Raw genomic sequence first — 72089 nt, 5'->3', positions numbered from 1 at the left:
ATATATCAGTCATCACATGATTATAATCTGATGTTAATTATGAAATCATGAAATTTAATCGTGTGTGTGGTACAGCTACCTTGCTAAATTTCCGTGGTTTAATTTCAACACCATGATAGTATGAAAATATAAACAGGGTATGGGGCAGAGATCAAAGTCAAGAAACTATTTTTCATATTTTAGCTTCCAAACAAAGTCTTGTTCCTAAAAATAATTAAAAATTGATTTTAGGAATTATTTGAATAACAATTTTTTAATAATTGCTTTTTGAAAATGTTGCCAATTGACTCATATTAAATTTCAGAAGCTTTGAAAAGACATTACCAACTACATGCTTGTTTGTTTGAAATGAACATTTTAAGGGTGGTAAGAGATCATGGTGTTGAAGGATATAAGAAATAATATTAGCTGTCACGCATGGATGTGATTATTATGTCTAATATTATAACCTACAATATCTTTGAGGCAGATTCTAGTAAAATTTTATTAGAAATATTAGTAGAATATCTTTTGAAGATACTACTTTTCCTTTCTTTTCCTTTTGATCCAAGCGTGATAACTTAGGTTATAAATTAATTAAGGATCAGAACTGGCCGATGGGTAGCCAAAACCATTCATGTCAATACTAAATGTTATAGTATGTTTGGCAATTACAAATAGAAAAATGTTTTCTAGACTCAAAATTATGTTTGATAATCTATTGATACAAAATCATATTTTGAGAATTTGATTTGAAAATAGGATGTTTTTGAAAAACATATTTAAATTATTTAAATTTATTTTCACTTGTTTTTTTTATGATTATTTAAAAATAATAATTATATAAATATAAAAAATAATTAAAAATAAAAATATTATAGATAAAAAATATTTAAATATACATAAAATTAATTGAGAATATTCCAAATTTTAAAACAGGCTTTCTAAAAAAATATCAAACAATTATTTTAGAGAATGCCTTTCAATTTCGTACTATCCCTCACACCCCATGTTATCAAGTCACCCTTTTTTATATACAAAACGTTCCATCACCCTTTTAACTTTAGGGTAGACGCTGAGTCACTCGGGTCATTATTCCTCAAAAGCAGTGTATGGATAGAGAAAGAAAATAAAATGAAGACCAGGTCAATGCACGATAGAATTAATTAATCATTATTTATTATATTCACAAAATGTGGAAAAAAACCCTCAATTATTTGGGGTTGGTGAGACATCATAATTGGGATTTAAATGCTAGTCTTGGAAAGAAAGATCCATGTGGGCTCCAAATGATTGTATAAAATATTATAAAATAATTAAAAATAATAATATAGATATAATCACTATTAATAATTATAAGAAATCGATAAAGAGATATCAAATATGTCAAATAATATATCTTAAGAATATCACACTAAAATAAACATTCCAAATAATCTGATCCTAAAGAATTAAGCCCAAAATAAAGAACCGAAATTATGAAATGCTAAATAGGCCCAAGTAGACAAGAGCTAAACAAAAACTATCTTTAGGTAGGAAGCCCAAAGCCCAAAGCCCAAACTACCGAAATTATAAAATGCTGGACAGGCCCCAGTAGAAAAGACCTTACAAAACCCATCTTAGGTCAGAAGCCCAAAGCCAAAACCCATTTATGTCCACCGGTTGGCCTATGGCAAGCCCAATTACTAGGTTGGCCCTTCGGTATTGTACATAGGTGCAGCTTGGGGTTGATTCGATTAGGGATGGCAATGGGCCTCTTTTTTTTTTTTTTTTTTTTCATATACCCGCTTGTTCCGCTCCTAATGGGAGGGTTTGGAATTTAAATAAATGAGTTTGGGGAATTTTTTTTTAAATCCTAGGATAAGTTTGAATATTACTTTGTCTTGTTCAATTATATATAAAATTAATTTAATTTAATATTTATTTTTTTAAAAATATAATATAATATAATAATAATAATAATAATAATAATAATAATAATAATAATAACAAAATATTTTTCAATAAAATAATTTATAAAAAATATAATATTATTAATTATATATAAAATATATTTATTTTAATGTATCTAAAATTTAAAAAAAAAAAGAAAGTTATGTGATGGGAATGGGAATTTCCCATACTCGCCCTGCCCCACCTCATTTTATTTTTTAAAAGGAATAATAATTATTTTAAATAAATAGAGTAAAGTTGGGATAAGACTATCGATCCATCCGTTCCATTGTCATCTCTAAATTTAATTTTAAGTCCTTCAAAATTATTTTTATAATAATTTTTTATAGTTAATTTACTTGATAAAATAAATAGAGAGTTATTATGAGGGAATCTGACTTCTTTTGATAGCATTTTTAATACTGTTGTGAAACCAATATTTGGTTAATCTTGATTTTGATGATAACAAAACAAAGTTTAAAACTAATGATCATATTTCAAGTGTGATTAGGCAAGACGATTTACAAAGTGGCAATCACAAAGACAAATCAAGCCAAGGAAAAATCATGAAGAAGAAGACCACCTCAAAGAGAAGAGTTTTTCAAGACCAAAGCTTCATAAGATCTCTTTGTAAGGTTATTGGCGCACTAGGACTTTCATGCATTTCATTCTTTATTTATACACCAAAATCACTCAAGAGTAATATTGTTTTAAATATATCTTAAGAATTGGATGATTTCATGTTTTCAACTAAAACCTTGTGTTAAATGATTTTCAAACTTGTGTTAAAAGGTTTTAAATTGAAAAAGGTTGGGTGTTGAGCCAAAAAATGGCTCAATCGGTTCAACCGGTCAACTGGTTGTGCTCGTCCGATCGAGGATCGGTTGAGGGAGGCCAAAAAAGTTTCACTCTCTCTCAGTGGCCTTCTCTTCCCGATCAAGGTTGAACCTCAACCGGTTGAGGTCCGGTTGAAGTCCGGTTGAAGCCCAATGGTCACCTGTCAATCATTTAATGCTAACGACTAGTCAATTGGTCGACCCCTAACTCGACCGGTCAAACCCATAACGACTAATTTGGCTTTTCTCTTCTATAAAAAGGCTCCAATTTTCATTGTTTAAATAGCTTAATCGTCCCAAATCTTTCTTGATTATATTTGAGCTTTGGAAGAGTATTTTTGAGTGCATCATTATTTCAAAACTTGCATATCTTTAGTACACCATTCAATTCTAATTTTATTGTATCATTTGAGCTTAAAGTTTTTGTGCTGGGATTTTTGAGAGATAATTCATTTGTAAATCTATGAGAGGGAGTTTATTAAGTGTGGGGTATCACTCAAGGGGTTGTTCAAAAGTGGGATATCTCTTGAGAAGTGTAAAGGGTGCTTGGAGCAAAAAGTCCAAGAGGGTGAATTGGAACCATAATCCAATTGTATTGTTTGAAGGCTTAGTTTGAAAGCCTTGGATTAGTGGAACCTCAAGCTCGGGATTGAAGCTAGAGGAGAGTGGATGTAGGCCGGGTTGCGTCGAACCACTATAAACTCTTATATTTGCATTCTCTCTTCCCTACTCTTTAATTTATATGTAATTGTCTATATATTGATTATTATATACTTGCATATAATTGTTTCTTGCATTCACTTGTTTAAATTTGATAAAAGAGACAATCACCCTATTCACCCCCCCCCCCCCCCCCCCCTTTAGGGTGATTACCATAGGTTGGATTAGCCTCAAATTCCTAACAACTGTCTTCAAATAAATTTTTTTCAGAATTTTTTACATATTTTTTCTTTCATGGTCTTCTATTCTGTAATCTTGTTTGTTGGCCTTTATAATCTATACTATTTATTATTATTATGAAATATACTTAAAATAATATTTATAATACGTTTACTTGAATGAAGTTAAAATAGAAAAATGAAAGTCCTTTAAAAAAAAATCGATTTTAAATAGAAAAATGAATTATTTAACTAAATGTTGATTTTCATATCAAAATAAAATAATTTTTTTAACATTTTTCTATTTTGATTATTACATATGTTCACAACAATTTAATAATCTAATTTATCAATTACTTAAATCTTATGTTTAAAACCCATCCTACTTTTGAGACAATATTTTCTCAAATGTTCAATTAATGTGTATCACAAGTAAATTTTCTTATGTAAATTTAGAGTAGTTATTTAAACATTTACAGTAATACCAAAGTATTCTTAATTGCACAACCAGGGCTCATGTGGAATAAATGTAAACTTAAAAAAAAAATTAAAATAACATCAAATAAAAATCAATCAATCAAGTGACTCTTCTAGGAAGGAAATTTCCAAATGTAGCCATCATATATATATAATGTATAGACTTGAATTGAACATAAATACAATCAACACATTTTCAAGTACTAGTCCATTTGTAGGGCCAAAATTGGGAATATCCTTTTTGGAGTGTTGGTGGTCAACTGGCACGACAAATACATGTATGACTCGTTCATAAGAACATGACATTTCCCTAGCTTTTAGCCTTTAGGCTCTACCATAGCATAAAATTCAAATTCTAAATCCCAATACACAGAATTAATTACACTCCATATAATTTTATTTTTTTTGATATTGACTTATAAGAATTTAGTAATAAGTTCTAAATTGAGTGGAATCTGGAATTGTCTGAGGTCATTATCAAACTTAGACCAGTTACAATATGAAATTACCCATTTAGACGTTGATTATAACTGAATGGACTAAAGAATAATAAATTTGACGGTCCTCAGTGGAAGCTTTTGCATAATATATAAATAAATTGGTATCAATGTATCATTGTCATTTTGCCCAACCACAACTTTTACAAGTCGTCTCAAGTCGGGGCTCTTTCCATGCCCACTTTCATTTGTCTACTTCCAATGCTCTATCAATAAGGAAAATAATGGCATGACTTTTCAAGGCAGCTTTACACGAAATGTCATTTACATCAAAATTTGAATATGACATTTTCTTAGTCTTTTATTTTTTTTCTTCTTGACATATAAAATTATTAATTTCTTTTTTATATTTGAAAATTTTAATGTATTTTTTAATAGTAAATTGTACAATGTACTAATGTTTAGAAATTGTGGTTTAAAAAAACCCTCTTTTTCAACATGAAGGGTAAATTTATCGAGAAATCTTGTTTGGGTCTATGAGACTTCCATGGACATTGATTTGATTTTTCAACACTTGAGTCTATGAGGCTTCCAATGACATTGATTTGATTTTTTTTTTTTAATATCATTTATATGATAATTAAATATTAAAAATTCATATATGTATTATCAAAATAAAATATCAAAATATGATAACTACATGTTGATTTTAATATCAAAATAAAATAATTTTCTTAACATTTTTCTATTTTGATTATTACATATGTTCACAACAATTTAATAATCTAATTTATCAATTACTTAACTCTTATTTTTAAAACTCATTCTACTTTTGGGATAATATTTTATTAAATGTTCAATTAATTTTTATTGCAATTAAATTTTCCTTAAGTAAATTTGGGAGTAGTTTTTTAAAAAATCACAGTAATATCAAAGTATTCTTAATATGTGGAATAAATGTAAACTTAAAAATTAAAATTAAAATTAAAATTAAAAATTTAAAAAAAAAATCAATCAATCAAGTGGCTCTTTTAGGAAGGAAATTTTCGAATGTAGTCAACATATAACGTGTAGACTTTAATTGAACACAAATAGAGTTGAAACATTTTCAAGTACTAGTCCATTTGTAGGCCCAGAATTGGGAAATTCTTTTTGGATAAGCGTTGGAGGCCAACTGGCACGACAGATACGTGTGCACGAGAAAATGATATTTCCTTATCTTTTACCATAAAATTCAAATTCTAAATCCCAATACATAGAATTAATTACACGTCATATTATTTTATTTTATTTTATTTTTTTCTTATCTTGACTTATAAGAATTTAGTAATAAGTTCTAAAACGAGTGAAATCTAGAATGGTTCGTTATCAAACTTGGACTAGTTTCTGTATGAAATTACCCATTAAGACATTGATTATGACCGCATAGATTAAAGAATGATAAATTTGAAGGTCCAGAGTAGAAGTTTTTGCATAATATATGAATAAATTAGTATCATTGTATCAGTCATCCTACCCAACCACCACCTTTAGAAGTCATCTCAAGTCAATGGACCCGTTCCATACCAACTTTCATTTGTTTACTTCTAATGTTACTATCAACAAGGAAAATAATGGAATCACCTTTCGAGGGAGCCCAACTTGAAATGTGCTCCACGCCAAAATTTGAATATGAGATGCGTATTATAAATTTGAATATGACATGTATTATAAATGAGTTTTACCATGTCAACTAGACTAAGGTTTGGCTTGAAAGACTTCCCTAGTAAATGAAAATTAAATTAGTTTGTTCTTGAAATATCTTATTTACTTAACTAGGTAATTATTTGGCTTAGTTAATTACTTCATTTGGTTAATTATTAGATAGATGAGATGAAGATATGAGGCCAATTTTGAAGAAACATAATTAAGTTTATATGAATATATTTATCCGACGTCAAAGAAAATCCATCATTAAAAAAGTTTTGAGAAAACAAAAACTCATCTATCGGTTATTTTCTTCTTATTATCTTTATTTCAAATTAAAGAGTTTGAAAACAAAGCAATTAAGGGGTTTGAAAAAGAATATAATTGAAGAGTTTGAAGAAGAGAATAATCACAATCTTCAATAAAAAATAAGATTACTTGGTAACTTAACACTACCATGTTTATATTTTTTGTAAAATAGTTTGTTGCAAGTGAATTTTATTAATTTATGAAAACATTTTCAAAAATAATTGTTGACATTTTATTCTATTTGATTATTATTGTGAAAAGCTTAGGAAAGCAAAGAGGTAAAAAGGTTTATTAAGTTTATTAATTATCTAAAAAATTTGATCAATTACTTATTCTATTTCATCCCCTTCATTAATTTTTTTTAAAAGATTAGAAAAAAGATGAAACAAAATAAGTGATGAAATTTTCACCACTAAAAGAATTTCACTTCTTTCCAAATATTGGTTCTTTCCCTAATTAAAAACAAAATATTTAAAAGTAAACTCAAAAAACAAGATTGTATAAATTTTTCTCTTACCTTAAAAAGAATTAACATAATATTATCATGTGGCCGTGATTTGACCTATCTCCATCCTAACAAAGTTAATAATAATGATTTTGAAATAGAGTTCTTCTGGTTGAAAAGGTCTATGATGAAAAAAAAAATATATATAAAAGTTAATGACTTAAAATACAATATTGACCCATCGATCATTCTGACATATAACATGTGGGAAATCCATTTTTTTCTTCCCTATAACTTATGGACGTAAACACTTGTACTTTTTTTTTTAGTAATTGGTTATTAAAAAGAATTAAAATCAAATCACCCTTAATTAATACTAAATGAAAAAAGTTTTTCTTTTCTTTTTCAATACAATCATCACCCATTACTTAATAAAATATATGATAACAAAAATATTATAATAAAAATAATTAAAAATTGATTTTAGGAATTATTTTGAATAACAATTTTTTAATAATTGCTTTTTGAAAATGTTGCCAATTGACTCAAATTAAATTTCAGAAGCTTTGAAAAGACATTATCAGCTACATGCTTGTTTGTTTGAAATGAACATTTTAAGGGTGGTAAGAGATCATGGTGTGGAAGGATATAAGAAACAATATTAGCTGTCACGCATGGATATGATTATTATGTCTAATATTATACCCTACAATATCTTTGAGGCAGATTCTAGTAAAATTTATTAGAAACATGAGTAGAATATCTTTTGAAGATACTACTTTTCCTTTCTTTTCCTTTTGATCCAAGCGTGATAACTTAGGTTATAAATTAATTAAGGATCAGAACTGGCCGATGGGTAGCCAAAACCATTCATGTCAATACTAAATGTTATAGTATGTTTGGGAATTACAAATAGAAAAATGTTTTCTAGACTCAAAATTATGTTTGATAAGCTATTGATACAAAATCATATTTTGAGAATTTGATTTGAAAATAGGATGTTTTTGAAAAATATATTTTAATTATTTAAAATTATTTTCACTTGTTTTTTTTTATGATTATTTAAAAATAATAATTATATAAATATAAAAAAATAATTAAAAATAAAAATATTATAGATAAAAAATATTTAAATATACATAAAATTAATTGAGAATATTCCAAATTTTAAAACAGGCTTTCTAAAAAAATATCAAACAATTATTTTAGAGAATGCCTTTCAATTTCGCACTATCCCTCACACCCCATGTTATCAAGTCACCCTTTTTTATATACAAAACGTTCCATCACTCTTTTAACTTTAGGGTAGACGCTGAGTCACTCGGGTTATTCCTCAAAAGCAGTGTATGGATAGAGAAAGAAAATAAAATGAAGACCAGGTCAATGCACGATAGAATTAATTAATCATTATTTATTATATTCACAAAATGTGGAAAAAAACCCTCAATTATTTGGGGTTGGTGAGACATCATAATTGGGATTTAAATGCTAGTCTTGGAAAGAAAGATCCATGTGGGCTCCAAATGATTGTATAAAATATTATAAAATAATTAAAAAATAATATAGATATAATCACAATTAATAATTATAACAAATCGATAAAGAGATATCAAATATGTCAAATAATATATCTTAAGAATATCACACTAAAATAAACATTCCAAATAATCTGATCCTAAAAGAATTAAGCCCAAAATAAAGAACCGAAATTATGAAATGCTAAAGAGGCCCAAGTAGACAAGAGCTAAACAACAACTATCTTTAGGTAGGAAGCCCAAAGCCCAAACTACCGAAATTATAAAATCCTGGACAGGCCCAAGTAGAAAAGACCTTACAAAACCCATCTTATGTCAGAAGCCCAAAGCCCAAAGCCCAAACCCATTTATGTCCACCGGTTGGCCTATGGCAAGCCCAATTACTAGGCTGGCCCTTCAGTATTGTACATAGGTGCAGCTTGGGGTTGATTCGATTAGGGATGGCAATGGGCCTGTTTTTTTTTTTCGTGTACCCGCCTGTTCCGCTCCTAATGGGAGGGTTTGGAATTAAATAAATGAGTTTGGGGAATTTTTTTTAAATCGTTTGAATATTACTTTGTCCTTCTCAATTATATATATATAATTAATTTAATTTAATATTTTATTTTAAAAAAATTAATATAAATATAATAATAATAATAATAAAATACTTTTCAATAAAATAATTTATAAAAAATATAATATTATTAATTATTTATAAAATATATTTATTTTAATGTATCTAAAATTTTAAAAAATAAATTAAAAAAAAATTTACGTGGTGGGAATGGGAATTTCCCATACTCGCCCTGCCCCACCTCATTTTATTTTTTTTAAAAGGAATAATAATTATTTTAAATAAACAGAGTAGAGTTGGGATAAGACTACCGATCCCAAATCTATTCCGTTGTCATCCCTAAATTTAATTTTAAGTCCTTCAAAATTATTTTTATAATAATTTTTTATAGTTAATTTACTTGATAAAATAAATAGAGAGTTATTATGAGGGAATCTGACTTATTTTGATAGCATTTTTAACACAGTCTTCAAATAATTTTTTTTCACGATTTTTTACATATTTTTCTTTCATGGTCTTCTATTCTATAATCTTGTTTGTTGGCCTTTATAATCTATACTATTTATCATTATTATGAAATATATTTAAAATAATATTTATAAATACGTTTACTTGAATGAAGTTAAAATAGAAAAATGAGAGTCCTTTAAAAAAAATTGATTTTAAATAGAAAAATGAATTATTTAACTAAATGTTGATTTTCATATCAAAATAAAATAATTTTCTTAACATTTTTCTATTTTGAGCAGTACATATGTTCACAACAATTTAATAATCTAATTTATCAATTACTTAAATCTTATTTTTAAAACTCATCCAACTTCTGAGACAATATTTTATCAAATGTTCAATTAATGTGTATCACAAGTAAATTTTCCTTATGTAAATTTGAGAGTAACTCTTTAAACAATTACAGTAATACCAAAGTATTCTTAATTGCCCAACCAGGGCTCATGTGGAATAAATGTAAACTTAAAAAAAAATGAAAATTTAAAAAAAAAAAAATCAATCAATCAAGTGACTCTTCTAGGAAGGAAATTTCCGAATGTAGCCATCATATAATGTATAGACTTGAATTGAACATAAATACGATCGATTCAAGTACTAGTCCATTTGTAGGGCCAAAATTGGGAATATCCTTTTTGGAGTGTTGATGGCCAATTGGCACGACAGATACATGTATGACTCGTTCATAAGAACATGACATTTCCTTAGCTTTTAGCCTTTAGGCTCTATCATAACATAAAATTCAAATTCTAAATCCCAATACATAGAATTAATTACACGTCATATAATTTATTTATTTTTCCGATATTGACTTATAAGAATTTAGTAATAAGTTCTAAATCAAGTGAAATCTGGAATGGTCTGAGGTTGTTATCAAACTTGGACCAGTTCTAGTATGAAATCACCCATTAAAAAGTTGATTATGATGACATGGATTAAAGAATAATAAATTTGAAAGTCCTAAGTGGAAGCTTTTGCATAATATATGAATAAATTAGTATCAATGTATCATTGTCATTCTGCCCAACCACAACCTTTAGAAGTTGTCTCAAGTCAGCGGGCTCTTTCCATGCCCACTTTCATTTGTCTACTTCCAATGCTCTATCAATAAGGAAAATAATGGCATGACTTTTCAAGGTAGCCTTACACGAAATGTCATTTACTCCAAAATTTGAATATGACATTTTTAAATCTTATTTTTAAAACCCATCCTACTTTTGAGACAATATTTTATCAAATGTTCAATTAATGTGTATCACAAGTAAATTTTCCTTATGTAAATTTGAGAGTAACTCTTTAAACAATTACAGTAATACCAAAGTATTCTTAATTACCCAACCAAGGCTCATGTGGAATAAATGTAAACTTAAAAAAAAAGAAAATTAAAAATAAAAATAAAAAATCAATCAATCAAGCAACTCTTCTAGGAAGGAAATTTCCGAATGTAGCCATCATATAACGTATAGACTTGAATTGAACATAAATACGATCGATTCAAGTACTAGTCCATTTGTAGGGCCAAAATTGAGAATATCCTTTTTGGAGTGTTGATGGCCAATTGGCACGATAGATACATGTATGACTCGTTCATAAGAACATGACATTTCCTTAGCTTTTAGCCTTTAGGCTCTACCATAACCTAAAATTCAAATTCTAAATCCCAATACATAGAATTAATTACACGTCATATATATATATATTTCCGATATTGACTTATAAGAATTTAGTAATAAGTTCTAAATCGAGTGAAATCTAGAATGGTCTGAGGTTGTTATCAAACTTGGACCAGTTCCAGTATGAAATTACCCATTAAGAAGTTGATTATGACGACATGGATTAAAGAATAATAAATTTGAAAGTCCTAAGTGGAAGCTTTTGCATAATATATGAATAAATTAGTATCAATGTATCATTGTCATTCTGCCCAACCACAACCTTTAGAAGTCGTCTCAAGTCAGCGGGCTCTTTCCATGCCCACTTTCATTTGTCTACTTCCAATGCTATATCAATAAGGAAAATAATGGCATGACTTTTCAAGGTAGCCTTACACGAAATGTCATTTACTCCAAAATTTGAATATGACATTTTAAATCTTATTTTTAAAACCCATCCTACTTTTGAGACAATATTTTATTAAATGTTCAATTAATGTGTATCACAAGTAAATTTTCCTTATGTAAATTTGAGAGTAACTCTTTAAACAATTATAGTAATACCAAAGTATTCTTAATTACCCAACCAGGGCTCATGTGGAATAAATGTAAACTTAAAAAAAATGAAAATTAAAAAAAAAAAAAAAATCAATCAATCAAGCGACTCTTCTAAGGAGGAAATTTCCGAATATAGCCATCATATAATGTATAGACTTGAATTGAACATAAATACGATCGATTCAAGTACTAGTCCATTTGTAGGGCCAAAATTGGGAATATCCTTTTTGGAGTGTTGATGGCCAATTGGCACGACAGATACATGTATGACTCGTTCATAAGAACATGACATTTCCTTAGCTTTTAGCCTTTAGGCTCTACCATAACCTAAAATTCAAATTCTAAATCCCAATACATAGAACTAATTACACGTCATATAATTTATTTTTTTCCGATATTGACTTATAAGAATTTAGTAATAAGTTCTAAATCGAGTGAAATCTGGAATGGTTTGAGGTTGTTATCAAACTTGGACCAGTTCCAGTATGAAATTACCCATTAAGAAGTTGATTATGACGACATGGATTAAAGAATAATAAATTTCAAAGTCCTAAGTGGAAGATTTTGCATAATATATGAATAAATTAGTATCAATGTATCATTGTCATTTTGCCCAACCACAACCTTTAGAAGTCATCTCAAGTCGGCGGGCTCTTTCCATGCCCACTTTCATTTGTCTACTTCCAATGCTCTATCAATAAGGAAAATAATGGCATGACTTTTCAAGGTAGCCTTACACGAAATGTCATTTACTCCAAAATTTGAATATGACATTTTTAAATCTTATTTTTAAAATCTATCCTACTTTTGAGACAATATTTTATCAAATGTTCAATTAATGTGTATCACAAGTAAATTTTCCTTATGTAAATTTGAGAGATAGAGAAAGAAAATAAAATGAAGACCAACTCAATGCACGATAGAATTAATTAATCACTATTTATTATATTCACAAAATGTGGAAAAAAACCCTCAATTATTTGGGGTTGGTGAGACATCATAATTGGGATTTAAATGCTAGTCTTGGAAAGAAAGATCCATGTGGGCTCCAAATGATTGTATAAAATATTATAAAATAATTAAAAAATAATATAGATATAATCACAATTAATAATTATAAGAAATCGATAAAGAGATATCAAATATGTCAAATAATATATCTTAAGAATATCACACTAAAATAAACATTCCAAATAATCTGATCCTAAAAGAATTAAGCCCAAAATAAAGAACCGAAATTATGAAATGCTAAAGAGGCCCAAGTAGACTAGAGCTAAACAAAAACTATCTTTAGGTAGGAAGCCCAAAGCTCAAAGCCCAAACTACCGAAATTATAAAATCCTGGACAGGCCCAAGTAGAAAAGACCTTACAAAACCCATCTTATGTCAGAAGCCCAAAGCCCAAACCTATTTATGTCCACCGGTTGGCCTATGGCAAGCCCAATTACTAGGCTGGCCCTTCAGTGTTGTAGATAGGTGCGGCTTGGGGTTGATTCGATTAGGGATGGCAATGGGCCTGTTTTTTTGGTATACCCGCCTGTTCCGCTCCTAATGGGAGGGTTTAGAATTTAAATAAATGAGTTTGGGGAATTTTTTTTAAATCCTAGGATGAGTTTGAATATTATTTTGTCCTACTCAATTATATATAAAATTAATTTAATTTAATATTTATTTTAAATTTTTTTAATATAATAATAATAATAATAATAATAATAATAACAACAACAAAATACTTTTCAATAAAATAATTTATAAAAATATAATATTATTAATTATTTATAAAATATATTTATTTTAATGTATCTAAAATTTTAAAAAATAAATTTAAAAAAAAAAGTTACGTGGTGGGAATGGGAATTTCCCATACTCGCCTTGACCTGCCTCATTTTATTTTTTTAATAGGAATAATAATTATTTTAAATAAACAGAATAAAGTTGGGATAAGACTATCGATTCCAAACTCATTCCATTGTCATCCCTAAATTTAATTTTAAGTCCTTCAAAATTATTTTTATAATAATTTTTTATAGTTAATTTACTTGATAAAATAAATAGAGAGTTATTATGAGGGAATCTGACTTATTTTGATAGCATTTTTAACTCCATCTTCAAATAAATTTTTTTCGCGATTTTTTACATATTTTTTCTTTTATGGTCTTTTATTCTGTAATCTTGTTTGTTGGCCTTTATAATCTATACTATTTATTATTATTATGAAACATATTTAAAATAATATGTATAAATAAGTTTACTTGAATGAAGTTAAAATAGAAAAATGAGACTCCTTTAAAAAAAATTTTGATTTTAAATAGAAAAATGAATTATTTAACTAAATGTTGATTATCATATCAAAATAAAATAATTTTCTTAACATTTTTCTATTTTGATTATTACATATGTTCACAACAATTTAATAATCTAATTTATCAATTACTTAAATCTTATTTTTAAAACCCATCCTGCTTTTGAGACAATATTTTATCAAATGTTCAATTAATGTGTATCACAAGTAAATTTTCCTTACGTAAATTTGAGGGCAGCTCTTTAAACAATTACAGTAATACCAAAGTATTCTTAATTGCCCAATCAGGGCTCATGTGGAATAAATGTAAACTTAAAAAAAATGAAAATTAAAAAAAAAAATCAATCAATCAAGTGACTCTTCGAGGAAGGAAATTTCCAAATGTAGCCATCATATAATGTATAGACTTGAATTGAACATAAATACGATCGACACATTTTCAAGTACTAGTCCATTTGTAGGGCCAGAATTGGAAATATCCTTTTTGGAATGTTGATGGCCAATTGGCACCACATATACATGTATGACTCGTTCATAAGAACATGACATTTCCTTAGCTTTTAGCCTTTAGGCTCTACCATAACATAAAATTCAAATTCTAAATCCCAATACATAGAATTAATTTCACGTCATATATATATATATATATTTCCGATATTGATTTATAAGAATTTAGTAATAAGTTCTAAATCGAGTGAAATCTGGAATGGTCTGAGGTCGTTATCAAACTTGGACTAGTTCTAGTATGAAATTACCCATTAAGAAGTTGATTATGACGGCATGGATTAAAGAATAATAAATTTGAAAGTCCTAAGTAGAAGCTTTTGCATAATATATTAATAAATTAGTATCAATGTATCATTGTCATCCTGACCAACCACAACCTTTAGAAGTCGTCTCAAGTCGGCAGGCTCTTTCCATGCCCATTTTCATTTGTCTACTTCTAATGCTCTATCAATAAGGAAAATAATGGCATGACTTTTCAAGATAGCCTTACATGAAATGTCATTTACGCCAAAATTTGAATATGACATTTTTAAATCTTATTTTTAAAACTCATCCTATTTTTGAGACAATATTTTATCAAATGTTCAATTAATGTGTATCACAAGTAAATTTTCCTTATGTAAATTTGAGAGTAGTTCTTTAAACATTTACAATAATATCAAAGTATTCTTAATTGCACAACCAGGGCTCATGTGGAATAAATGTAAACTTTAAAAAAAAATTAAAAAAAATCAATCAATCAATCAAGTGACTCTTCTAAGAAGGAAATTTCCAAATGTAGCCATCATATAACGTAAATACGATCGACACATTTTCAAGTACTAGTCCATTTGTAAGGCCAGAATTAGGAATATCCTTTTTGGAAACAGACAAGATGATGGTCAATCGATATAGGTGCGACTCCGACTCAAACTGAACACAAAAATGATAGGGATATGGCCGATCGATATAGGTGTGGCTCCAACTCAAAAACTTAAACGGATAGGAAAATGACCGATCAATATAGGTGCGGCCCCAACTCAAACTGACACGACGAATGACCGATCGATATAGGTGCAGTCCCAACTCGAAAATTCAAACAGACAAGATGATGAATGACCTGATCAAATGTCCCAAAGCCAAAGGATAACCCAGATAACGATGCAAGCAAACTTGGACGGAGGGGATATGCCCCAGTATGACAACTCATGAGGATCAACAACTAGGTCAAAAGATAATGAAGCATGTGAAAGGTCCAATGATCCTAGGGAATGAGGTTATGCCCTAGTATGCAACTCACGGGGGTCAACAACTAGATCAGAAGGTAAATAAAAGTCTACTGAAATGTCCGATGCTCTTGGAGAAGGGAGTATGCCCCAGTATGACCACTCAGAGGGGTCAACAACTAGATCGGAAAGTGAATGAAACTTGTGGAGGGTCCGATGCTCTCGGAGAGAGGGTATGCCCCAATATGACGACTCGAATGAGTCAACAACTAGATCAAAAGGTAAATGAATCCTATGGAAGGCTGGATGCTCTTAGGGAAAGAGGATATGCCCTAGTATGCAATGATGAACAGACAGAGATGCAAAATGCCTCAAAACTACTGTACTCTGAAATATGCTCATCCATCATGTAATGAAAATGTCCAACCTCAGATAAGTAATGTCAAACAAGACCACGTATCGTGACACCATGCTAACAAAACAAAACTAACTGGTGAATAACAACAATAATGATCAGTGCTCAAAATGCAAAGAGCAAGCAAATCAATACTCAACATGCCAACTGTCACAGTGAAAACATCGTCACTAATAAGTCAACAATATGTCAGGCCCTGCCATCATGGAAGATATTGAACCTAAAGTCCGAAAGATGTATGAAAGTACAACCAAGGTGATCGAGGACTGATCTACATCTACTTCTAATAGAGAAAAAGGTGAGGTCATGTGTCACGGTGGGATATGTAGGATAAAAAGAAGGCGATGATCAGACTCTGGTATGATAGAAGAAGTGAAAGTATCCGAGATGAAATGTCTGAGTACGAAATGAAAGGTATATAAGTATCTGAGATCATCCAAGTATGCCGAGAAGACTAAACCCGAGGTGTCGATAGCTCCATAACCCATCGTAAGTAGCAGTCACAAACAGAAAAGCAAGTCTCAATGTCAAAACCTCCAACTAGGTGGCTATGCCCTAGTATGCAATGAGGACACCATGAAATAATCCAATGATCTCCATATCACTCGTCGGATGCTCTAACGTCAAGAATCAGTCTGATCTCCCTCCAAAAGATGGATATGCCCCAGTGTACAGGATCCGATGGGGTGACTATGCCCCAATGAAAAATACTCTCTATTTCGTCTATACCCCAGTGTAAAGCAATGCATCCGAATCAACAACTGTTGAAAAGGACCACACGTAGTGCACATCAACAAATCAATCGATCTCTACTCCTGATACCAAAAATAGAAACATCTCATCATAATCCACATGAATCAAAATCCCCGAGCTCTATGAGTACGAATGAACCGGCTATGCCCCAGTATAAATAATCTGAAGTGACTATGCTCCAAGATAAATCAAAGTCCATCACTGATGAAAGGGCTATGCCTCAAAATAAATCGTCATCTCAAAAATCAATCATCAATTAGTAGAGTGTGTCCCAATGCAGAGTATCGAGTAGAGTGACTGTATCTCCAATAAAAACGCTCTTTGAAATGGCTATGCCCCAGTGTAGGGTCATCCCACAACTCCTAATCCATCATAACCTAAGTGAAGAAGCAAACTGACTATGCCTCAATGCAAAGCATCATCCCGAAAGAAAACGTCATCGATAAGCGAGGTATGCCCCAATGTAGATAACGTCGCCTCTGAAAATCCATCACTGATAAGAGGGGTATGCCCCAGTGTAAATCATCATCTCAACTCCCCATCCATCATGCTCCGAGAAATAATCTTCGATCAAGCTCGAGTATTGCCCACGTGTGAGCTGTCAAACACAATGTGAAGTAATGGCCTCAAGGTGGTCTTCAGACACGGGACGTAACGTAGGCCAATGTAATAGGGTGAAAATCACATATAGCAATCATATCAATCGATCTATCAATCAATCATAAAATCAGATATGTCGGGTCCCCACCAAAGCCCAAATTACTTTTGCATGAATTAATTCCGTAAATTCCATCACTCGGAATTACGAAATTGAATTCTTACTTATTTTAAAACATTTTAGAAAATAAGAAAATTATTAAAAATTGAGGAGGACTTATGATAGATGTTTGCTGAAAATAAATGTGGCAACCAAATTTATTAAGGAGTGGAAAATATTTAAAATCAAGAAAATGAGAAAGAGAAGAGAAAATAATAATAATAATAATAATAATAATAATAATAATAATAATAATAATAATAATAAAATAAATAAATAAATAAAAGATTTATTTAAGGTAAAGAAAGAAAACTTGAAAGATTTAAACCTTTGAAAAAGATTTTTTTTGAAAATCCATTTTTGAAAACAATGCATTGGAATATAGGGGTGTGACACGTGGGTTTCAGGAGTGGCCCACCAAAGGTGGCCATGCATGCCATACTAGAAAGAGGGGGAAAAAATGGGTCCCGGAATTGCCACAAAGCCTTTTTGTTGTTTTCATGCATTTAGAGATTTAAAAAACTGTGGTGATCAAATCCTCTTGGAGTTCAGGATCAACATCCACTGCATCTGGTGAGAGCGGGTTGGTCAGTTGAGGAACTGCATCAGTGCATTCCCCGAAAAGGGTCCTGAACGATGGCGTCTTCTTTGTGAGCAGCCTGATTTAATACCGAGATTAATTGGATTGCTAATCTGCTATGAAAGAACCCAGATCTTCCTCTTTTATTCTCTCCTCTGATTTTTCAGCTTGCTGCAATGCACTGCTCCCTTCATCACCTATCTGCAAATTATCGAATTTTGAAACCAGCCTCATATATTGGTCACGAGCTTCTAGGTGACGAACCATGGATTGAACTCGTGCGAGCGCCTTTTCAACTCCAGCAAATTTCTGTCTCCGGGAGCTCAAAGAAGTATCTTCTTCGTCGTACGCTGTCATCAAAGCTTTGTGGTTGTGTTGCCAGGAGCAGCAGCCAATGTCATCCTCGGAATCGAGATCAAGTTCTGCATTCTAACGCATCCTCTTCAGCGCCAAAACACCTCCGTGGCCTCTGGCAAGGAACCTGTTCGAGGCCTCCCCATCTTCGCTGCCGCCTGTGTCACCGCTACAACAGCCTCGGCCACCACCGCAGCCGCCGCCTGTAGATATGACGGAATCTCCGTTCGAAGCCACATCAATGATCCCAATGCAGCAAGGGATATACTCAACACCAGATTAGCATTTGCTTCCAGGCTTTGCAAAAGGTAATCCCAAGTAAATTCTAGTCATCTAGCACCAACCCAAAAGGGTGCTAGTCTATGCAGCACAGAATCAGCAAAAACCCATCCAAGTCCAACAGCCTGGAACTTATGGTTTTGAGAGATGTTCCTGTGAGTCAGCTGGGCCAAGGCAAAGCTTTCCTGTTGTTGCACGAGGTATGATAAATGGGTATGACGACGGAAATTGAAGATAGGCATGGTGTGGATCTTTCAGTCTCTTCTATATCATCAACATGCTGCGTCTCTCTGGTACTCCTTACTGTCATGTCGAAGCCTTGGTTTGTAACATGGATAGACCAGAAACCTCCACCATTAATGATAAAAGGCCTTTTGGTCAGCTACTGAATCGTACCAGTCAAAAGGGATGGAGATCTGAAAGAAACAAGGCAATACATGTGGGTCTTGAAAGAGGGTTAGATCTGTAAATCCATCAAATCAGACAGTAAACAGGGTCTGTGATAGTTGTTGGGTTTTTGTTGTCTCATCAATAACAAAATGTGGTGAGTGCAATGGCTGATCAGATTTCATATTCTTGTTCTTTATTCCAAACTCAAACATTACAACTGGTACATTTTACGAATAGAAGCCGAAATCCTCTGCTCCCATGGTTATGGCTCACACGCTGACTGACACGTTCAAGGGCGTTCACAAGCGCATCATGGACCTTTTATAGGCAGTTCTTGGCTACAGTTGAGTGTTGCATTTCCAAAGGTTGCGCTGGGTACACCTGCTACTTAACCTGCGCACCCTCCGCATTGCCAAAAGAAGATGATGCTTCCACCACGCGCCCGTACAACTTGTTTTGGGCATAACAATGGACATTACATATAGTTAGCAGCCGGGAAATGGTTCTCAAGTTTAGGTGAAAATTGTTGAGCCCTTGGTGCCATCCTCTGGGCTCCTATGAAGTCACCGCTTTGCACCTTCTTCTCTATAATTACTTTGACCCCAAGGCTTCTTCCTTGTTACAGTCCATGTGAGATTCAAAAAAGCAAATATCATGCACAACCAAAGAAGCAACCAGATACATCTGCGTGTGTTTCACACATCAACCAGAGTCTTCATTCATTCATCCTCTGCTTTGGCCGACGGAGCCTCACCAAGTTCCCATATGTGAATCTTACTCTCCTCAATGTCTCTCATGATTGCAACAGCAAAGCCCTTCCCATCGGGTGTACAAATAGTCCCCGGGAATAGAGGGTAGATAACAAGGGAGCAAGCATAAAAAAAAAAAAAACAAAGCATCAAATGAACCAAAGAAAATATTGAACAGAGCCCTTTCTCATATGAAAGTCGATGGGCTTATGCATGGGTGGGAAAAGTCATGCGGAAATAAGATCCCAAAGAGGCAACTCAAAGGTCCAAATGAGAGTTATAAAGGAAACAGATCACTTTAAAACCAAATTTGTATCAAGAACAAAGCATGGATATATTGTAACATAGTCACAGCAACCCAGAGGATATCAATGGCAAACAAAATGTGGCCTAGCAAACGTACCTGAGAACGTTTCCTTTCTTTCCTCTATTTCAGCTTTCAGTTGCCTTTCCTCTCAAGCAACCAGCCACGAGAATCACCCTCTTCAATGTCTATCCACGAAAAGGGCAGCAAAAGCACCACCTCTAGCTTGCTGCCCCAAGCTCCGGAAGCTTCTCCCTCCCTAGCACGTCTAGCCTCTCATCCGAAAAGGATATCCCTTTGTTTTTTTCTCTCTCGTGTTTTCTCCCTGTCCTTCCTCCTGATAACTGGTCCCGCCTGAAATATCTCTCTGCCAACTCAAAACGCACCTCCCTCTCTATAGCTGCCCGAATCTCTGCACCAAAAAGCCACCCTCCTTCTCTGCCAGGATACGCTCCTCTTTAACGGCCAGAAACTCTCTCCTCTCTCTTCCGCTCCTACATAACAACCTCCATGCCAAAAAGAACCTCCTTCGCCTACGTGTCATCCTCCCATAGCTCCTCAAAAAGTAATGTTGATTCTTTGATGGTTAATCACAAGGCAACACGTGGCTGCATGCAATGCTGGCACCTAGCTAAAAAAATGCAACCTGCAGAAAATGAAATAAAATAAAATAAAAAACAACAAGCCCCAAATGAGGGTCTAGGTTTGTACCAAATACAAAATTTTAAAATATAACTTTAATGAATAAATAATTTTAATTATTTTATATTTAAATTCCTTTTCACTAATTATTAACGAGTTATTCTTTATATCTCTTTACATTAATTAAATATAAGAAAAGTATAAATTTGAAAATAAAATTATATTTAAAAAATATCATGCATATAACATTGTGTTTATATATATATATATATATCTTTGAATAAATCTAAATTAGTTAGATTTCTATAAAATGTATTTTCAAGTTTTATATATTGTTATTGAATGTGATAAATTATAATTGCTAAGGAGGGAAGGATGCACAAGAGGATTGAAAAAGAATATAGGTTAAAGGTGGAACCAATGGTTCTCTCATCGGATTGTGATACGTGGAGCATGTCCATCACTATATGGAACAAGTGTAGTTTTTCCCATATACTTATTAGACCATTTGAATCTTCGGGGCATGAAGGGGATTGTAGCGTATGAGAGGACCAATAAGTATATGGTAAAACACGGGATGTTTCAAGGCTCAAAAATTGTACTTTTTTGTGCTTTTTGTAATATGGTGAAATGATTTCTCTAATTCATAGATATAATTATAGTAATTGATTGAAAGCAAATTAAATATTCATGTTACATTTCATCATATTAAATACAGTAGATCAAATTTTTAGGTTGTGTTTGGTTCATTGAAATTTTGAAAGAAGATGTGTGGAAAAAAATAGAGAGAAAAATTTAAAAATAAAATAAATATATATTTATATATATAATAAAAAATAGATTTAAAATTAATAAATTAATTTTATATACTACTTCAAACCTATTTCACATATTTAACTCTTCTATATGAGAAAGAAAATAGGGAAGAAAAATGTAAGAAAAGAAAAAATGAATGAGAATAAAAATATATTAAAAATTTTAAAATTAATTTTAAATGTTTTTTAAAATTAATTTAAGTTTTTTTTATCGTATAAAGATTGAATAATTTTAAAATATATAAATTTTTAACTAATTTTAATTATATTTAATATTCTTCCATTTTTTTTTATAATAAACTTATAAATATGAGAAATTTTTTTTTTTGATTTTTTTTTTCTTTCCTCGACGCTTTCAGAAACGAAACATACCTAAAGATTAAGTACCTAAAACCTCTTCTTCTTTTTTTCCCTGATAAATAATAACCTAGCCATCCAAGTAGCTACTTATTGTTAATTGCTTAGTAAACCTTTCCAACTGGGAAACATTTCATTCATAGTTATTATTCGTTTGATGATTGATTGCAAGTGCGCTCATTATCTTCCTTGATTCCTCCATGTCAATACTAGTTTTTGTTTTATGAATGTCATTCAACCTGGCTCTTAGCAGTCTTACACCATATAAGTTTGCTTATATACGTATTTTGATATTTGAACTCGAGGTTTTGTACTATAGTATGAAGCAGGATAACCTATTGGAATATGTGTAATTAATTAACTGGTAAATTCTTTATCCAATACAACAGTAAGGTTTCTAGGGTACGTATGTTTAAATTCAAGGGTTTTGGTGCTGCAATACTAATATACTTTGACATATATTTAAAATTTCATATATACATATATATATATATATATATGGGTTAAAGACTTAGCGGGTCCGTGGAAGCTGAGGGATGGTCGGAATAAATGTGCAAATGACTTGGACTTTTATTAGTCGTCTACTCTTTCCCCACCCACTTTCGTTTGTTTGTCTTCCTGCAATGTCTCTACCAATAAGAAAATAATGCCACGACGACGAAAAAAAAAATATTTGTTTTATTATAAAATTTTAATATTTTTTATTTTTTATTATATTTTTATGAGTTTTAATTAAGTTGTATTTCAGTAATTATTTTTTTGGACATTTTCAATTTTTTATGTTTTTGTAAAATTCAATCATTGACATTTCTACGTTAATTTTGCCTTGTTATGAGAAATAGATGATGAAATTTATTTGAAAATATAATCAATTTTATGAAACAATTGATTTAAAAGATATTTTTAAAATGGGAGGTTTAGGATGTATTTGACAACGCTTCTAAAAACAATTACATCATAAAATTTTAAAATAATAATTCCTCCTTAAATGTTTAAAAAACAAATAAATAAATCTGTGTTTGACGAGGATTCCTTAAAAATATTATACAATTATTTTCAAGAAAAAAAAATGGGTTTTTTTTTTTAAATTTATCATCTAAATATACAGTTTGCATTCATACACTATAAAAAACCCTTTAAATATTTTCTATATTTTTAATTATTACTAAAACAGTTTATATCCTTAAACTTATTTAACAGCACGAGGAGTTTTCAAAATAAACTATTAAAAACCCACTTTTCATACAAAATTCGTGTGGTTTCAAAACCAATTTTAGATTAACCCTAATATGTTTTTAATAACATGGTCATGGTCATGGTCAGTGCAAGGAAACTGAAACGTTTACCTCTAACTTGAAAGCAGTTGCTCATACCTTCTGATCAAACTTCAAGGACTTCATCCGCTACCAAGGGAACCACTAGGCAAAAAAACCTCTATCTAAACATGATATCCTTCCTCAGCTTTCTCAATCTGGTCTTCTTTCTCCGCCTCCTTACCACTGCCATCTCCGGTGAGTTGTCGTCTTTTTACACACCTAAGGAGACCTTCTTCATTGACTGTGGAGTCTCCCAAGATTACAAGGCAGCGGATGGCCGGAACTGGATTGGAGACAACTATTCTAAATTCCTCCTCAAAGAAAACGGAGGAGCATCAACAACCTCTAGTGCACCTGTAGACAGCAGCAATAATACCCCTCTCTTTGCCACTGCACGGCTCTCACACTCTGAATTCACTTACAGATTTCCTGTCTTAGCCGGCACGAAATTCATCCGTTTACACTTTTATCAATCTTCATATGGAGCCTTCCACAGATCTAAAGCCTCTTTCTCAGTCAAAACTGATGGCCACACTTTTCTTAGCAACTTCAATGTGTCACTTGCAGCCGATGCTCTTGATTCCCCTATCATATCCAAAGAATTTGTTATCAATTTCAAAGAAGATCAGATGCTGAACATAGTATTCAATCCAAGCGACAGAATCGGTGATGCGCACGCTTTTATTAACGGAATTGAAATAGTCTCCATGCCCGACGATCTCTACTACAGTTCTCCACAAGATGGAGGGTTTCAGTTTATCGGTCAACAGAATTCATTTCGCATTGAAACAGATTATGCTCTGGAAATGGTATACCGACTAAACGTAGGCGGGCAATATGTTTCGGCCAAGGATGACACCGGCATGTTCCGTACTTGGGATATGGACGATGACTACTGCGTGAAACTAGCATTTGTACCCGCCAACACCAGCATTAATCTCAAATTCACCAAAATACCAAATTACACGGCACCTCTTGATGTCTACCGCGCCCGGACCATGGGAAACAGCAAAACTGAGAACATGGGATACAATCTTACTTGGTCTTTGCCTGTGGACTCTGGTTTTAGTTACCTGCTTAGATTACATTTTTGCGAGTTCCAACCAGAGATCCAGCAGCAGCAGGACAGGGAGTTCACGATTTTCATAGCTAACCAGACGGCGGAGAATCATGCAGACGTGATCAAATGGAGCGGCGGAAACGGAGTTCCGATATACAGAGATTATGGGGTAATGATGCCAAGCCAGGGAAGTAACAAAAAACAAAAGCTCTACATACAACTGCATCCTAACCTGGATTATGAAACCGTTTACAATGATGCAATCCTCAACGGAATCGAGCTGTTCAAACTCATCAATCCCAATCCAGACCAACAGCCTACCTCGAGGGAAAGTAACAAAATGAAGCTTGTTGCAATTACCGGAGGTGTGGTTTGCGGTGTAGTTGCAGGTGTTGGAAATCAAGCCCACGTCGCCTTCCATCCTATGCGTTCCTTCCCATATTTAGCACCCTCTGTTTACTTCCCTAAATTAGTGTAATATACAGCCTTTATTATAATTGATTTAGGAGTAATTCTAGCAAGGTAGTTTATTCACTTTCCATGTAAGAGTTTATTCTCTTTCCATGTAATAGTTTATTCACTTTCCATGTAAGAGTTTATTCTCTTTCCATGTAAGGGAAATTCCGTCTGGAATTGTCTCATATCTGTAGGCTATTTATTTATGCTTTCTTTCATTGTAAAAAGAGTATCATAGAATGAATTGAGTCTATGTTCCTCCATAATTAGTCTTCAAATTCTTCATGGTATCAGAGCAGGTTTAATCCTGTCTCATCGTCTTCATCTTTAGTCAGTTTTTTTTTTACTCAATTCTATTCTTCTAGGTTATGCCTAAATACGGTCCAGCCTTTGGAATGGCTACCAACTCATCATCCTCTACTTCTGATATCATCATCTCATCATCTTCATCCTCTCATCAGATGGAAACCTCTCATCTGCCAATCACAGCCCATAAACTGAATGGGCAAAATTATTTGCAGTGGTCTCAATCCATATTAATGTTTATACGGGGAAAGGAGAAAGATGACTACATCACTGGAGCTTCGACGGCACCAGAAACCACAGCATCAACCTACAAGAAGTGGATAGCAGAAAATAATATGGTCATGTCCTGGCTAGTCAACTCTATGACCCCTGACATTGGTGAAAATTTTCTGTCATTTGATACTGCCAAAGAAATCTGGGACATTGCAAAAGAAACTTTCTCAGACAAGGAAAACACATCTGAAATCATCCAGATTGAAGGCATCCTCCACGATTTGCGTCAAGGAAACCTTACGGTAACTGAATATTTCAATACTCTTACTCGTCTATGGCGTCAACTTGATACGTTTGAGGTTCATAACTGGAATTGTGTTACAGATGGTTTGTTGTATAAAAAGATTGTCGAAGGGAAACGTGTGTTTAAATTTTTGTTAGGTTTGAACAAAAATCTTGATGAAATCAGAGGAAGAATCATGGGAGTAAAACCTCTACCTAGCCTCAGAGAGGCATTCTCTGAAGTGCGTCGCGAAGAAAGTCGGAAAAATCTCATGATGGGATCCCATCAACAACTGAATATGGCAGAAAGCTCGGCTCTTAAGACTCAATTCGCTCCTTTTGACAACCGTCAAAAAATTAAAGGAGGTAGACCTTGGTGTGATCATTGCAAAAAGCCGGGACACTCAAGAGAAACTTGCTGGAAGATTCATGGAAAGCCAGTAGATTGGAAGCCACGTCAACCACTTGAGAAAGAAGGACGAGGCAATCATGTGGCTACCGATGAACAATCGCCACAACCTGAAGCTAGCCCTTTTAATAAGGAGCAAATGGAGATGCTTCAGAAACTACTGTCTCCTCTCTTGTCAGTACAGTCACAAACTGGCTCATCTTCCAACCAGCTCATTGGTTCCGGAACCTTGGCTCACAAAGGTAATTTTTTGAATGCCTTTACTGTTGGTAAGAAACGTAAAAAACCTTGGATCGTGGACTCAGGAGCATCTGATCATATGACGGGAGATGCGACAATTTTTGATACATATAGCTCATGTCCAAATAATTTAACAGTCCGAATAGCAGATGGTTCACTATCAAAGGTTGCCGGAACAGGTTCAGTTGTGCTATCAAGGGATCTTACTCTCAACTCTGTTCTCCTTGTTCCTAACTTGGACTGTAATCTATTGTCAATTAGTAAACTCACTAAGGAAAAGAGGTGTATTACTAATTTTTCCTCCACTCACTGTGAATTTCAGGATTTGGATTCGGGGAAGACGATTGGCAATGCTGAGGAATGCTCTGGACTCTACATCCTTAAGGAGCTCCATGATCCACAAGAACAACCTCAAATGGCAGTTGGTAGTAATTCTTTTTCGGTTTCATGTCAAAATAACGATAGTGCAATTATGTTGTGGCACTATCGCTTAGGTCATCCAAATGTTATGTATCTCAAGCATTTATTTCCTTCATTATTTCATAAAAATCCAAAATCCTTTGAGTGCGAAATCTGTCAATTATCAAAGCAAGTCCGGTCTCATTTTCCCATTCAACCCTATAAAGAGTCTAGTCCATTCTCAATGATTCATAGCGATATCTGGGGTCCGTCAAGAATAAAAGATGTAACTGGTACTAGGTGGTTTGTCTCATTCATAGATGATCACACTAGATTAACTTGGGTATTCCTCATGAAAGAAAAATCTGAAACGAGTCAAATTTTCAAAAATTTTAAAAATATGATTCAGACCCAATTCCAGTCAAAAATACAAATTCTAAAGTCTGATAATGCTAGGGATTATTTCAACTCCATTCTAGGAGAATTTCTAGCACAAGAAGGGATAGTTCACTTAAGTTCATGTGTTGATACCCCACAACAAAACGGAATCGCTGAAAGGAAAAATAGGCATTTGTTAGAGGTGGCTAGATCACTAATGTTCTCCATGAATGTTCCAAAATTATTCTGGGGGCAAGCTGTCCTTACGGCAGCCTACCTCATCAATAGGATGCCATCTAGGGTACTAAAATTCCAAACACCTTGTCAAACACTCCTAAAATCCTTTCCGACTACTCGTCTCATCTCTACCGTCCCACCCAAAATTTTCGGGTGCTCTGTTTTTGTTCATATCAATCAACAACATCGAAATAAACTTGATCCTAGGTCACTCAAGTGCATCTTTCTTGGGTATTCTTCAAATCAAAAAGGGTATAAGTGTTACTCTCCGGTCACAAGAAAATTCTACAATTCAATGGATGTCACATTTTTTGAAACCCAGCCTTACTATCCCAAAAACGATATTCAGGGGGAGAATTCAACTCAGGAATATCAATTTTGGGATCTTGAGTCATTCAGTGAGTCACCCATCATCACTGAAAATCACATTCCTCCAGAGTCATTTAATCAGCCCGAGTCCATTGTTGACTTGTGGGATAAGGAGCACATCCAAGAGGAAACGGAGGAAGGAGCACTTTCTCAACAAACCCATGAGGCTGAACCGGGTCCTAATCCAAGCAAACTTCCAGGTAACAACGCTCCTGATGGTACTGTTGATTCCGAGTTAGAAAATGATATTCTTAATATGCCCATAGCTTGGAGGAAAGGAATTCGATCATGCACTCAGCATCCCATTGGAAATTTTATTTCTTATGATAAGCTATCACCTACGTTTCGTGCATTCACTTCTAGCATCACAGAGATACAAGTTCCTCGGAATATTCAGGAAGCTTTCAAGTATCCTAAGTGGAAGGCGGCAGTCGATGAGGAAGTTCGGGCGCTGGAAAAGAATGGTACGTGGGAAATTACTGACCTCCCAAGAGGTAAGAAACCAGTTGGGTGTAAGTGGATTTTCACAGTAAAGTACAAAGCAGATGGTAATGTGGACAGGTATAAGGCTCGGTTGGTTGCCAAAGGATTCACCCAATCCTATGGCATTGACTATCAAGAAACTTTTGCTCCAGTTGCCAAGCTCAATACTGTTCGTGTACTTTTATCCTTGGCAGTTAATCTCGATTGGTCGCTTCACCAACTTGATGTGAAGAATGCCTTCCTCAATGGTGACTTAGAGGAAGAAGTTTACATGGACATTCCTGCTGGACTTGAGACGACATCAAACTTCAACAAGGTTTGCAAACTCCGAAAATCCTTGTATGGTCTCAAACAATCTCCCAGGGCCTGGTTTGAACGGTTCACTAAGGTAGTGAAAGGGTACGGATTCATTCAATGTCAATCCGATCACACATTATTTGTGAAACACTTCCCAGAAGGGAAGCTGGCAATTATCATTGTATATGTGGACGACATAATTTTGACAGGTGATCATGAAGAGAAAATTGACTTACTTAAAAAATTACTGACAAAGGAATTTGAGATCAAGGATCTTGGAAACCTCAAGTACTTTCTCGGAATGGAGATTGCTAGGTCAAAGAAAGGTATAGCAGTCTCACAACGCAAATACATTCTGGACTTATTGAATGAAACAGGAATGCTAGGATGCAAGCCGGCAGAAACACCTATGGATGCAACTGTCAAACTGGAAGAAAGTGATGGAAGTACGCCAGTTGATAAAGGAAGATATCAACGTCTTGTGGGGAAACTCATCTATCTTTCTCATACAAGGCCAGACATCGGCTTCTCCGTTAGTGTGGTAAGTCAATTCATGAATAATCCAACCGAAAAACACATGACTGCTGTGATCAGAATATTGAGGTACCTCAAGATGACACCAGGAAAGGGTCTCTTCTTTCAAAGAACAACAAAGAAAGAGATTGAGATTTTTTCAGATGCAGATTGGGCAGGTTCAGTGACTGATCGGAGATCAACTTCAGGCTATTGTTCATTTGTCTGGGGGAACTTGGTTACATGGCGAAGCAAGAAACAGTCAGTGGTAGCCCGTAGCAGTGCTGAGGCAGAATTTCGTGCTATGGCACAAGGTATCTGCGAGGGAATCTGGTTGAACAGGCTGTTAGAAGAATTACGGGTTCCATTGAAGCATCCCATGATGTTATACTGCGACAATCAAGCTGCCATCAGTATCGCTAAGAATCCGGTTCATCATGATCGAACTAAACACGTGGAGATAGATCGACACTTTATCAAGGAAAAGATTGAAGAAGGAGTTTTCAAAGTCAGCTACACTCCGACAAACTGTCAAACGGCTGACATTCTCACAAAAGCTCTTGCTCGAGTTAACTTCGAAGATCTGACAGGAAAACTTGGAATGATCAACATCTACAACGCGGCTTGAGGGGGAGTGTTGGAAATCAAGCCCACGTCGCCTTCCATCCTATGCGTTCCTTCCCATATTTAGCACCCTCTGTTTACTTCCCTAAATTAGTGTAATATACAGCCTTTATTATAATTGATTTAGGAGTAATTCTAGCAAGGTAGTTTATTCACTTTCCATGTAAGAGTTTATTCTCTTTCCATGTAATAGTTTATTCACTTTCCATGTAAGAGTTTATTCTCTTTCCATGTAAGGGAAATTCCGTCCGGAATTGTCTCATATCTGTAGGCTATTTATTTATGCTTTCTTTCATTGTAAAAAGAGTATCATAGAATGAATTGAGTCTATGTTCCTCCATAATTAGTCTTCAAATTCTTCAGCAGGCTCAGTTTTATGCATCTTTGTCGTGCATCAAATGAAGAGAAAAAGAGATCCTGGCCTCAGAGACAGAACACTATGGCGGCGCCCAGTTTTTTATATTTGGGGTAAGTACACCGACGCCCACCGTTCATCTCTAACATCCAATCTGTGCCGTCATTTCAGTCTGCAAGACATCAAGACGGCCACCAAGAACTTTGACAAGGGATACATCGTCGGAGAGGGAGGCTTTGGTAACGTGTATAAAGGATATATCAATGGAGGAACTACACCGGTGGCGATGAAACGCCTAAATCCTGAGTCACAGCAGGGGGCCCACGAGTTCATGACTGAGATCGAGATGCTTTCCCAGCTGCGTCACATTCATCTTGTGTCTCTCGTTGGTTACTGCAACCATAAACGTGAGATGATCCTTGTGTACGAGTACATGGCCAATGGCAACCTCCGCGATCATCTCTACAACACTGATAATCCTCCTCTGCCGTGGACCCAACGCCTTCAGATTTGCATCGGAGCTGCGCGTGGACTGCACTACCTTCACGCCGGTGTGAAGAAGACAATCATTCACCGTGATGTCAAGACAACCAACATTTTATTGGATCATAAATGGGTGGCTAAAGTTTCCGACTTCGGCCTATCCAAAATGAGTCCTACCAGCGTGGCAAATGCCCACATCAGCACAGTTGTCAAGGGTAGTTTTGGCTATCTGGATCCAGAGTATTTCAGATTCCAACGTCTGAACGAGAAGTCTGACGTCTACTCATTTGGGGTGGTATTATTTGAAGTACTGTGTGCAAGGCCACCTGTAAATCAAACAGGGGAGGAAGAGCAAGCGGGCTTGGCACACTGGGCCGTCACCAGCTACAAAAATGGAAAGCTGGAGGAAATCATCGACCCCCATTTGAAGGGTAAGATTGCACCAATGTGCTTGGAGAAATACGGAGAGATTGCAGTGAGTTGCGTGCTTGATCAAAGGATCAAGCGTCCGTCAATGAGCGATGTGGTGAGGGGCCTTGAGCTTGCATTGGAGCTCCAGGAAAGTACAGAAAAGGGGAACAGTATAAATGAGTCCCTGGACCATGAGGAGGACCTATCACAAATTTCTGGTACAGATGACGACGACAAAGATGTGTTTCATAATGGAGGTAGAGACGTCTACGATTCAGAGGCTAGCAGGGTGACAATCCCGAGCAATGATGAAAAAAGTTCAATTAGTGTTATGATGGAAGACGATCCATGTGTTGTCTGATATCATGAAGCCCCAAGGGAGATGAAATCAGGCATGTATTGGACTAACAGGGCACTTAACAGGTGGGTCATTTTTATCAAATAAGGTAATTGGACTACTTGTTTAATTGATCTTTATTATGAAGTTTCTAGCGCTATCATTTCTTCATCAGAATTTTTAAATAATTAGTAGTATGAATATAAACTTTATTCTTTGTAGTTAATTTTATATTCTCTCAAAATTAGCAATTTTTATGTAAATTCATACATTAAAATTTAAATTTTATTACAACCACAGATTCGGATAACATACAAAATTTATGATTTCTTTAATTTTTGACAATAAGCATGAATATAAAAATTTAAGAATAAAATTTAGCTTAGTTAACTTATTTATTTCTTATGTATGGTTTTACGTGTAAGAATATTGGAAGGAAAGAATTTTTAACTGTTAAGTGTAATTTGAGGTGTCCTTGACATCAATTATCTCGTCATTATAGATACAGCAGGAGCATGCATGGTATTATTATCCTTCAAGCCCAAGGAGAAGAGTATCATATTTTATAAATACTCTGGAATTTAAGTGCTTTTCTTGTTGGAAGCATGGCTTCCTTAAAGCCGGACTCCAAAACACAACTTTATAGTAGTCGATTTCAACTAAAGTCTGCACAACAGAAAGTGTCTAAATCAGAAAGTTTTTAAGAATATTTTTATAAAATTGTTGCATTTGATATATAAAAAATTAAAATTAAAATTAATATTTAAAAACCCAGTTTTGATCAAGTTAACAAAAATGATAGTGATGGAGATTTATGTGAATCAGTTACAAAAATATATTATTATTGCTTTTTTTATTTATTTTAGTCTTCAATCGTGTGTAAAATTTTCAAATTCCAAAATGGCAGGTTGAGTGTGTGGCATGCTTCTTCCTTTTTACTGCGTCCCACCACCTTGAAGCACTCTTGTACCCAAATAATTAACACCACTTTAGTTTCGTGCTAAAGACTGCTAAGGAAGATTTTATCAAAGCTTTTGCTTAAATTCAATTTTATATAGGCTATGTTTGGCTCTTAAAAAATGTAAGGATATGTTTGGTATCGAAAAAAATCGAGAAAAAATGCAAAGGAAATAAAATAGAGAAGGGTAAAAGGTAAGAAAGAGAGAAGGAAAATAAAAAATAAAATTTAAAATCAATAAACTTTTTTATTTATTATGTCAAACTCATTCACTTATTTAGCTTACTAATATAAAGATTAAACAATAAAAAAATATAAGTTTTTAATTAATTTTAATTATAATTTTTTTTATATATTTTTTATAATATAAATCAAACATGAAAAAAAAATTTTAATATTTATTTTCTTAATATTTTTCAGAAACCAAACATCATCTAAAGGAAAATGAGAAGAAAAGAAAATATAAAAAGATAAAATATTAACTTAATAAATTATTTTTATTTATTATTTTAAATTCATTTTATATATTTTTTATAAAAAAATTAAATAATTTAAAATTACATAAGTTTTTAACTAATTTTAATTAATCTTATTTTCTTCCCATTTTTCACAATGAAAGGAAACAGTTTTTTCCCTTGATACTTTTGCAACCAAACATCAAACGTGAATGGAGACCAATATTGTCCCCTCTCTGATATAACCCATCTCCCTGGGAAAATTATGCAGTACTTCATCAGCTACCATGAGAAATACCAGCTACAAACGCCTTTCTCCAAACGTCCTTTCATTTATTATCCCTCTTTATCTCCTCATCCTCCACTTCTTTCCGATCCCTATCACCGGTGACTCCCCACCTCTCTACAATCCTACTGATATCTACACCGTTGACTGTGGTGCGTCCGGGAATTTAAAAGCATGGGATAACCGAATCTGGATCGGAGACACCAATTCCCGATTCTCCCTCATAGAACAAAACAAGGCGTCTATAATCTCAAAGGCAGCTAAGACATCCCCCTCAGTTGATCCCGTCCCCTTCGCCACCGCACGACTATCTCGCTTCCAATTCACTTACATATTTCCTGTCACAACCGGCCAGAAATTCATTCGCTTGCACTTCTATCCATCTTCCGTTGCGGGCTTTGATAGATCAAAGGCTTTTTTCTCAGTTAAGACCGGTGGCTACACACTTCTTAACAACTTCAGTGCTGCACTCGCTGCTGATGCCCATGGGGATGAAACCGTATCGAAAGAATTCTGTGTCAATGTCAAACAAGGAGATCAGATGCTGAACATAACATTCACTCCAACGGCCAGTGATCCAGATGCATACGCTTTTATTAACGGAATTGAAATTGTCTCCATGCCCGACTATCTCTACTATACCTCCCCACAAGATGGAGGGTTTAAGTTCATCGGCCAAAAAAATGTATTTTGGATTGAAATCGAGTATGCTCTGGAAATGGTATACCGACTGAACGTGGGTGGGAGATTTGTTTCACCCATGGAAGACACAGGCATGTTCCGCACTTGGGATGAGGATGATGATTATTGCGTGAAACTAGCATTTGTACCGGCCAACAGCAATATTGATCTCAAGTTTACTCAACAACCGGAATACACGGCACCGCCTGATGTCTACCGCACCGCCCGGACGATGGGGAACAACAAGACTGAGAACATGGGATACAATCTTACTTGGGTGTTATCTGTGGACTCTGGTTTTAACTATCTGCTTAGACTACACTTTTGCGAGTTCCAACCCGAGATAACGGAGCAGCAAGACAGGGAGTTCACTATTTTTATAGCTAACCAGACGGCGGAGAATCATGCAGACGTGATCAGATGGAGCGGCGGAAACGGAGTTCCCATATACAGAGATTATGCGGTCATGATGCCAAGCCAGGGAAGCAACAAAAAACAAAACCTCTACATACAACTGCATCCTAACCCGGACTGGAGAACCCTTTACAATGATGCAATTCTGAATGGAATCGAGCTCTTCAAAGTCAGCAAGTTTGATAACAGCCTGGCCGGACCAAATCCAGACCCGCCTCCTAATTCGGTTCCCCCACCGCCTGCACAGTCTACCTCGCCCAAGGATTATGACACACAGCTTGTAGCAATTGTCAGCGGCATGGTTGCCTGCATAGTTGCACTCTCTAGTCTATGTTTATTCATTCGCCGGCGAGAGGGAAGACGGCGAGACGCCGACACAGGAGCATCATGGTGGGGTCCATTTTCTTATACTAGTGCTCAGTCCACCAGGGCCAGCTATTGAAGACTTTCTGGACTCTGACAAAGACTCTTGTACACGTTATCTCAATTTCATACATTATGAATTGACTAATAAGTTTTAAAGCAAGTGGAGAACACGAGAGAATCTTAATCTTCTTGACACGTGTGTGACTAGAGTCACCTTTGAATTTTATCCTTCTCAAAAAAAAAAAAAAAAAAAATAATGAAAAGAAAAAAATAAAGGGAGATGAAAATTAATAAATTGTTTTTAAATTTATTATTAATTTTTTTAAAAAAAATTAAATAACGTAAAAACATATAATTTTTAATTAATTTTTATTTTATTTTTTTATATTTATTATAATAACATCAAATATAAGAAAATTATCAAATAAATAAATATGACTCCAGCCAATGAGTTTGTACATATATGTGCCAAAATAATTAATAATTTCCATATGGATTTTGTAACTAATCCACCACGTATCCCTCTAAATTGGAAGGAGTGGGATAACAATGTTAACTTCTTCCCAAAATTCTTTTAACTAGCAATTCAATAGTAAATAATTTATCTTTAAAGTTGTTTATTTTTTAAATTTATCACTTTTTTAAAAAAATATCTTGTCTTAATAGAAAATTTGAATTTTCTTTTTAACTTTTATCTTAATGGGAAAATTACTTTTGTTCATTTCTCTTTTTAATATTCAATTCTAATTTATTACATAAAATAAAACCAAATTTATTTTTAAAAATTTTGGAGTAAGTACTATCTTAAAAATAAATAAACTATCCCAATTTTATGTCATTTGGATAAGAAATGAATTTACTATAAATTGACAAAGTCACCAAGAAAAAAATTATATATGACTAAAATATATTTTGTTTTTCTCCAACTTTCTCTTTTCCAAAAAATATATATATATATATATATTGATATTTAAAAAATTTTCATAAATTGTTTCATGAAAACAAAATCAATAGTATAAAAATTACTTAATTTAGATAAATAATTAATCTAAAATAAATTCACTAAATTCTAAACCAAATTTGAAATTCTATAGTATGTGTTGTTATTATTTGTCTCCTAACTCATATAATCTGTAAAAAAAGAAAATTAAATTAAGTAAGAAATTTAATGTCTAATCTTTACCTTGAAGGGGATGAATATGTAGTCTTTGAATTAATCCTCAAATTAATACTTTATCATCAATTTTTAGTTTGTCTCTTTAAATTAATTATTTATTATGTATTGAAAGCAACCAATCTCATACAAATATAAATAAAATCAATCACATAGATTAACACATTGATATGATATAGAAAATCCATCTAACAATCTATTAGGTGTAAAAAAACCATGGATGGTCTCTCGACCACTAAATAATCCACTAATTAATTATGAACAAAAAGATATACAATTTTACTTGCTTGGATGCATATACTCATTAAGATCTTATTTCGTTAGCACTTATACTCGTTTTTCACGTTCCAAAGGCAATACTCTTTTGTACTCCTTAATAGATTCCTCAAAACCCTTATTGAAGTTCTGTGATGAGATCTCCAACTTCTGTCAAAAGTTACTCTAAAAAAATGGTCTTAAAAGTTTAAGAGTTGAAGGATCAAACTTTGATAAATGATTATGTTCTCTTAAGGTTTAAAAAATTCCACTTTTATTTTAAACAAAATATTTATATTTATAAGACCTTTTTTAGACTTATGGGAGACTTTCCTAATTTTAAAATATTCTAAAAATCATTTTTAGAATCAAATGCCAATTTAAAGATACAATTTTAGAACTTATCAAAAATAATTTTTGGAATTGAAAACATTGTAGAAAGCAAAGTAAGAAATATAAAATATCACCTTCCTAATTTCTCATTTTAGTAATTTTAAAAGCTTTATCAACCATGGATACATACTTACTTTTAATTTTACAACTCAAAATAACTTGAATCAAAATTTGAAGAAATACAAAGTTGTCTTATGATAAAAATGATTGAAGGAAGTAAGTTGCATCTAATTAAAACAAAATTATCAACTAAATAAAATATACTATCAATCTCTTCTTTGACAATTTTGTAATAGAATACAAAGATACAATGAAGCCCCTCATAACTCTCATGAAACCTCAATGATACGATCCCAATCCTAGTCTAAACAACTTCATACGCAATAATGTTAATTTCCTATAATCTACACATACTTAAACAATAAATTTGTGAAAAGCACGGCAAATATATATATATATATATCATCAATAAACTTCATAAACATTTTTACTCCCTTTTAGTCACAAAAATGATAAATATAAGAATGATAAAGCAATCGTGAAGAATTAAAATACCTAATGTCCAAATTCAATTAAACGGAGAAAACAAAGTTCCAAAAGATAATTCAAATAATAATAAAATATTCTCTCTCTAGTTAATTAAGAAAATTGTAAATGTATGAAGTTCTAAATCTTATTGACTCAACTTCCTAAAATATATTCTATCCTAAGAAAGTTCAAATTAAACATTAAAACTTTATGGTAAGATGGAATTTCAAATAAATTCCTAAATTTTCAAAGGTCAATATTAAACACTTTTTTAACACTTCTTGGAATATTTCAATACTCTTGAATTAGAATTTTAAAAAACTCAGGAAGTAAGTAATCTAAATATAATAGAGCATGAAATTTTTTTCAATAACCTAAGAGAAGAACCAAAATAATTTAATTTCTAGAATTTAAAAGGTTTTTAAGATTAAAAAGGATAAACCATAAGTAAAGAAGGCAAATCTTCAATTCTAAATAATGAAATCATTAACCTGAAATTTTCATTCCACCTTACATTATTATTTAAAAAAAAAATACTTAATTTTTTTAAATAAATATTTATACATATCATTTGACTTTATAATTCCCCAAAACTTTTGAATTTTTCATTTTTTTTATGGGGCAATTTTAGAATAAAATGAAACATCCTTGGACTTAAGATATCGAATTTTGAATGTCTAAAGTAGTATTTTTCATCATAGGAATTTTAAAATATTTTTATTTTATGCACATAGGGATATTTCAAACATATTCAACACTTTCAAAACCTATATATTAATAAGAAGAAATAATTTAATTTGATTTCCTTTGAAAAACAAGAAGAAACAAATCTACGTCATTTTAGAATTTTCAAAAACACTCAATTCACATCTTGAAATATCTAAGAAAAGATCTTTACTTATTAAGACCATTATATAGATTAATTAAAATGCATGTTTCTAATCACAACAAGGAATAAAATTCATGTCCATTTTCCCTAAATTTCATCAAGCTTTAATTTTTTTTAAGAAAAATGATAATTAAAAGAATATATTTATTTTCTAATAACATGAATCTAAATCTTATCAATTTTAAAAATGTTTTTCCCCCTCAAAACAAGGACCTAAAATTGAGAAGAGATAGAACCATGATCCAACATACAAATCATACTTTAATGAGTAACTAATTCCCTAGATCTCATACTTTAGAACATTAAGACTAATTAACAATGAAGTCTTAAATAAAAATAAAAAAATAAATAAATAAATAAAACTCAATAACTCCCAATATATATAGCATGACGAATAAAATCCAAATAACAAGTTGTATTTGCATGCATAAGAAAGGAAAAAGATTATCAGCCAAATAAAATATGCTAACAAATTCTTTAAGATTATACTTGGTTTTGAGAAAATATTAAAAAAAAAAGTTAAAAATAATTTTCTTATATTTAATTATGCTATGAAAAATATAAAAAAAATAAATCAAATATAATAAAAATTAGTTAAAATTTTATATATTTTTAAATTATTTAATTTTATATTAAAGAATAAAATTAAATAAAATAAGTTTAAAGTAATATATAAAAATAATTTATTATTTTTTATTTACTTTTTTTCATTTATTTTATTTTATTTTTCTAACATTTTCATGGGAATCAAAGATACCAAAAAAAAAAAAAAAAAAGTTTCCTAGATTCTCTATTAAAAAATGAGAGTGTAATTTTGTTGTATTTGGTGGGCATGCATGAAAAGATGATAAGATGATGTAGGGCCCTCCGAGTTTATGATCACTGCACCTCCGCCGGGCACTAACCAATGTGGACTGTTTCCACTCTTAATTACCCAAATAAGACGTTTGGATCTGATTGGGTGTGTTCAACCACTTTGAGGGGTCTACTTCTACCAGCCACTTGCCGACCCACGGATTTGATAAATTGTGTCTGAGTCTTCCATTGCCCCTATTGATTACTCATTACCCATTTGTCATCGTCTTTATGTCCCTGTCTACTTGAGTTCTGCTCAGTGCTCACCCATTGTTTTTACATAAGAAATGCTATTTTATTTTTCGTGCATAGATTATCATCCGGTGCTGATATAATTTTATGAATATCCATAATAGTAGTATCTGCATATAATATTGCCCCATTTCCTTCCCTGCTTCTCCTCTCCATGATTTAACTTCCTCTCTTCTTCCCTAATATCTCTCCATCGCAAAAATTGGGCCCTTCATCTGCCACCATGAGGAATACTGGCCATAGATGCCTCTGTTTAATCATTCCATCCATTCTCACCCCTGTCTATCTCTTTATCTTCCTCCACTACCTCACCATCCCCATCGCCGGTTACACCCCTACAGAAAACTTCGCCATTAATTGTGGCTCCGCCGGAAATTGGCAAGCATTGGGCAGGAACTGGACGGGCGACGTCGATTCCAAATTCTCCCCTTCGGAAAAGGGCAAGCTATCAACTACATCTCCCGCAGCCGAACAACCTTTTGAATCGGTTCCCTATTCCACAGCGCGGCTATCTCGCAATGAGTTCACATACTCATTTCCCCTCACAGCCGGCCAGAAATACATTCGCTTGCACTTTTATCCATCTTCATACGGGGAGTTCGACGGATCTAAAGCTTTTTTCTCGGTCAAAACCGGTGGTGGCTACACTCTTCTTAGCAACTTCAGTGCTGCCCTTGCTGCTGAAGATCTTCGTAAGGAAACGATAGTGAGAGAATTCTGTATCTACTTCAATGAAGAAGGTGAGAAGCTGAATATAACATTCACTCCCACTGCGGCTGCGGATGCATACGCTTTTATTAACGGAATTGAAATTGTCTCCATGCCCCACAATCTCTACTACACTGCACAAGATGGAGGGTTTAAGTTTATCGGTCAACAGAATTCATTTTTCGTTGAAACCGATCATGCTCTGGAAAATGTATACCGACTAAACGTAGGTGGGAAATCTCTTTCGCCCACGGATGACACCGGCATGTTCCGTACTTGGGATGCGGACGATGAATACTGCGTGAAACTAGCATTTGTACCCGCCAACACCAGCATCAATCTCAAATTCACCCAAATACCAAATTACACGGCACCTCTTGATGTCTACCGCACCGCCCGGACCATGGGAAACAACAAAACTGAGAACATGGGATACAATCTTACTTGGTTTTTGCCTGTGGACTCTGGTTTTAGTTACATGCTTAGATTACATTTTTGCGAGTTCCAACCAGAGATCCAGGAGCAGCAGGACAGGGAGTTCTCGATTATCATAGCTAACCAGACGGCGGAGAATAATGCAGACGTGATCACATGGAGCACGGGAAACGGAGTTCCCATATACAAAGATTATGGGGTAATGATGCCAAGCCAGGGAAGTAACAAAAAACAAAACCTCTACATACAACTGCATCCTAACCCGGATTATGAAACCGTTTACAATGATGCAATCCTCAACGGAATCGAGCTATTCAAACTCAGCAATCCTGAAAAAAGCCTCGCCGGGCCCAATCCAGATCCATCGGAGGCTCCTGCCCCACCACCGCCTGTACAGTCTACCTCGCCCAAGAGTAACAAAACAAAGCTTATCGCAATTGCCGGTAGCGTGGTCGCAGGCCTAATCGCGCTCTCTGTTATAGTTCTCTTTATTGTCTGGCGAGGAAGGAGAGTAAGAGACTCCGAACCCAGCGATGGAGGATCATGGTGGGGCCAATTTTCTTATACCTCGGTGAAGTCCACGAAGACCAGCCGCTCATCTCTGCCCTCCGATCTGTGCCGTCACTTCACTCTGCAAGAAGTCAAGGTGGCCACTAACAACTTCGACCAAGTCTTCATCATCGGCGTCGGAGGCTTTGGGAACGTGTACAAAGGGTATATCAACGGCGGAACAACACCGGTGGCAATCAAACGGTTGAATCCAGAGTCACAGCAGGGGGCCCAGGAATTCCAGACTGAGATCGAGATGCTTTCCCAGCTCCGCCACCTTCATCTGGTATCTCTAATCGGCTACTGCAACGACAATCGCGAGATGATCCTCGTGTACGATTACATGGCCCACGGCACTCTCCGCGATCATCTCTACAAAACAGATAATCCTCCATTGTCGTGGAAGCAGAGGCTCGAGATTTGCATTGGCGCAGCTCGAGGGTTGCACTATCTTCATACAGGTGTGAAGCACACGATCATTCACCGGGATGTGAAGACAACCAACATCCTGTTGGATGAGAAATGGGTGGCCAAAGTTTCGGATTTCGGATTGTCAAAGATGGGCCCTACCAGCATGTCGAACGCCCACGTCAGCACAGTGGTGAAGGGTAGTTTCGGGTATTTGGACCCAGAGTATTACCGGCGGCAACAGCTAACGGAGAAATCCGACGTGTACTCATTCGGTGTGGTGCTGTTTGAAGTACTGTGCGCGAGGCCACCCCTGAATCAGACGGTGGAGAAAGAGCGGGTGAGTCTAGCACAGTGGGCCCCGGCCTGCTATCGAGATGGGAAGCTCGAACAGATCGTTGATCCGTTTTTAAAGGGTAAGACAGCGCCGGACTGTCTGCAGAAGTTTGGGGAGATCGCAGTGAGTTGTTTGCAGGATCAGGGGATCGAACGGCCATCCATGAGCGATGTGGTGTGGGGCCTTCAATTTGCAATGCAGCTACAGGAGAGCGCGGAGCAGGAGATGGAGCAGAGTGGGTCATGGAGAAAAGTGAAGGACGAAGAAGCCCCACTGAAGGCCTCCATTACTGATGATAGTGACGATGTGTACGTGTTAACTAGTACTAGTAATAGTGGAGGCACGTGGGATTCGAATAGCAGTGGGGTAATGATACAATCTAGCGGAGAAGAAAAAAGTTCAACCAGTTGTGAATCTGATGCGCTGATGTCAGGTGCCGTGTTCTCTGAGATCCTGAACCCAAAGGGGCGATGAGATGCATCCCGTCTCCACATCTCCACGCCCTTTATCATGATGCCGCCTCTCCAATTTTTAATTATAAATAGTGCCTTCATGAAATTTAGACTGTACTGGGTTGTTGAAAATTGTAATTTTCTTCTTTTTTTTTTTTTTTAATAAAATTTCTCTCTTTTTTTTTTTTTTTCTTTTTAGTGAGAATCATCACTTTGAAGGGACATTTTTCACTTTTTACACTTTTTTATTTTTTTTGAGAAAATAGTATATTCAAGAGATAATTTCCCACTTTTTAGATTTTTTTTTTTTTTTTTAAATTCTGACCTTTTTTAGATTCTCACTTTCTTGTTTTGGTTGGTTTTTTTTAAATTTAATTTAATTTTATTTTTTATGAAAATTTCTCACCTTTTTTTATCCACAAAATGGTATATTTAAAAGACGATTTCCTACTTTTTACAATTATATTATTTTATTTTTTAACAAAATCATCTATTAAAAAACAATTTTTTTAAGACATATTTTTCCCTCGGGAAATTATCCCTTTAAGAGACTATTTTAACTAAATAATTTTTTTTAAAGAAAATAAATTATCTTTTAAAAAGATGATTTTTTTTAAAAAATATTCTCTTTTTTATCTATCCAAAACTACGATATATTTAAAATTATTTTTTATAATTTTGGAATTATTTTTTTTTAAATTATCGTACTCTTGTAAAAAAATCCCACCGCTCACGTGGAAGCTTGTGGAAGGAAAAAAGAAAAAGAAAAAAAGCCAAGTACTTTTTGTGTAGGTGGGAGATAAGCCATTTCTTAAAGGAAGGTTGGGATGGAGTTTACAGGTGAAAAGGTTCAGACGCCAAGGTTTGTCTTTTGTTCTTTTACCTTTTTGCCTTTTTCCTTTGTAACTCAAAACGCTTTTTGTATAGGTGGTAAGATCAGCCATTTCTTAAAGGAAGGTTGGGATGGAGTTTACAGGTGAAAAGGTTCAGGTGCTAAGGTTTTAAATGGGCCATAAGGGATGTAATCTGACCATTTGTCTGTCCTTTTCCTTTTTAACTTAAGTTTACACTGCTACTTGTCTTCATTTGTTTAGGAATTTTTTTAGCTTTTTCAATGAAATTTGGAAGTTTCTTTTTTTTTTTTTCAAAAAAAAAAAGGACTACGAAATAGAATACTTATAAATTTGACTGAAAGACGTGACATAATAATTTTCAAAACTAAATTTTATAACATTTTTTTAAGAAAATTCGATCTCCAAATGATTGACTCCATATTATAATACCTTTCTTAGTTAAATAGTATGATATTCTATTTCTTTTCTCATAAATTTAATGATAATTATAAATATTTAGATAATTTTCAAATATCCTCTATTAATAATATAACAAAACTAGGAAGATTATTTTTGTTATTATAACAATCTATTACTATTGTTGAGTCACCTTCAATATCTAGATTTAAGAACTCATAGTTTTTAGTAGATAATATGTCATCTCTTAAAGCCATATATTCCACAATAATTATTGAAACCTTGTTTTATGTGCCTACTTGCAACCATTTTTATGATTCCATTAGAGTCTCTAATAACCCATCCTGATGCACTTTTATTTTCTATCCTTAAACCATTGAAATTTAATTTGAAACTTCCATTAACAGGAGGAATCCAATGAATCTATTTTTAAACCATTCAAGGGATGTTGCATCATTCATTTTGAAAATAATAGACAATCACATAATTTTGTAGATTTTGGAAGTTTAAGGTAGCTTTCTCATTAATGAGAAAGGGGCTGGGTTGGATTTTCCTAAACACTAATTGATTTTTATAAATCTATATATTCCACAAAATAATACCAATTTTTTTCATAGGACAATTAAAAATTTTGCAGTTAATTTTATAGTTTTTATACACTATTTCAAGTCAAGATAGAAAGTCACTTTGAGAAAATAAAAGGTAATCTTAATAGATAAAACACCCAAGAGAGGGAGGGGAGTGAATTAGGTTTTATAATTTTTTTTCAAACACAACAAATTCAAGTAAAAGAAGTATAAATATAAAGAAATAAGGTTAGTGGAAGCAAACTCAAATTTTATAGTGGTTTGACACCCTTTGCCTATGTCCACTTTCCTCAAGCTCCTAACTGAGTGAGGGTTCTACTATACTTGAAGTTTCAACCAAACTTCTAATCATCTCTACACTTGGATTTCAGCTCAAATGGGCTCTTACACAATCCCTTCAAGTATTTACTCACTTGAAGCTTTTAATACTCAAATAACAAGTTTGAATCTCTCAACCCAGCTCAAGAAGGGCTTAAATACATTTTTTTTCATCTTCCTATTCTTGTTGCTTATTTGCCAAATTGATCTCATATATCATCAATGACCTTATGAGCTCTCCTAAAGGTAGCTTGGTCAAGTCTTTGGCTTCTTGAATTGCTGTGACCTTCACATCCCAATTCCTTGTAAGTCTTTCTCAAAACTTCAAAACCATTGACAATGTCAATGAACCTAGTAATCATCTTAACAATAGTTTCATTATCTTTAATAAAAAACAATTCATAACTATGAACAAGTAAATTGATTTTTGACTCTTTAACTTGATTTGTTCTTTCATGAGTTACTTCAAGTAATCTCCAAATTTCTTTAGTCGATTTGCATTGACAAATTCTATTATATTCATTTCTATTCATAGCACATTGTAAAGTATAAACGACCTTAACATTTAATTGGAAATTTTTTTTATCATGCTCATCCCATTTTTGTTTGGGTTTTGGAACCATGACTCCATCAACTAGTTTTGAAGGAAAAGTTGGGTCATCTTCAATGACATCTCACAAGTCTAAGTTACTAGACTGTAAAAATGAAGTCATTTTAGTTTTCCAATAAGAATAATTGGTTCCTGCAAAAAATGAAGGTATATTGGTAGCAAAACTTTTAATGTGAGAAGAGCTTGATGAATTAGTCATTTCCTTTTAGACAGTTAAATCTTAAATAAGAAGCCTAACTCTAATACCAACTGAGAAAATAAAGGTTAATCTTAATAGAGAAAACACCCAAGAGAAGAGGAGAGGAGAGGAGAGGGGAGGGGGAGGGAGTGTTGAATTGGGTTTTAAAAATCATTTTCAAATACAAAGAGATAAGGTTAGAAGAAGCAAACTCAGATTTTATAATGGTTTGACACCTCTTGCCTAAGTTCACTTTCCTCAAGCTTCTAATTGAGTGAGAGTTCCACTATACTTGAATCTTCAACCAAGCTTTTAATCACCTTTACACTTGGATTCCAGCTCCAATGAGCTCTTACACAATCCCTTCAAGTCTTTACTCACTTGAAACTTTTAACACTAAAATAACAAGTTTGAATATCTCAACCTAGCTCAACAAGGGCTCAAATACAACTTAAATGTAAGGAAGAATCACAAGGGTGTACTAAGGAATATGCAAATGAAGATTTAGTACACTAAGGAAAAAATGAGAACTTTTGAGTCAAGAACAAGTAGGTAGACAAGTAAATGCAGGTGTTCTCTTACTTATAAATGAAGTGAAGTTATCAATTTATAGATTTTTGGCATTAGGAGCCAAAAATGCCAAAAAACAACCTCAACCGGTCAAGCTAGGGGTTGACTAATTAACTAGTCATTAGGTAATAAATGTATGACAGGTGACTGTTAGGCCTCGACTGAACATCGCTTGGTCATTGACCGGGAAGGCATATCCCTCGACCAGAAATGCAAGGCTACTGGAAGAGAGAATATTTTTTGCATCTCTCGATCAGACCTCAACTTGGATAGTGTAACCGGTTGACCGATATCCTAGTCGGTTGAGTCGGTTGGCCAATACCTCGACTGGTTCACCATTTTTGGCTCGAAAACCCATTTTTTTAATCTTTTCTCTTCTAACACTTAGGTAAGGTCTTTAGGTAAATTAATATGCTAGGTTTGAAACAATTTGCTTAAGGTTCATTTAATAAAACTTAGGTTTTGATGGAAATATAACTTTAATGCATAAACCGAGTTTTTAAAAATGCACAAAAAGATATGAAAACCCTAAGTGCACCCATGCATTCATCTTACATATGTTTCCTATGATTAAGGGTTTTCCAAATGTCTTGATCTTGCATCCATTGGGTCATTTGATGAATATCCAAACTAATACCTAGAATTTTTTATAATTCAACCCAATTAACAACTTAACCATGATTTGCTATCATCAAAATATGATTAGGAGAACCTTTGGACTAACAACTTTCATGAAAAATATAAGAACTCAACTTAATGACCTATTATTCATCGTACACAAACTCCCTATGAATTTGTGTCACATTCTAACAAGATGAATTCTATCAAACTCTTAATATTGCCTCTACAATTATTTAGCCTCATATTATCTTATTATGTGATCGACTAACACACATTCTAGCTCAAAAGAACTTATGTCAAATTCCAATTAAGGAATTACTATAATAATAGATTTTTTTGATCACATGTGCTTAGAATCACTCTAGAGGGCACATTGTTCCAAACCCATGAGATATTATGGTGGTTCTATCAAGAATACCTTTTGCCTTCATCAACAATGACTCAATGCATAAGGAATATATGACTACCCTATGGTCTCACTCATGGGTCAAAGTTACTATAGAGCTTAGTACAAGCTCAATATCATATTAATGTTGAGAGACCATACATTATAGTAGTTTGATGAGATCATGACTATCCATAAATCTTGTCAATGTGTAACCATAAACACTCAAGGATGAAAATATTGATTTTAGCGAATATATCGATAATTCAATTTTATGGATATATCAAGAAATATCAATTGGGCGAAAATTGATCAAAACCCATGAAAATGTTAGGAAAAAAAATTCTAAAAATGATATAATAATTAATAATAGATATTTTAATTTTTTTAATTAAAGAAAACAATATTGTATGATATAATTTATCATTATGATAATAATATCATGTGTGTCAATAAAAAAAATATGAATTTTATAAGTGTACATTTATTATTAATTAAGTTACATAAAATATTATTCAATAATAGTATTGCAACATTTGATTATAATGTCTAATTTTAAAATATATTTAATATTAAAATTATGATTCATTTAATTCGATTGTATTTAATGATACCAAATAAATGATGATATATGCACAATTTTTTAATATTTAATTAATATATTAATGATATAAAAAATACCTATGAAGAAAATTATCATGATAATTTTTATATTTTTGGTAATCAATTAAATGAAAATCTTTTATTTAATTATAAAATAATTATAATTAATTTGTTCATTAAAATATTCTTTAAACATTTTGTTATATATATACATATAAACTTGCCCCAATGGTCGCGGTTCATTGTGAACCTTTTATATGGGGTTCAAACCCTCCATCTAGAGAAAGCAATGAGCCATTATTGAGCATTGATCACTTTTGACTAAGCATTGACCTTATCGAAAAATCACCCGTATGCCTGACATGTTGCTTCAGTCAATATTTTGCCATTTTTTTAATCCATATAATCAAGATCAATCACTCCTCAATGAGATGCACTACAACTTCAAATGCAATGCCTAAGTTCACGAGTCAAATGTGAACTAATCATCTACTTGAAAGGAACTATGACTTGAATATTTCGTGTGATTAAAAAATGCATCTAGTCATATATAAAGCAAAATATATCAAGCCAGAATGCCAAGAAAATATAATGCGTACATATGATAGGATTGAAAAACTGGAATCCTATTATAAATATTAATAAATCCGTTTATTGTAATATTGTCAGCTTTTAAGGGCTTATTTAAGGGATTTATTGTAAAAAATATGTCCTTAATAATATTAATGTTAAACTAATATTTATACTAAAATTTTCATCGCTTGTTTTAATGTAAAAGAGAATTCTAGATATAAATATATTTTTTAATAGGTTTGTACCAAATACAAAATTTAAAAATATAACTTTAATGAATAAATAATTTTAATTATCTTATATTTAAATTCCTTTTCACTAATTATTAATGAGTCATTCTTTATATCTCTTTACATTAATTAAATATAAGAAAAATATAAATTTGAGAATAAAATATAAGTTAAAAAAATCATGCATATAACATTGCTTTTATATATATATATATATATATATATATATATATATCTTTGAATACATCTAAATTAGTTAGATTTTTATAAATGTATTTTCAAGTTTTATATATTATTATTGATGATAAATTATATTATGCCTATATTTCAAAAGATAAAGAACTTGAATATGTAATATTTTTTGTTTTATTTTATTTTATTTTTACATTTTTATGAGTTTTGATTAATTTTTATTTCATCAAATTTTTTTTTTTTTAAATTTTGTTGATATTTTTGTAAAACCCAACTATAGAAATGAATATTTTTATCCTTGGTTGTATTTGAACTAAGGTGGAGAATTTTGGAATTGCTAAGGAGGGAAGGATACACAAGAGGATTGAAAAAGAATATAGGTTAAAGGTGGAACCAATGGTTCTCTCATCGGATTGTGATACATGGAGCATGTCCTTCACTATATGGAATAAGTGTAGTTTTTCCCATGTACTTATTAGATCTTGGAGGGTGAAACAATAAATAAAGTAGTTAAACTATTTGAATCTTCGGGGCATGAAGGGGATTGTAGCGTATGAGAGGACCAATAAAAGTATATGGTAAAACACGGGATGTTTCAAGGCTCAAATTTTTGTGCTTTTTGTAATATGGTGAAATGATTTCTCTAATTCATAGATATAAATATAGTAATTGGCCTAAGCATATTAAATATTCATGTAACATTTCATCATATTAAATGCAGTAATAGATCAAATTTTTAGGCTGTGTTTGGTTCCTTGAAATTTGATGGAAAATATGTTAGAAAAAATAGTGACAAAAATTAAAAGGAAAGAAAAAGTACAAAAAATAAAAAAATACATTTAAAATCAATAAATTAGTTTTATATGCCACTTCAAACCCATTTCACATATTTAACTCCTCTATATAAAAATTGAATAATTTAAAATATGTAAATTCCTTGTTAATTTTAATTATTTTTTACTTTCTCTCATATTTTTCATAGTAAAATCAAATAGGAAAAAATATATATATTTTCTTAACATTTTTTCCTTTTTTATTACTTTCTCGGAACCAAAGATAACCTTACTTTCCACCTTTTTCCAAGAATGGATTAAGAAAAAAAAAAATAAACAACAAAAAAGTGAATGCTTTATTAAGAACCAAAGTGCTACCATCCCTCCAACCCATTCAATCTTTGGATGAGAAGGTAAGGTTTGCATACTTATTTTTATGTTAAACATTTGAGAGTAAGGGTTATGTTTAGTTTTTAGAAAATTTAAGAAAAAAAAAATAGAGCGAAAAAATGCAAGGAAAGAAAAAAAAATGAAAAAATAAAAAATAAAAATCAATAAATTAATTTTAGATATTTTTCAAACTAATTTAAGTTATTTTTCTTCATTGTATAAAAATTGAATAATTTTAAAACATATAAATTTTAAATTAATTTTAATTATATTTAATTATTTTTTAAAATTCATTTTTTTAAATATTTTTTTTTCTTTAACACTTTCAGAAACCAAATATAACCTAATGATTAAGTACCTGAAGCCTTTTCTTTTTTTCCTGATAAATAATAGCCTAGCCTTTCAAGTAGGTACTTATTGTTAATTGCTAACTAAACCTTTCTAACTAGGAAATATTTTATTAATATTATTCGTTTGATGATTGATTGCAAGTGCGCTCATTATCTTCCTTGATTCCTCCATATCAATACTAGTTTTTATTTTATGAATGTCATTCAACCTGGCTCTTAGCAGTCTAACCCCATATAAGTTTGCTTATATATGTATTTTGATATTTGAACTCGAGGTTTTGTACTATATAGTTTTGGGTCCCATTAGTATAAAGTATGACAACCTATTGGAATATGTGTAATTAAATTAATATGTTTTGATGTAACTCGAATGACTCGGAATTCTTTATCCAATACAACAATGACATTTAAATATGTAACAGTAAGGTTTCTAGGGTACGTATGTTAGCAGGTCCGTGGAAGCTGAGGGATGGTCGGAATAAATGTGCAAACGACTTGGACTTTTATTAGTCGTCTACTCTATTCCTACCCACTATTCGTTTGTCTTCATTCAATGTCTCTACCAATAAGAAAATAGTGCATGAGGACGAAGAAAAAAAAAACTTATTATTTGTTTTATTATAATTTTTTAATATTTTTTATTTTTTATTATATTTTTATGAGTTTTAATTAAGTAATTATTTTTTTGGACATTTCCTTTTTTTTTATTTATTTTATGTTTTTGTAAAATTCAATCATTGACATTTCTATGTTAATTTTGCCTTGTTATGAGAAATAGATGATGGGATTTATTTGAAAATATGATTAGTTTTATGAAACAGTTGATTTAAAAGATATTTTTAAAATGAGAGGTTTAGGATGTATTTGAGAACGCTTTTAAAAACAATTACATCTCTTTGCCACTGCACGGCTCTCACACTCTGAATTCACATACAGATTTCCTGTCTTAGCCGGTACGAAATTCAAATGTTTTTTCCTCTAAAAACGAGGGCCTAAAATTGAGATGAGATAGAACATGAAGGCTAGTTAACAATGAAGTCTTCAATAAAAAAAAGTAAGAAAACTCAAGAACTCCTAATAGACATAGCATGATGAATAAGATCCAAAAAGCATGCTTAAAAAGGAAAAAATTATCAATCAAATAAAATATACTAATAAATTCTTCTAGGATATACTTGGTTTCTGGGAAATATTAAAGAGGAAAAAAAAAGTTAAAAGTTATTTAATTATGATATGAAAAATATAAATAAAAAAATCAAATATAATAAAATTAGTGAGAAATTTATATATTTTTAATTATTTAATTTTTATATTAAAAAATTAAAATAAATAAAATAAATTTAAAGTAATATATAAAAATAATTTATCATTCTTAAATTTATTTATTTATTTAATTTTATTTTACTTTTTTTTAGTGTAATTTTATTGTATTTGGTGGGGATGCATGAAAAGATAATCAGATGCTGTAGGGCCTCCGAGTTTATGATCAATGCAGTACTGCACCTCCACCGCGCACTAGCCAATGTGGACTGTTTCCACTCTTAATTACCCAAATGAGACGTTTGGATCTGATTGGGAAAATTCAACGACTTCGGGGGTTCTACTTCTAGTTCTACAAGCCACTCGCCGACCCACGGCTTTTATAAGTCGTGTCTAAGTCTTCCATTGGCGCATTGATTACTCAATACCCATTTGTCATTATCTCTATGTCCCTCTCTGCTTGAGTTCTTCTCACCCAGTATTTTTACGTAGGAAATGCCCGGTGCTAATATAAAAGCATAGTCCTTCCCTGCTTCTGTGTGATAAAAGCAGCTTCTCCTCTCCAAGATTTAACTTCCTCTCTTCTTCCCTAATATCTCTCCATTGCAAAAATTGGGGGCTTCATCTGCCACCATGAGGAATACTGGCCACAGATGCCTCTGTTTAATCATTCCATCCATTCTCACCCCTGTCTATCTCTTTATCTTCCTCCACTACCTCACCATCCCCATCCCCATCGCCGGTTACACCCCTACAGAAAACTTCGCCATCAATTGTGGCTCCTCCGAAAACTGGCAAGGATTGGGCAGGAACTGGACGGGCGACGTCGGTTCCAAATTCTCCCCCTTGGAAAAGGGCAAGCTATCAACAACATCTCAAGCAGATAAACCGCCCTCTTCATTGGGTCCCTATTCCACAGCGCGGCTATCTCGCTATGAGTTCACATACTCATTTCCCCTCACAGCCGGCCAGAAATTCATTCGCTTGCACTTTTATCCATCTTCATACGGGCAGTTCGACGGATCTAAAGCTTTTTTCTCGGTCAAAACCGGTGGTGGCTACACTCTTCTTAGCAACTTCAGTGCTGCCCTTGCTGCTGAAGATCTTCGTAAGGAAACGATAGTGAGAGAATTCTGTATCTACTTCAATGAAGAAGGTGAGAAGCTGAATATAACATTCATTCCCACTGCGGCTGCAGATGCATACGCTTTTATTAACGGAATTGAAATAGTCTCCATGCCCGACGATCTCTACTACAGTTCTTCACAAGATGGAGGGTTTCAGTTTATCGGTCAACAGAATTCATTTCGCATTGAAACAGATTATGCTCTGGAAATGGTATACCGACTAAACGTAGGCGGGCAATATGTTTCGGCCAAGGATGACACCGGCATGTTCCGTACTTGGGATATGGACGATGACTACTGTATGAAACTAGCATTTGTACCCGCCAACACCAGCATTAATCTGAAATTCACCCAAATACCAAATTACACGGCACCTCTTGATGTCTACCAGACCGCCCGGACCATGGGAAACAACAAAACTGAGAACATGGGATATAATCTTACTTGGGTTTTGCCTGTGGACGCTGGTTTTAGTTACCTGCTTAGATTACATTTTTGCGAGTTCCAACCAGAGATCCAGCAGCAGCAGGACAGGGAGTTCACGATTTTCATAGCTAACCAGACGGCGGAGAATCATGCAGACGTGATCACATGGAGCGGCGGAAACGGAGTTCCCATATACAGAGATTATGGGGTAATGATGCCAAGCCAGGGAAGTAACAAAAAACAAAACCTCTACATACAACTGCATCCTAACCCGGATTATGAAACCGCTTACAATGATGCAATCCTCAACGGAATCGAGCTGTTCAAACTCAGCAATTCTGAAAACAGCTTCGCCGGGCCCAATTCAGACCCACTGGAGGCTCCTGCCCCATCACCGCCTGCGCAGTCTACCTCGCCCAAGGGTAACAAAACAAAGCTTATCGCGATTTCCGGTAGTGTGGTTGCAGGCCTAATCGCGCTCTCTGTTATAGCTCTCTTTATTGTCTGGCGAGGAAGGAGAGTGAGAGATTCAGAACCCAGCGATGGAGGATCATGGTGGGGCCAATTTTCTTATAACTCGGTGAAGTCCACGAAGACCAGCCGCTCATCTCTGCCCTCCGATCTGTGCCGTCACTTCACTCTGCAAGAAGTCAAGGTGGCCACTAACAATTTCGACAAAGTCTTCATCATCGGCGTCGGAGGCTTTGGGAACGTGTACAAAGGGTATATCAACGGCGGAACAACACCGGTGGCAATCAAACGGTTGAATCCAGAGTCACAGCAGGGGGCCCAGGAATTCCAGACTGAGATCGAGATGCTTTCCCAGCTCCGCCACCTTCATCTGGTATCTCTAATCGGCTACTGCAACGACGATCGCGAGATGATCCTCGTGTACGATTACATGGTCCACGGCACTCTCCGCGATCATCTCTACAAAACAGATAATCCTCCATTGTCGTGGAAGCAGAGGCTCGAGATTTGCATTGGCGCAGCTCGAGGGTTGCACTATCTTCATACAGGTGTGAAGCACACGATCATTCACCGGGATGTGAAGACAACCAACATCCTGTTGGATGAGAAATGGGTGGCCAAAGTTTCGGATTTCGGATTGTCAAAGATGGGCCCTACCAGCATGTCGAACGCCCACGTCAGCACAGTGGTGAAGGGTAGTTTCGGGTATTTGGACCCAGAGTATTACCGGCGGCAACAGCTAACGGAGAAATCCGACGTGTACTCATTCGGTGTGGTTCTGTTTGAAGTACTGTGCGCGAGGCCACCCCTGAATCAGATGGTGGAGAAAGAGCGGGTGAGTCTAGCACAGTGGGCCCCGGCCTGCTATCGAGATGGGAAGCTCGAACAGATCGTTGATCCTTTTTTAAAGGGTAAGATAGCGCCGGACTGTCTGCAGAAGTTTGGGGAGATCGCAGTGAGTTGTTTGCAGGATCAGGGGATCGAACGGCCATCCATGAGCGATGTGGTGTGGGGCCTTCAATTTGCAATGCAGCTACAGGAGAGCGCGGAGCAGGAGATGGAGCAGAGTGGGTCATGGAGAAAAGTGAAGGACGAGGAAGCCCCACTGAAGGCCTCCATTACTGATGATAGTGACGATTTGTACGTGTTAACTAGTAATAGTAATAGTGGAGGCACGTGGGATTCGAAGAGCAGTTGGGTAATGATACCATGTAGCGGAGAAGAAAAAAGTTCAACCAGTTGTGCATCTGATGCGCTGATGTCAGGTGCCGTGTTCTCTGAGATCCTGAACCCAAAGGGGCGATGAGATGCATCCGTCTCCACATCTCCATCGCCCTTTATCATGATGCGGCCTCTCCAATTTTTAATTAGCATAAAGTAAGTTTTATGAAATTTAGACTGTACTGGGTTGTTGAAAATTGTAATTTTCTTTTTCAATAGCATATGAAAAGGGTCCAAATGACGAAAATTCAAATCAAACATGGCCTACTATATAGGACAAGACATCTTTTTAAATGTTGACGAAGAGGAAGCCGAGAGAGACTAGTCGCCGAATAATGAGACTGGTGGGACGTCACTTTCACGTCGAAGCTTGTGGAAGGAAACAAAAAAAGGCATACACTTTTTGTGTAGGTGGGAGATAAGCTATTTCTTAAAGGAAGGTTGGGATGGAGTTTACAGGTGAAAAGGTTCAGGTGCTCAGATTTTGAATGGGGCATAAGAGATATAATCTGACCATTTCTCTTTTATTCTTTTTGCCTTTTTTCCTTTTACTTTTTAACTTAAGTTTACACTGCTACTAGTCTTCTTTTTTTCGCTTATGCGATGAAATTTGGAGGTTTATTTATTTATTTATTATTTATTAAAAAGAGATTACGAAATATAATATCTATAAATTTGATTGAAAAATTTGGTATGATAATTTTTAAAACTTAACTTTATAATATTTTTTCTAAGAAAATTTAACATTCAAATGATTGACTTTATATTACAAATACATTTTTTAGTTAAACAATTTGTTATTCTACTTGTTTTCTCATAAATATAATGATAATTATAAATATTTATATACTAAGATAACTTTCAAATATCATCAATTAATAATATAATAGAATTAGAAATATTACTTTTACTATTATAACAATCTATTACTATTTTTGAGTTACTTCAATCTCTAGGCTTAAAAACCCATAGTTCTTAGTAGCTAACATGTTATCTCTTAAAGTCACATATTTTAAAATAATTATTGAAACATTGCATATATGCCTAATTACAACCATTTTTATGATTCCATTAGGGTCTCTAATAACTCATCCTAATGCACTTTTAATTTCTATCTTTAAACCATTAAAATTTAATTTTAATATTCCATTAATTGGACGAATCCATTGAATCCATTTTTAAATCATTTGAGGGATGTTGCATCATTCATTTTAAAGATAGGAGAAAATCACATAATCTTGGAGATTTTGGAAGCTTAAGGTAGCTTTCTCAACAATGAGAAAGGGGTTGGGTTGGATCTTCCTAAACACTACCTGATTTCTATGAATCCATACATTGCACAAACTAATGACAATTTTTTTTTGTAGGATAATTGAAAATTTTGCAATTAATTTTATGGTTTTTATGCACTATTTCAAGCCAAGCTAGAAAGTCACCTTCATACAAAAGAGGTGTCGAACAATTATACTTAATGTGATCATAAATTCCTTAAACAAAAAGACAAAATTTAAAATTATGGTTAATATTTTCAATATTTTGATGGCATACGTGATATCCCACATTGAATAGGGGAAAAAGTTTCTGATGCTATATAAGTATGGATTCCTCCTAACTTTGTTGACACATTTTAAATCTGTGAGAACCTTCTTTGAGCTTAAAGTAGATAATATATATACGATTGGGTGCGAGTCGTTACAAATGATATTAAAGTTGATCATTGACCCTGGTGTGGGGGTATGTTTAGCCTTATAGGGGATGTTTGTCTGTTTGACCTCGCAATCCAATGAGACACAATGATGATGTTGTGTCTGTATGAGGGGTGTTGGATAGGGGAGAAAGTTCTTAATGTTATATAAGTATGAACTTCTCTTAATCTTGTAGATGCATTTTAAAACTATGAGGGCCTAGAGCGGATAATATCTATACGGTTGGGTGCGAGTTGTTAAAAAAAAAAATTGTCAATGAAGGAGAATAAATTCAAAGGTTAATAAAGAAAATACTAATATAGTTTCATGGATCAAACATTTTCAATTATGATTGCAAATAAGAGATAAAATGTATAATTTTTTTTTTTCATAAAAACTTTTGAGTTCAAATATGTTAATACTATCAAAACTTTTCAACAAAACATTCTCATATCCATTTCAAAACAGTTTCAGATTAAATTCAAATCAAACACATTCAAAATATTTTTACTTTGGTTGTTGAATAACAAATGACACCCAGTTAGGTGGGACTTTACAAATGAGTGGCTAACCTCAAATTTGTTCTTTTTAAGATAAACGAAACCAAAGGTCAACAATTATAACACATTGATTGAGGCAAAAAATGTCAATAATTATAACCCATTGACTAAGACAAAATAAATCAGAGTCAAACACTTTATTTCATTAATTTAAACTTAGAAAACAAAACATCATATTTCCACAATTTTCATTTTTTATAAATAAAGAAAATGCTCAAACATATTTTTCATGCAAAATATATATTTGATCCATGCATAGAAATTTCATAATTCAAAGAAATACTCTTTTACAAAATTTGTATTAATTTCTCTTACCTCAAAGAAGTAATAAAAAACCTTAGAAAATTAATTGTAAAGAATCCACTCCTCATCTAACATAAGTATAGACTCCTCTCAACCATGTAAACGCGTTTTAAAGTCATGAGGGCCCCTTTGAGCTTAAAGTGAACAATGTTTACATGGTTCGGTTCAGGTTGTTACAAATGGTATCAAAGCGATCCTTGACTCTAGTGTGAGAGTTTGTTTCACCCCATGAGGGGTGTTTGTTTGTTTGATCCCACAATCTCATGGGATACAATGAAGACTTTGTGTCTACATGGGGAGAGGGGTGCTTGTGATATTCCACATCAGATAGAGGAGAAAGTTCATGACGTTATATAAGTATAGATTTCTCTTAATCATGTAGACACGTTTTGAAAGCCATGAGACCCCCTTTTGACCTAAAGTGGACAATATCTACATGATTGGGTACATATCGTTATAGTATAGACGACACATGTTTGTAATTTTCTAGCCTTCTAGCAATTAGAGGAACCGAAACTCCTCACATCTAAAAGGTTTGGCTTTTATCTCTATATCTCTTTTATCTAGGTGTAAGACAATAGGTCCATGATTAGAACCAATGATGGGAGGATTTTCAACTCTTGCATTCTTAAATGAATAAAACCATTGATCACTACTACAAAAATAATTTATGGTGTCACTATTTATGGTGTCACTTTTAAAATAATGACACCATAAGGTTTATAATTAATAAAGGTGACACATCATATTAAAAATCTTCAATTGATGTAGTTAGATGGTGTTAGTTTTATATTAATAGTGTCATTTTTCGGAAAGTGACATCATATAAAATAATTTTTTTTAAGTATTATAACTTAATGAGCCTACTTGAGCCCACTTTTAGAATTAATAATGAGGGTCAATATATAAAAAGCCCATTGTTTCCACATGACACCCACAATCTGAAAAATCTCAATATACAAACCCTATATATAATTAAAATCATAATCTTCTTCTACCTTTTCTCTCACCCATGGTCAACACGCTCACAACCGACATTCTTCTCTTTGTGGACTCCTAGGTAAGCCAAAATCTCTTAGATCTATCATCTTTTTTCTTTTATTAATGTCATTATATTGATTGTTTCAACATTTATGTATTATGGTTTTTATAAACTGCGTTTTTTTGAGTTGTAGGGAACAAAAACTTAGGTTTAAAGTTCTAGCATAGAAGAAAAAATCTGTAGATTAATTGATTTTTTAATCTGAACCAAACACACGATCAACTCCATAAAAACAAGTGGAAAACAAGAAAAAAGGAATGATTTTTAATATGTATTTGTGTGAGAATGATAGGTACAGATTTTATTTAAGATATATTACCACATAATCTTCATCCATTCTAAAAAACGAGAGAGAAAAAAAAAAGGAATGATTTTTCTGTTTGGAATGATTTTTCTGTTCATTATATTTAAGAGGCCGTTTGGGGTTGTCACAGAATCTTCAAATCCATTATTTGGATTAATCTGCGTGAGGATTTTGAGGAAATTTGTTACTGTTAATCGCCACTCTATCCTTCGCTGCAAGTTTTATACTGCCCGGAGGGTATAGTGATAGTGACGGCATGGCCATGTTAAACGACAGGCCAGATTTTAATGGATTTGTTGTGTCAGATTCCATGGCTGTGGTGCTCTCTCTAGTTGTTGTATTGTCATTTTTATACTGCACTAACTAACAACTAGGAAATTCGAAATAAAATTCTTTGTATACCTATATGACATATTAAAAAAAGGAATGATGAAACGGACCATATTTGCCTTTATTTAATTCAAGATTTACCACAACGATACTATTTTATTTATAAGAAAGTTATTTTAATATATTTGAGAAAATATAAGCCTTGACGGTGTTTTTTTTTCAAATTTTAAGATGGAAAAAAATAATAATTTTATTAGAATTTTTTTAAAACAAGAGGGTTTAATAAGATGTTTAAAAAAACTAAATTTTAAAATAAAAAACAAAAAACTATTTTGAATTAAAGAATTTGTATTGTTTTCTATTTTATTAATTTAATTTATATTAATATGAAATTAAATTTAGGTTCAGTCTTATTAAAAAATTAGGATAAATAATTTTTTTTAATTATGGAATAATTTATTTTTATTCTAGTGAAACTAAAATTCCCTAGAGATTATTATTTTAAAAGTATAACCATTATTTTAGGATGTGTTAGTCATAACAATGAAATAAGAGAAAAGTCACTGGTAAACCATCAAAAGTTTGTATTATGTTGTTTATGCAGATTGCAAGATGCTTGTGAACACTATGATATAACAATATGGGAATTGGATGTTGCATATGAAAACCAAACCCAACCACATTGTCTTCCACATTTACATATTGACATGAAATGACTTTATATGCTGATGCATGTTCCTTCACCTGTGAATCCTGGCAAAAACATGAGCCGCCTACTGATCAGTTTATAACACAACATGGTTTTTGTTATGCCAAGTTTCCATTATGCATAAATAAAATCCAAAAACTTGCACTACTGATTGATCATATTAAAATTTTATAATCAACAAACACCTTTAAAGAATATTGACAAAAGGAATTTGAAATGTAATTACCAAAAAATTCACATAAAAAAAAACATATATATTGTTATTAGTACAAAAGCCCTGGACTGCAAAACAAATACTTTAGTAGCTTGGCTCATTTCTTTAAGTGGTTTCAATATACTAACTTTATCATATCAGGTTGTCCTCACATTAATTAAGTTTTGGAAGCTTATCCTTTTCCTTTTTTTTTTTTCTGTTGATCAAAAGGGATAACAGAATTACATAAAAAAGATGTAGATTCAGAATTTATCTTATTTCTATAATGTCAAATTCATGGAGGTTGGAACTTAAAAAGTATTTATTTTTCTATTTAGTCATAGTGGTAGGAAGTATCTTATATATTTCCATACCTTAATACGTGCCATTGCACTTCTGCTAGTTTTGGCAGAGAGAAGCAGCAATTTTAAGGCAACAACTACAGAACTTGCAAGAAAACCACAGGTACAATCTTTCTCCTTCAAATTACTTGATCTGATAAGAAAAGGTGATTAACCTGAAAGTAGCACATTATAAGAATTGATGGTACCATTATAGCTTGAGTGAAATATAATATTTTTAAAAATATATATAATTAACCTGAAGGTGATTAATTTTGATTTTTTTTAAAATAGAATATTTTTAGTTTGAGTGAAATATATATAAGTAATTTTTTATAAATATGAATTAAATAAAAGGTTGTGTAATACTCAAGAAAATTGATAAAAGTCAATAATTTTCTCCTATTTTATTTCTTTTGGTTATCTTTTATGTAATTCAATCATTTCAATCCAATGAATCGGTATTAGAACCACAATATCACATATATATGCCCAATAAAAATTAAGGGCTCCAACAAATCCATTCTTATTAGCAATAATTTTTATAACGAAACTCATAAACCTTATAAAAAAATTAACTACCTAGCTTCTAAGGTTAATTTGTAGTAAAGGAAATGTTAAAGAGTATACAACAACTATCCACAAATGTTTGTTTTAAAAAAATTAAAAATAAAATTATGTTATGTCATCTTTATGTAAATAATTTTTAAAACATTGTTTAAACTTGCGTCCAAATCAACAAGACTCACATCTCAGGATAGTAATGATTTTCTATTAAATCAGTTCAACCTTTTCCTTGTATGACCACTTCATCTTTAAGCAAACATTGTTTAAAATATATGATTTTCTATTATATGATGTAGCATTTTTGTGTTTTGTCTTTTACAAGTTTTATAAATTGGAAAATTCTGATAGCATACAAAAACATAGAAAAGCCACAAATGCCGCAACTTGCATATTTTTATTTTATTTTAATTATTTATAGTTGATTAGGTTTATGGTATGCCATGTTGGATGCTTTCAGATTTTATAGATCTAAGTTACTTTTATTTTGAGAACGAATATTCCATAATTCAACCTTTTCCTTTTCTTGTTGGTAATCATGATACATAAAATCTAGGAATGCTAAACACATCTCTTTTAAAAGTATTATATTTACAATAGGAAAATGGCTTTTATCAAAAGAGAAATATCCTTAAATTGAGTGTGTGTGTGTGTGTGTTAATGTAGAATAATGGGCGTTGCTTAATGTTTGTGTCTCTATTACTTGTCCGGGTGAGAGAATAAATTCCTATTTACCCAAAAGGCTGCATATTAAGTTTTGTTCTTGCCTATTTAAGTTTATACATTTAGTTATTTAAATATATCCAATATTATGTTGAAAAAAGATGTACTTACTTAAATTTTTTTGTTCTTAATATTAACAAGTTTTGCAGTTCTCTTATATAGGATATATATTCCATTATTTTAATTGAAATGGAAAATCGAGATTGGATGTCAAAAGATAGAAGGTCAGTTGAGTATGACGAAGGAGTTGAAAACTTTATCAATTTCGCATTAGCACATTCAACCAACCATACCTCTATAAAATGCCCATGCTTACGTTGTGGAAATCTGTTATGTCAAACTCCTCAAGTCATTAGAGAGCATTTGTTCTTTAATGGAATAGATCTCAGTTATCGAGTATGGTATTGGCATGGAGAAAAGGGTCCTAGTGGAGGATTTTCAAATGTCTCACAACAACGTTATGACAAATGCGAGTATAATGATGTTGCTGATACAATAGATATGGTTAATGCTGCACAAGTTAATTGTATGAATGATCCCCAAGTGTTTGGAAGGTTACTTGAAGATGCAGAAAAACCTTTATATCTTGGATGCATGAAATACACAAAGTTGTCAGCATTGGTAAAACTTTACAACTTAAAAGCACGTTATGGTTGGTCTGACAAAGGATTCTCAGAATTGCTTCAGTTGCTTGGAGATATGTTGCCATTGAATAATGAGATGCCGCTGTCCATGTATGAAGCCAAAAAGACGTTCAGTGCTCTTGGTATGGAATATCAAAAAATTCATGCATGTCCTAATGATTGTATTTTGTATAGAAACCAGTATAAGGATGCTATTGCATGCCCAACTTGTGGAAAGTCAAGGTGGAAGATAAACAATGAGGGGGGGAAGATTAAGAAGGGGGTTCCTGCAAAGGTTTTGTGGTATTTCCCACCAATCCCTAGATTCAAAAGGATGTTCCAATCCTCAGAAACCGCTAAACATCTTATGTGGCATGCCAAGGATAAAGAATGTGATGGTAAACTACGCCACCCATCAGACTCCTCAGCGTGGAAACTAGTTGACCATATGTGGCCTGATTTTGCTTCTGAACCGCGAAACCTTAGACTAGCACTCTCAACAGATGGTATAAATCCTCATAAGTCTATGAGCAGTAGACATAGTTGTTGGCCTGTTATACTGGTCATATACAACCTTCCTCCTTGGTTGTGCATGAAAAGGAAGTTTATGATGTTATCATTATTGATCTCAGGACCACGACAACCTGGTAAAAATATAGATGTTTACTTGAGTCCATTGGTGGATGACCTTAAAACTTTGTGGGAAAAAGGAGTTGAGACTTATGATGCACACTTGCGTGAGGTTTTTACTTTAAAGGCCATCCTTTTATGGACAATCAATGATTTTCCTGCATATGGAAACTTAGCTGGTTGCACTGTGAAAGGATATTATGCATGTCCAATATGTGGAGAAGGAACATATTCCAAAAGATTAAAGCATGGTAGGAAAAACTCGTATATGGGTCACCGACGATTTCTTCCATGTAACCATCCCTATCGGAGACAAAAGAAGGCATTCAATGGTGAACAAGATTTTAGGATTCCTCCTAAAATTTTGAGTGGGGAAGAAATACTTGAAAAAGTTGATCTCATTCCTATTTCTTGGGGAAAAATGAAGATAAAATCTCTTGAATCTGATGTGAACACAAATTGTTGGAAAAAAAAGTCCATATTTTTTGAGTTAGAATATTGGAAATATCTTCATGTCCGTCACAACTTGGATGTTATGCACATCGAAAAGAATGTCTGTGAGAGTATTATTGGTACTTTGTTTAACATCCCAGGGAAAACAAAGGATGGACTTAATGCTCGACTTGACCTAGTTGAAATGGGTTTAAGGTCTGAACTTTTCCCAAGAGTTGACTTGAAAAAGACGTACCTTCCCCCTGCATGTTTTTCACTATCCAGAAATGAGAAAAAATTAGTTTGTCAAACGTTGTCTAATTTGAAGGTCCCTGAGGGGTATTGCTCAAATTTTAGAAATCTTGTCTCCTTAGAGGATTTGAAGTTGTTTGGTCTAAAATCTCATGACTACCATGCACTTATGCAACAACTGTTGCCAGTGGCATTACGTTCTGTTTTGCCAAAGCATGTGAGATATACTATATCAAGATTGTGTATCTTCTTCAATAAATTATGTACAAAAGTGGTTGATGTGCCAAAATTGAATGAAGTACATAATGAGTTAGTGGTCACGTTGTGCTTACTTGAAAAGTATTTTCCACCTTCATTTTTTGATATTATGCTTCATCTAACAGTGCATTTGATAAGGGAGGTGCGACTATGTGGTCCAATTTACTTTAGGTGGATGTACCCATTTGAGAGGTATATGAAAGTTCTTAAAGGATATGTTCGCAATCATAATCGGCCTGAAGGATGCATTGCTGAGTGCTATTTAGCAGAGGAAGCTGTCGAATTTTGTACTGAATATTTATCAGGGACTCATGCAATTGGAATTCCAAAAAGTAACAATTATGACTACAAATTTGGTAGACCTATAACTGGTGGTCGTTCTACCAACATTGATCATAAATCGTGGTTACAAGCACATCATTATGTGTTAGAGAATACAACTATTGTCCAACCATACATTGAGTAAGAAAAATATACCTTTATTTCTTTATAATTTCATAACATAATGATGAAATCCTAAGTTTGCATTCCTTGTCTATAACGTTATAGGGAACACATGAATTGGTTGAAGTCTCAATACCCTCGACAATCTAAGAGACAAATTTGGTTGCAAGAAGAACATATGCGTTGTTTTACATATTGGCTTAAAGGAAAGGTAATCTCTTAGTTTTCAGAAATTATTTTAATATGTTGAAAACACCACAAGTTTCCAATTATGTTTTGATTACACACAGGTTGAAGAGGCTATCCATAACGGGCAAGATATTCCCAACACGCTTAGGTGGTTAGCACATGGCCCTACTCACCAGGTGGTCAAATATCCTGGATACATCATTAATGGGTGTCGTTACCATACTAAGGAACGCGATATGACATGCGTCACCCAAAATAGTGGTGTTAGCATTTTAGCAGGGACTATGCAAATTGCCAGTTCTAAGGATAAGAACCCAGTTTTTGGTGAACTTTGCTTTTATGGGGTCATTAATGAGATATGGGATCTTGATTACAACATGTTCAAATTCCAATTTTCAAGTGTGATTGGGTTGACAACAAGAATGGTATAAAAGTGGATGAACTCGGGTTCACATTAGTTGACTTCTCCAAAATTGGTCACAAATCGGATCCATTTATTTTAGCATCACAAGCCAAGCAAGTCTTCTATGTTGAAGACCAACTTGATCCCAAATGGTCAATAGTTCTCTCAATTCCTCCAAAAGATTTCAACAACATGGAAGGACTGGATGACTTCACCGATAATTGCATGGAACATCACCCCTTTATAAGTTCAATGCCAGAAGTTGAATCATTTGATGTTATGGATGAATCAGATGCAAGATACATGAGAGAAGACTGTGAGGGCATATGGATTGAAAATAATTAAATAATATATTGTACCCTTGACATGAGATATAATAAGGCATTTCACTTATTAGTTTTCATGAGTTGCACATTAGCTTAGCCTAAATTTCTTTCATGCATCATAAACATATGTTATTCAAAGGTACCCCTTCAATCTTCATTTAACTATCTTTTTTGTTGTCCATGGAACTAGATTTATATTATTTTTTATCATCATGTTTTGATTTTATGCTCACATAACTTGAAACTCTCATTCCTAAATTTCTTTTTCATTAAACCTATAAATAATAATTGAAACTATATATGCACTAATTTATTTTATTATTATCCTCACAAATAAATTCTTCATTATTGATAAGAAATCAAAAAACAAGACAAACTTTGAAAGAAAATTTCAAAAACTATATTTGTGAATGACCAATTTAATTCTAGGAAATATATGCAAGGATATACTAATCTTGCTTTTGAGTCATTTTACAGGTTTGTTGGTGAAGTACTAGTTTGCACATTTACTTGATATCTTCCACACAAATATGGATCCAGAAGAAGAGGAAATGCCAAAAGTAAAGCATAGAGGTAGTACATTGAAACCAGAGATTGCAAAAAATCGAAGTAAAGGGATAAAGCTCAAGATTGAATACAATAGCCTTGGTAGTCACATTGGGGAAAATTCAGTTGAACTAAGTAGCTATCTTGGTACAATAACTAGAACCCATGTGCCAATAATTGTTGAGAGTTGGAGGAAAGTCCCTAAAGAGACTAAGGAGAAGTTATGGGATTTGATCACGGTAAGTCTATCTATAGCTTTCATATATAATTATTGTATACATTCATTAACATGAGCTAACATGGGTTGCTATTTTGTAGACAAGCTTTAATGTGAATCAAAATTCCAAGAGGAATTGTTTCCTACTAATGGGCATCAGGTTTCGAACCTTTAAGTACAAGTTGACAAAGAAATATATATTGCCTTTCAAGAATGACCCAGAAAAGCTGAAAAAGCCACCTCCTATCTACCCATTCATACAAGAGGATCATTGGAGACAATTTGTTAAAGATAGACTTTCTGAACACTTTAATGTTAAGCATTATTTTTAATACATCTTCAATTTTTACATTTACATAGTTTCACCATGTACTAATTTTGTGTCTATATTTTCTAGGAATATCGCAAGGTTCAGAAATCGAGAAGAGATAAACACATTTACAATCATTATCTTGGAAGAAAGGGATATGCACGTTTTGAGCAGGATATAGTAAGTTATCAATATCGGTAAAAAAATGAAGTATATATTTTGTTTATAGGAAAATTATTCCAATTTTTAAATGTCATTTATTAACTTGATCATATTGAACTAATGAGTTTTATTGTTAAAATTTTTATAGCTACAAGAAGAAGGGAGTATTGGTAGGGTTGATAGAAGTGTTTTATGGAAGAAAGCACGTGAGAAGAAAGGAAAGTTTAATAAGATTACAGAACCAGTGATTAACATGATAGTAAGTTAGCATATTTATGCCTTTTAAAGCCTATAGTGTTAGTATGTCTATGTGACTATGGTTTGTGATGATATTGTTAGGTGTTAATAGGCAAGAGGCTTAATGCTATCATTTTTATGAGTAGTTATGTTATACACCAATTTGTCTATTATCCTTTGTATTAAAACAATTCATTTTCTAGCTACCTCGAATTGGTTGTCTTTGATTGATATGTACATCATCTTCATCAAATTATTACTAATATATTTTTTGTTGTAGGATGAATTACTAGAAAATGCTAAGGAGACTGGACTACCTCCACCTGGTCCAAATGACATATTAGGTCAGGCATTGGGTAAGCCTGATCATCCAGGACGTGTGGTAGGTCAAGACCGTTTGGTTAGGCCTAGCTCATACTTTCATCAACCATCTGATGACATGAAAAAATTCAAAGAAGAAATATGGGAAATGGTACGAAAGGAATGGAAGATGCTGCAACAAGACAAGTTATGTCTCCCCCCACACCCCATTCTGATATGGGTAGTAATAACATGAGACAACAACTTGTTTTACAACCAATTGTAGCAGAAAAACCAATGTTTAAAATGATAGAAGAGCCCCAACCACCAGAACCACCACTGAAACACAAGGTATGCATTTACTTACTAATAATACAAGATTAATATAAGTGATATAAAGCCTATGTAAATGATATTATTTTTTATATTGAAGGTAATTACATGTAAATTAGCAGTGGAAAGAAAAGGAAATGTTGTTGCAACTGGTACACTAATAGAAGAAAAAGGATCGAATAGGTTGGTTGTAATAAATGTTGCACACAAGCCAGATGCTAGACTCCCATTTTCAAATCCATATGAGATTATCAATGTTGGGGATGCTATTGGCTTTGAGCTTGATTGGCCAACAAGCCTTGTCATACTTGAAACTGAACATCCTCAGGTATGTCATTTTATGCCTATAGTAAATTTGATTGTAACTTGGTATTTTATTGTTTAGGAGTATATATATCTAACATTCCTTCCTTTTTCATAGGTGTTGGATAAAGGAAAGAAGAAGATAGTGAAGACACCAATTATTCGAAAATCTAAGCCTCAAAATCATTCGGTCATTAAAAATTTTCAGAAATTTGTGGATGGTTGTCTTGGTAATGACAAGACATACCCAATACAGCTCCCCATTTCACTATTTGGTGTCGAATTTCAAACATATATATCTAGAGAGGATTGTGAATACATTATTTCATCTTTAGAGGTGTCATCAAACTGCATCTCCTTCTATTTATGGTGTGCTCCTTTTATTTTCATTTGTTTTTCTTTTTTAAATATGAGTTGCCCATGTTGAAGGAGATTGGATATGACTAATGATAATTTTCTTTTGGTGTTTTGATACAATAATAGGCACATGCATGATCAACTACATATTGCCAAAAAGGAATCACAATTTATATTTGTTAATCCTTTTACAATATCACGAGCAGGCCTTAGTACTCCTCAAACAGAGAAAAGAGCACAATTGTTGTCAAAACGCTTAATGGAGTGCCAAGATGCTAAATATGTTTTCATACCCTACAACCCCGAGTAAGTGACAAATATTATACTTTAATTTGAGGTTTTATGATTGAATTATATTTCTAATTAGATGCTACTTTTGTTTTTAATGTTTTAGCTTTCATTGGGTCTTGGTAGTGATTGAGCCAAGGAAAATGATAGTCCACTATCTTGACCCTATGCATCACAAACCATGTGAGGACTTAAAGGATATCGTAAACATGTAAGTTCTTCCTATTATTTTCCATAGTATTATTTTGTTTTTTTAAATACATTCATCTCAAACACATATTATTTATTATTTATATATATGTTAAAACATATAACATTTACCTATTTTAAAAATATACCCATTGAACTTATTTACATAGGGCTCTTCGAATATCTGCAAAGAAAACATCCAAGAGGGAGCCATCTTGGCAACTAGTGCAGGTGACATCCAAAAAATTTTCTTTACACATTAGCTTATGCATTTGCACCATTTATATATATGAGTACTAATGTTATTTTATAATTGATCGATTAGTGTCCAAGACAAGAAGGAGGATTCGAATGTGGCTACTTTGTTATGAGATTCATAAAAGAGATCATTTTTGATCCTACAATTATTACTTCAAAGGTATTACAAATTTAATGAATTGTACATAGTTTTAGGCTTCCAAATGTTATGCATTTTAATGTTATTTTCTTACTTGATTTCAGTTTGGTGATAAAAAAACATATTCTCAAGTAGAATTCGATGAAATTAGAGGAGAATGGGCTACTTTTGTGCTACAACTAATCATGAATCATGTTGATGCATCATGATCACCATGCATGGTGAGTCCTTTAGCTACTACATGAATTTTTCCATAGGTTCTTTGAATAATGTTTCTATTTGAAAAAAAAAAAGAAAAAAAATAGTTCTTAGATTTGTTCATTTATGATAACATCGATCCATGTTTATTTTCTTCAATAAAAATCTATAAAACTCATTAAACTATGAAATGCAGGTATACACTTTTGGGATGGTGGAATGGAGAATAAAAAGAAAGAAGAAGGCAACAAGATTTTGGGTTTTTAAATGCAACTCTTATGTCATACGTTGTAGGACATAAATGTTACTTTAATTAGTACTGAGAAATTTAGATTTTTAGATGGGACTTTTATGTCATTTTATAGTTAGCCGGTTTTATGCTTATGAAATGGAGGTATACATGAATCTTGGGATCTTTAACATTTCTAAATCATGTTTTGGTATGTATTCACTCTTCTTTTTTTAGTTTTGATGGGTTTGATATGTTGGATGTACTATCTTTTTGTGAACATTTGATATACAAATATTATTAGATGATAAATGTATTATGAGTTATTCCAGAAACATTACAGAAAAATGAGTTAAATATAATATGATTATTATATTTATGGACAAAATATAAACAGGTTAATCTTACTTATTAATTCATAAGCACTACAAAAATCTATAACTAAAAGCAATCATATCTTCCACAATAATTTACAATGATGTGACACCATTACTCAAAGGTGATGCATTTAATATGACATCATAACTCAAAGATGATGTATTTAATGCGACACCCTATCATCACTAGAAATATATGGTGTCACTTCCGAATGGGTCACCATTTATCTACTTTGGTGTCACTTCCAAATACGTCACCAATTGGTACCCTCTATGGTGTCAGTGGAGAAGGTGACGCTATGTTGTAGTGACACCCTATGTTTATGGTGACTCGTTATAAATGTCACCATATACCTTTTATCTCTATATCTCTTTTATCTAGGTGTAAGACAATAGGTCCATGATTAGAACCAATGATGGGAGGATTTTCAACTCTTGCATTCTTAAATGAATAAAACCATTGATCATTTATAAGAACTCTATTCAACTTTTCAAAAATGGATGAGGAATCTCTTCTCTTATTAAACCAAATATAAAGTAAACCATAATTGTTCCAATTCAAGCAAATGACAATTATCAATAAATTTTGTAAAATTTTGCATTCTAGAGAAGTTGCCATTGGTTCTCCTAATTTTTTTTTTATGGGGATACAAAATTTCATTAAAATCTCCAACAATAACCCAAGGAATAATATAATTTTTAATATTAAGTAAAATATCCTAAATCTTTTTTTTTTGTTTGAAATGTTGAGGATATTCATACAAGAATGTAAAAAAATAGTTAATGTTAAGATTAGAGAAATAAGCCATGTAATGAAACATCCTATCATTTTTCAGAATAATATCCAAAGAGGTTACATTAGAAATCCATTGCAACCATAATCCTCTTGAAAATCTTATCGGATTAATGAAGTCATAGCAATCAAATTCAAGCTTAAGCAAAGTATCCATTGTTCTATTAGTATTAACTTTAGTTTTAGATAAAAACAAAATATTAGGAGCTAAATTTTTTGATAGCTTCCTAACTTGAGATACAAAATCAGGACGACCAACCCCTTTAACATTCCAAGCCACAACCTTTATAGGATAGGCTTGGATGGTTCAAGGATTCCTTGCCCATCTTCTTTCTTTTTCTTATTCCCTTACTTTTTTATTTATTCCATTTTTTTTGGAAGAGTTTAAGCCATCTACTCTTCCTCTTTTTTCCTAAAACAAGTATACTACCATCAATTTCCATATTGATTACATTAGTAGTAGCTTCAAAATCCTTTGGAACCAATTTTTCTTTATCTACAACCTCCTTACCCTCTCCACCATTTGGATTCATTTCCATAGGAGAGTCACGAGACAATGGTTCAGACATGGAAATAAGGCTGGAAGTGAGCACTATTTCCTTAATAGTTGGATTGAGCTTGCTAATAGTTTTCTCACATTCTTTTTCCTATTGGTCATTAACTTGATTAAGATTGTTATCATCCATAACACCATCTTTGGGATTACTACTAGAAGGGATGGTCCTCAAAATTTCAATGATAGAAGCATTAGTAGCATCCGAGTTATCTCATTTCTTACTCTCAGATGAGTCTTCTTGGGTAGAGTTTCATTCCAAATTGAAGTGACCCTTAATAGGGTTAAAACCAATCTTTGAACCTAAAGGCTTGGTCCTTCTCTTTGGTTGGACTTCACTCTAAATTTTTGACTCCCTTACGGAGGAATTCCTCCCCAAAGTTTTTTCATTTTCATCATCTACATCATTAAAATCTATATATATATATTTTTTTCAAATTTGATGTTAGTATTTTTCTCCATTTTATGACACTCATCAAACATGTGATCAACAAGACCACAATGAAAGTAGCTTTCTAGGACCCCTTCTCTTCCTCATAATCTATTATAGCTCACTTAATCTCACACCTTTTGTAGTACCTAAAGTCAAATTTAAGTGGCTGACTTAAATCTACCTCTAGACACATCCTTAGAAACAAGCCTTTAGCGATTTCTTCATTTCTTTGATTGACTCTTAAAACCACTTTGGTTTGAGACATGATTTTTTAAATTGTATTGGCTCCCCATAATTTAATAGGAAAACCAAATACCTGGGCCCAAAGAATGGTTGCCTTAAGGGCCTCACTAAAAGGATCAAATAATTCTCTCCATCTTTGAAGAACAATAACTTGTTTTTGGATGAAAAAAATGTCTTTCTTCTTACACCTTAGAGTAGTCCTCAAAAGTAGAAAATTTAATGAAGAAGAATTTATGGCCTAAATCCATGGAAAAAGACTCACTTGAAGTTTTCTCTCATGACCTTTACATATGAGGTAAAGCTTGGAGAAGCACCCATAGTAGGTCAAGTCTTTTTCATCTATAGAAGGTAAGTCCTCTAGATTAGAATTTAAGGTAGGATTGGGAATGAGGACACAAGACTCAGAAAGGGCTCGTGACCCATGGGTAAGGGTAACTTTGAAATCCATTTTAAGAGAGGAGTAACAACTGGAAAAAGTAAAGACAAACATGTAGCAGTCCTAAAGCTTGGAATTAATAAAAAAACAAAATAAAGAACTTGTATTTTTATAAGCACAAAAAAGAAAGGTAGTCAATTGTGGAGGATTAGATAGTTGTGAGTTGTCTTAATCCATAGCTTCTCTTGATAAGCAAGGAATGAGCATGTACGGTAAAAAACAAAGGTCAGAAGTGCATTAAATTGAATGGGGGAAAACACATAATAGGCCACATGTACTCTGTGCCTACCCAAAGACAACCACCCTACCAAGTGATTGTCACCCAACTTAAACAAAAGTGGATCAAGTCTAAGACCTACTATGGAAATAATATTTCTAGCTAGCTTAAAAAAGCCAGACCAAATGGCACCAGTCCAATTCACAAATGTAAGCAAAAAATTGGCCTAAATGAAAGCCCATAAACAAACAATCCAAGGCAAAAAACTTAGCTCAACTCCCATATCCTTTGAATCTTCCAATCTCAAACCTTGGTATCTAATAAATGAATTCATAATGTAGAGCATGTATAAATAAATTTTCAAAATTAGATTTAAAGAAAATAACTTACTTAAAACATGCCTTATCCATTCCAAGCTCATATTTGAATCTTGTAAATATCCAGACTTCCACCTAACGAAGTGGTTGAAAGTTGAATGTTGCTTCGAGTTTCTTCCACTTTCACTCTATCTCTAAAAGAGTAAAGTCAACATTCAAAGAGAAATATTCATAAAAAAGAAAAGAAATTGAGACATTACTCCCACAGAATTTAGAATCTATGGTTCTCAATCCCACATCGGCATCGAGAGCCCCAAACAAGAAATCAAAGAGCCAACAATCTACAATTAATCTAAATGCAGATTGGAACAAAAAAAAAAAAGGTTTCTAATGAAAAAAAAGGTTTCATTAGAGACCCTCTTTTCAATGGATCCAACCCTAGCCATGGT

General features: G+C 33.1%; 6 protein-coding genes across 6 annotated transcripts; 5 read left to right on the top strand and 1 right to left on the bottom strand.

Annotated features, from left to right (window-relative positions):
- Positions 1–18749: 18749 nt before the first annotated feature.
- Positions 18750–19181, bottom strand: LOC117930079. The gene is made up of 2 exons (XM_034850526.1): positions 19027–19181; positions 18750–18957 (listed from the first exon to the last, which is right to left on the bottom strand). Exons 1-2 carry the CDS (start codon positions 19179–19181, stop codon positions 18750–18752), a joined length of 363 nt encoding a protein of 120 aa, XP_034706417.1.
- Positions 19182–23587: 4406 nt separating this feature from the next.
- Positions 23588–31577, top strand: LOC117931080 (receptor-like protein kinase FERONIA). The gene is made up of 2 exons (XM_034851940.1): positions 23588–24961; positions 30145–31577. The coding sequence occupies exons 1-2, from the start codon at positions 23641–23643 to the stop codon at positions 31386–31388; spliced, it is 2565 nt and encodes an 854-aa protein (XP_034707831.1). The 5' UTR covers positions 23588–23640; the 3' UTR covers positions 31389–31577.
- Positions 25630–27503, top strand: LOC117931081. Its single transcript, XM_034851941.1, has 2 exons — positions 25630–26480; positions 26801–27503. Exons 1-2 carry the CDS (start codon positions 25670–25672, stop codon positions 26833–26835), a joined length of 846 nt encoding a protein of 281 aa, XP_034707832.1. The 5' UTR covers positions 25630–25669; the 3' UTR covers positions 26836–27503.
- A 1487-nt stretch (positions 31578–33064) lies between the features above and the next one.
- On the top strand, positions 33065–34600 carry LOC117930078 (receptor-like protein kinase FERONIA). The gene has a single exon (XM_034850525.1). The coding sequence runs from the start codon at positions 33065–33067 to the stop codon at positions 34598–34600; it is 1536 nt and encodes a 511-aa protein (XP_034706416.1).
- Positions 34601–38877: 4277 nt separating this feature from the next.
- LOC117931421 (receptor-like protein kinase FERONIA) lies at positions 38878–41907 on the top strand. The gene has a single exon (XM_034852417.1). It carries the CDS (start codon positions 39094–39096, stop codon positions 41779–41781), a length of 2688 nt encoding a protein of 895 aa, XP_034708308.1. The 5' UTR covers positions 38878–39093; the 3' UTR covers positions 41782–41907.
- Positions 41908–51116: 9209 nt separating this feature from the next.
- LOC117931420 (receptor-like protein kinase FERONIA) lies at positions 51117–54474 on the top strand. The gene has a single exon (XM_034852415.1). The coding sequence runs from the start codon at positions 51283–51285 to the stop codon at positions 53977–53979; it is 2697 nt and encodes an 898-aa protein (XP_034708306.1). The 5' UTR covers positions 51117–51282; the 3' UTR covers positions 53980–54474.
- The last annotated feature ends 17615 nt before the right edge of the window (positions 54475–72089 follow it).

Source organism: Vitis riparia, chromosome 14, assembly GCF_004353265.1.
Source record: "Vitis riparia cultivar Riparia Gloire de Montpellier isolate 1030 chromosome 14, EGFV_Vit.rip_1.0, whole genome shotgun sequence".
NCBI lineage: Eukaryota > Viridiplantae > Streptophyta > Magnoliopsida > Vitales > Vitaceae > Vitis > Vitis riparia.
Note: the sequence above shows the minus strand (reverse complement) of the source record. Positions and strands in the feature narration are given on the sequence as shown.

Coding starts and splice junctions, on each gene's coding strand:
- LOC117930079 (XM_034850526.1), bottom strand. CDS start 19,181: ATGCCTATCTTCAATTTCCGTCGTCATACCCATTTATCATACCTCGTG. Junction 18,958..19,026: donor GTTTTTGCTGATTCTGTGCT/GCATAGACTAGC, acceptor CCTTTTGCAAAG/CCTGGAAGCAAATGCTAATC.
- LOC117931080 (XM_034851940.1), top strand. CDS start 23,641: ATGATATCCTTCCTCAGCTTTCTCAATCTGGTCTTCTTTCTCCGCCTC. Junction 24,962..30,144: donor GGTTTGCGGTGTAGTTGCAG/GTGTTGGAAATC, acceptor ATTCTTCAGCAG/GCTCAGTTTTATGCATCTTT.
- LOC117931081 (XM_034851941.1), top strand. CDS start 25,670: ATGGTCATGTCCTGGCTAGTCAACTCTATGACCCCTGACATTGGTGAA. Junction 26,481..26,800: donor CGGAACCTTGGCTCACAAAG/GTAATTTTTTGA, acceptor TGTGAATTTCAG/GATTTGGATTCGGGGAAGAC.
- LOC117930078 (XM_034850525.1), top strand. CDS start 33,065: ATGAGAAATACCAGCTACAAACGCCTTTCTCCAAACGTCCTTTCATTT.
- LOC117931421 (XM_034852417.1), top strand. CDS start 39,094: ATGAGGAATACTGGCCATAGATGCCTCTGTTTAATCATTCCATCCATT.
- LOC117931420 (XM_034852415.1), top strand. CDS start 51,283: ATGAGGAATACTGGCCACAGATGCCTCTGTTTAATCATTCCATCCATT.